We start from the raw sequence: 72,089 nt of genomic DNA, 5'->3' as shown, positions 1-72,089 counted from the left end.
TTCTCTGCATCCTCCGGAAACTCGCCTCCAACCAAGGGCTTAGGACCCATATATAAGAATCGGTGCACACTTAAACGCTGATTATCATGGCGACGATGATGGCGTTCCCGACGATGCTCCCGGTCAGCATCGCCCAAGCGTCCACCTATACTGCCATGGTTGCTCTGATCATCACGGTCTACCATCTACAAAATTACCTCGCGGTTATCTTATGCAAAATCTAAATCCCAAGAATACTATGCATGCCCTGATACCATAAATGTAGTGACCCTTACCAAGATCACCTACTAAACAGAACTTAGACATGCAATTAACTTAATCAAATAGTAAACCAGAATAAGCTGCGGAAACAATAAACATTAATACAATCCCAAGGAAAGGAATCTGCAATACCCAAATATTTATACAACCAAATCAAATAGTGTATAAACCCAATCATAACAGAAATAAAACTCTAGGCAAAGCTTCAGCTGGCCAACCACTGCCTAGCCCCTCTTGGATCCACCCGCCTCATCCAATCGCAAACCTGCCACATGGAATAGGGTGTCCAGAAACACAAAGTACGAGACGTGAGCATAAAACGCTCAGCATGAAAGTATGAGTATACATGAATGCAAGTGTACCATCTACTGACTAGAGGTCAAGAATCAGATAACAAAGACAGACCGGGCCCTGGTATGTAGCACGTTGTGCCGTCTCTTCAGGAGGTGGCTCACATACCGAAATACTAGTGGATATGCAGGACCCAAATCGATGGAAGTCCATCCACTAACAGGATAAGGTAGAACCCTACTAACAGACATCTCAAAAGAGATAGCTCAAGATGCATATGTATGCAGCATAAAGTCATGTCATATAAATCATGCAGTCACATAATACATGCATACTCAGTCAGGATATCTCGAATAGTACTTTCGTACCTCAAATGCTAGGCGCGCTCTACCAGCTCTAGATCTACGCCTATAATCCGCACTACAATGCCAAATGATACTAATATCATTATAGTGCTCTAAAAGTCTTAACTAAGCTATTTCATACTCCTAAATTGTGAGACCCCGTTTCTAATCTACTATTCTCGAATAATTAAACAAAAATCAAACACGATGAGCCGCGTAAAAATGAATCAAATTTTTATTTATTTTTTAAAAAAAAAAATGGAACTCACGCGCGCCCGCGCATGCCCCTTGGCCGCCAAGCTCGCCCGCTCATCAAGTCGCGCGCCTGCGCATGGTCCTCGGCCAGCCATGCGCGCCCGCGCGACATGGACGCGCGCCCACGCATAGCCCTCAGGTTGCTGAATCCAAGGCAAGAAAATATTGACTCCACAAGCTCAAAATGATAATCTAAACAACCAAGGTTCCGCTCATAGTTTAAACATGAAATAAGGCGTTCGAAACACCAACAAAACGATGTTTAACAATACAAGTTCGACGGTAGTAATCGTTCGACTAAACAAAATAGAATACAAGTCCAAAAGCAACCCTACGACATACGAAGCCTCACTTCTATCATCTCACCCCGAGCTAACCCAAACGACTAGGTCCAGCTCCTGATGCTCCTGTTTCCAAGTACACATACAAACAAAGACAACAGCCGGATAAACCGGTTAGAAATATAATTTCTAAGTAAGAGAAACAGGCATGCAATATCAAGTAAACACCTCAGATTGAAATGTAATAATCAGTAACAAATCAAAATGAGAATGAATGAATGCATGACTTCAAAACTCGGGACTATCAAATCAGATAATCGAAATATCAATCGTTATTCGGTTGGGATCCCGGGGCCAAGTCCTCACAACAACTCACCGACACACCCATTCGGGGTGGATGTTGTTCAACTCAACCCCTAGACTTCAGAGCAACTATAAGAAGTATTCTGGCAATTGAAAAAACTCCAAATCCAAAGTCACTTCAATTTAGCTTCCTAAATCGTCTAATTTCAAAACGAATCGAGAATTCGGCTCAATATGGAAATGCAAGTGAAAATAGAATAACAATCAAATTCACTTAAGAAATTAAACATGTAGTATGTGATTTTCGGGAACTCGAGAATAAGTCGATCTCGAGTATTCGTTCCCATTCATTTCATTGTCGACTTTTACCTTTTCTCGAAGCTTCAAGTGATTCCTGTCAACAAGAGATAACTCGATATCATAGTCTATTCGGATAACAAACTCAAAGTCGATACAACAATCAATAATATACCATCTTCAATTCTTCAATCGATAAACAAGTCTCCAAGTTCGATCAACTCCCGAACCCTCAATCAACTGTCAAAACATCGAATACGGACTCAATATCAACTTGGAATTCAAACTCAATCAAATTCGATATACAACTCAAACCAAACCAAAACCGATAACTCAAACTCGATTTCGACGGCATAACGGCTAAAAACTGACTACCCGGAAATACAAACCGTCAAACAACAATCACAATAACTCAATCATCATCACAATCCATCAAAACAACTCAAATCCAACCTCAAACAAAATCATCATTATCGAATTTCACCTCTAAAATCATATAAAATCCAAACTTCGTTCTTTTTCTAAACCGACTTCGAATATACGATCTATTCTAGCTCAAGAACGACATACTCCAATATTATCAAATTCTGACAACTCAATAAAATCGAAGTTCAGGAGATCGTAGCAAAACTTACGTCTAAAAGAAGCCCTCGTTGCGGTGATCGTGAATCTCAACTCGGAAAAGAAATCTAACGGTCGGATCGAGCGAATCAAACGGAAAGGAAGCTTGAAGAATCGATTTCCATGGCTTCCGGAGAGAGATCGAGAGAGAGAGGGTAGGGGAGGAAGGAGGGAATGATTGATTGGTCAACTTGCTTAATAATAATATATAAAATTCCAATTTTTGCATTTCAGTCCTTTATTTCTCCAAGTTTGCAAAAATGATCCCCTGCGAATATCAATACGATTCTTAAATACTAAAAACTCTGATTATCTCGATTAAACTCAATTATAATAAAATCGGGGCATTACAATTCTCCCCCTCTAAGATTCGATTTCGTCCTCGAAATCTGACAGATCACAGACTGAACAATAATGAAACAAACTGAAGACGAACTCACCTCAATCGAATAACTCTGGAAATCATTGCCTCATACCGGATTCGGTCTCCCAGGTTGCTTCTTCAACTCCGTGACGACTCCACTGAATCTTCACTAACGGAATCGACTTGTTTCTGAGCTGCTTCTCTTTTCTGTCAAGAATCTGAATCGGTCATTCGAAGTAACTCAGAGTCTCATCAAGTTCGGCCTCGTCTGGTTGAAGAACATGGGATGGATCCGGATGATATTTTCGCAACATCGAAACGTGAAACACATCGTGGATGCCTGAAAGAGACGGAGGAAGAGCAATCCTATAGGCAAGATCGCCTATCTTCTCCAGAATCTCATACGGGCCAATGAACATCGGCGACAACTTCCCTCTTTTCCCGAATCTGACAGTACCTCGGAAAGGAGAAATCTTCAAAAATACACGGTCTCCCTGATCAAAACACAATGGTCTGCGTCGGACATTCGCATACTTGGCCTGTCGATCCTGGGCTGTCTTCATTCTGACTCTAATCAACTTCACCTGCTCTGCCATATCACGAATCATATCTGGACCCAACTCAGGTGATTCTGAAATCTCATCCCAAAATAACGGAGATCTGCACTTCTTCCCGTACAAAGCTTCAAAAGGTGTCATTCCAGTACTCGCCTGGAAGCTGTTATTGTACGAAAACTCCACTAGAGGCAAGGACTCCTGCCAACCTGATCCAAAATCAAGCACTACAGCGCGAAGCATATCCTCCAATGTCTGGATCGTACACTCGGACTGACCATCGGTTTGAGGGTGATACGCTGTGCTTAAGTGCAAACGAGTACCCAAAGCCTCTTGAAGACTGTGCCAAAAGTGAGAAGTGAACCTCGGATCTCTATCTGATACTATCGACTTTGGCACGTCGTGCAATATCACAACCTCTCTGACATACAACTCGACCATCTGATCGTGACGGTATGTCATACGGTATGGAATGAAACAAGCAGATTTCGTCAACCGGTCAATCACAACCCAAATCGCATCACAACCTCTGACTGAACGCGGTAGCTTCGTGACAAAATCCATTGAGATATGATCCCATTTCCATTCCAGGACAGGCAAACTGTGCAATAATCCCCCGGGCTTCTTCCTCTCATCTTTCACCTGTTGACAATTCAGACAACGGGATACAAACCTCGTGACGTCTCCTTTCAACTGCTTCCACCAGAATTGAGTCTTCAAGTCATTATACATCTTCCGGCCTCCAGGATGAACACTGAACCGACTGCAATGCACCTCTCGAAGAATACGCTGTCTCAACTCAGAAACATTGGGCACAACAATACGGCTATTCACAAACAAAACATCATCCTTGACCTGAAACTCTGACTGGTGACCCGATCGGACCTTCTCTATCGAACTCTGAATACTCGAATCTGATCTCTGTGCCTCTCTGATCAATGGAAACAACTCCGGCTCGGCCTGAATCGCAAAAACTCTGATGGATCTCTTATCGGTCTCAAACTCCAAACCAGATGTACAACAGTCTTCAATCAATCGAGAGACACCAATCGTAGAAAGAGACAAAGAACAAAGCTTTCGACTAAGAGAGTCTGCAGCTGCATTCGACTTTCCAGGATAATACTTGATCTCACAGTCGAAATCCTTAAGCAAATCCATCCATCTCCTCTGTCTCATATTCAGCTCGGACTGGGAAAACAAGTATTTCAGGCTCTTGTGGTCAGAAAATATCTCAAACGACTCACCATACAGGTAATGGTGCCAAGTCTTCAAAGCAAACACGATTGCAGCTAGCTCGAGATCATGGATCGGATAGCGAGTCTCATGAGGCTTCAGCTGCCTCGAAGCATAAGCTATGACGTGCTTCCTATGCATAAGAATACACCCGAGACCACGGTGTGAAGCATCGCAGTACACAGAGAAACCTCCAGTACTTGATGGAATAGACAAGATCAGAGCGCTCGTCAATCTCTTCTTCAACTCAATGAAACTGGTCTCACACTGCTCGGACCAAACAAACGGTGCATTCTTCTGGGTCAACTGAGTAATCGGCTTTGCAATGGAAGAAAATCCCTCGATAAATCTGCGATAGTACCCAGCTAAACCCATGAAGCTTCGGATTTCTGGCACTGACGTCGGTCTCTGCCAATTCATAACTGCCTCGATCTTACTGGGGTCCACAGATATTCCATCTCCTGATACAATGTGGCCTAGAAAAACAACTCGGTCCAACCAGAATTCGCACTTTGATAGCTTAGCATACAACTGTTCGGCTCGCAAAGTCTGCAATACGATTCTCAAATGCTCGGCATGATCAGAACGGTTCTTCGAATAGATTAGAATGTCGTCGATGAAGATGATGACGAACTCATCTAGATACCGCTGAAAGATACGATTCATCAGGTCCATAAAAACTGCCGGAGCATTGGTCAAACCAAAAGGCATGACTATGAATTCGAAATGCCCATATCTGGTTCTGAAAGCTGTCTTCGGCACATCCTCGTCACAAACTCTCAGCTGATGATACCCTGATCGCAGATCTATCTTCGAATACACTGAAGAACCTTGCAGTTGATCAAAAAGATTGTTGATTCTTGGTAGAGGATACTTATTCTTGACCGTCGCTTGATTCAACTGGCGGTAGTCGATGCAAAGTCGCATAGAACCGTCTTTCTTCCTCACAAAAAGCACTGGTGCACCCCAAGGCGATACGCTAGGTCGGATGTATCCCTTGGCAATCAAATCTTCTAACTGTTCCTTCAATTCTTTCAACTCTAACGGAGCCATACGGTAAGGTGCTTTCGAAATAGGTTGAGTGCCTGGTGCAAGTTCAATGCTAAATTTGATGTCTCGAATAGGTGATAAACCAGGAATCTCGTCTGGAAAAACATCAGGAAACTCGCTAACCACCGGTATCTCAGACAACTCAGGGCTAAACTTCTGAACATCCATTGCATAAATCAAGAATACCTCTGCTCCTTTCTGTAGCAAACGTGACATGGATAACACAGAAATCAACGGAATTTTGGATCGATAACCCTTACCGAAAAACTTCCAATCGTCTGCCATCTCAGGTCTGAATCGGACCACTTTCTGAAAGCAATCTACTGTCGCCATATACTTGGTCAGAGCATCAATCCCGACAATTCAGTCAAAATCAGATAATCCAAGTACGATGCAGTCAATCTTAATCGAATTCCCTTCGGATTCTAATACACAATTTCGAACCATTCTCACCGAAACAATTCCTCCACGCAAAGGTGAAGTAATAGAAACAACATCAGATAATGGCTCAACAAATAAATCATGCATCACGACAAATCTTTCAGAAATAAAACAGTGAGAAGCACCCGTATCAATCAACACAAACGCAGGATAACCAAAAATTGAACAGTTACCTGCTATCACGTCATTCGGGGCTGCATTGGCTTGATCCTCTGTCAAGGCAAACACCCTCTCCTGTTGATGTGGAGGTTGGTTTTGGTTCTGATTACCTCCCTAAAAATTCTGTTGCTGAGGCTGAAAGGAATGGACTGCAGAAGCTGATCTCTCAGGCTGAGCTGGCGGTCGAGAAGAACTGCCGCTCTGAGCTCTATCGGTTCCTCGCTGAGGACAGACTCTAGCAAAGTGACCCGGCTACTGGCAGATATTGCAACTACCAAACATGCCTCGACACTGATCACTGGGATGACGTCCTCCACACTTGCTGCACGAAGCTCCAGAAAACCCTGAACTCTGCCCAGAATTGAACTGTCTAGAGCCACTGGAACTCGATGAACTGTTACCCGACTTCTTGAAATTATTCCCCTTCGGCCGATACTGATCTCGCCTGTTTCTGCCACTGTTGCCTCCCTCAAACCTCTGAGGCTGATTCGACTGCTGAGACGGTTGGTACTGATACTGAGACTATTGAGGCTGAAACTGAACAGGCTGGTTCTGAAAAGATCTCTGCTGCTGCTGAGGAGCTACCTGATTACCTCGTTGCATCAAGAATCCGGCTTCGGCTCCTTTTGCTTGATCCATAGCATCAGCGAAGTTGTTGGGTCTTCCGGTATTTACCAAGGTAAATATCTCAGGGTTCAAGCCATTGATGAAATGGTCGGCCTTGGCTTCCTCTTTATCTGCAACGTGAGGTGCAAACCTCAAGAGACTGTCAAACTTGCTCACATAGTCTTCAATGCTCAAGTTCCCTTGTTTCAGATTTGCAAATTTGGCACCCTTTTCCTTTCGATATGAGACGGGAAAGAAACGCTTATAGAATTCAGTCTTGAACAAGCTCCAAGTGATGGAGGTGCCTCGGTTCTCATTCGCTCTCTTGGTTGTGGTCCACCAATTCTTAGCAACACCCTGCAACTGATGACTGACTAACCTGATTCTGCGGTCATCGGTATAGTCGAGGGAATCGAAGAGCTCATCCATTTCATCTAGCCAACTTTTACAAACAACGGAGTTCTCGGTACCCGTTAAAGTAGGTGGTCGGAAAGATCGGAATCTCTTCAGTAGAGTCTCCATCGGGGTTGCAGTTGCATCAAACTGATCCACTCCGGTACTATCCTGATCATTCGGAGGAGTTATAACTGGCGGCGGATTCTCAGTAGAAGGAGGAGTCAAAGGTGGTTGATTCCTTCTCAAAGATCGTCGAGGTGACATCTGATAACAAAGGTTAGGACACAATATCTCAACTCAAACTCAATCTCAACCTCAAATCCTCGGTGTCCAAAACTCTGCTCTGAGAACCCATGAATCTCAATGATATTCGCAAACAGATAATAGCACATAATTCATGCTTTATAAATTAAATCACAACTCATGTAATTCAATTAATTCAAGAATCGATAAAGCATGCTCGCACGTATTTAAAGTAATCGTTTAAATAAATCAATCACATGCGAGAATTCAATTCATGTGGACTCGATCTACCCCGCTCACTCGAGTTCAAATCCAAGAATCTTATCGCTCTGATACCACTTAATGTGAGACCCCGTTTCTAATCTACTATTCTCGAATAATTAAACAAAAATCAAACACGATGAGCCGCGTAAAAACGAATCAAATTTTTTTTTTTTTTAAAAAAATGGAACTCACGCGCGCCCGCGCATGCCCCTCGGCCGCCAAGCGCGCCCGCTCGTCAAGTCGCTCGCCCGCGCATGGTCCTCGGCCGACCCAAGCGCCCGCGCAACATGGACGCGCGCCCGTGCATAGCCCTCGGGTTGCTGAATCCAAGGCAAGAAAATATTGACTCCACAAGCTCAAAATGATAATCTAAACAACCAAGGTTCCAATCATAGCTTAAACATGAAATAAGGCGTTCGAAACACCAACAAAACGATGTTTAACAATACAAGTTCGACGGAGGTAATCGTTCGACTAAACAAAATAGAATACAAGTCCAAAAGCAACCCTACGACATACGAAGCCTCACTTCTATCATATCACCCCAAGCTAACCCAAACGACTAGGTCCAGCTCCTGATGCTCCTGTTGCCAAGTACACATAGAAACAAAGACAACAGCCGGATAAACCGGTTAGAAATATAATTTCTAAGTAAGAGAGACAGGCATGCAATATCAAGTAAACACCTCAGATTGAAATGTAATCAGTAACAAATCAAAATGAGAATGAATGAATGCATGACTTCAAAACTCGGGACTATCAAATCAGATAATCGAAATATCAATCGTTATTCGGTTGGGATCCCGGGGCCAAGTCCTCACAACAACTCACCGACATACCCATTCGGGGTGGATGTCATTCAACTCAACCCCTAGACTTCAGAGCAACTATAAGAAGTATTCTGTCAATTGGAAAAACTCGAAATCCAAAGCCACTTCAATATAGCTCCCTAAATCATCTAATTTCAAATCGAATCGAGAATTCGGCTCAATATGGAAATGCAAGTGAAAATAGAATAACAATCAAATTCACTTAAGCAATTAAACATGTAGTATGTGATTTTCGGGAACTCGAGAATAAGTCGATCTCGAGTATTCGTTTCCATTCGTTTCATTGTCGACTTTTACCTTTTCTCGAAGCTTCAAGTGATTCCTGTCAACAAGAGATAACTCGATATCATAGTCTATTCTGATAACAAACTCAAAGTCGATACAACAATCAATAATATACCGTCTTCAATTCTTTAATCGATAAACAAGTCTCCAAGTTCGATCAACTCCCGAATCCTCAATCAACTGTCAAAACATCGAATACGGACTCAATATCAACTCGGAATTCAAACTCAATCAAATTCGATATACAACTCAAACCGAACCAAAATCGATAACTCAAACTCGATTTCGACGGCATAACGGCTAAAAACTGACTACCCGAAAATACAAACCATCAAACAACAATCACAATAACTCAATCATCATCACAATCCATCAAAACAACTCAAATCCAACCTCAAACAAAATCATCATTTTTGAATTTCACCTCTAAAATCATATAAAATCCAAACTTCGTTTTTTTTCCAAACCGACTTCGAATACACGATCTATACTAGCTCAAGAACGACATACTCCAATATTATCAAATTCTGACAACTCAACAAAATCGAAGTTCAAGAGATCGTAGCAAAACTTACGTCTAAAAGAAGCCCTCGTTGCGGTGATCGTGAATCTCAACTCGGAAAAGAAATCTAACGGTCGGATCGAGCGAATCAAACGGAAAGGAAGCTTGAAGAATCGATTTCCATGGCTTTCGGAGAGAGAGATCGAGAGAGAGAGGGTAGGGGAGGAAGGAGGGAATGATTGATTGGTCAACTTGCTTAATAATAATATATAAAATTCCAATTTTTGCATTTCAGTCCTTTATTTCTCCAAGTTTGAAAAAATGATCCCCTGCGAATATCAATACGATTCTTAAATACTGAAAACTCTGATTATCTCGATTTAACTCAATTATAATAAAATTGGGGCATTACATAAATATTTTTAGAAAGCAAAAGCTATACCTGCGTCCGTCGTCAGCCCTTTGCTGTCGCTCGCCTCAAAACTAGGCCACAGCTCCGCTACGATGCCTGGATCGCTACGCTACTTTCGGATTCCCAATGGGACGCCTAGAATGCCCTAGATCTAAGCTGGAAGATCGAGGAATCGAGAGAAGAGAGGTGAATGGTGTGCTTGGAAATGAATCTCGGCACCTCTATTTATAGACCACGAACGGAACGTCCGTTCCTCATCGTTGCGTCTGTTCTTCCTGACGAACGTTGCTTCCGTTCTCCTTCGTTTCTTCCAATGTTCCATCAAGTGCGTAAGAAATGAAGCATTTTTGATGGCACAAACGTTGCGTCCGATCCCTGGACGTTGCGTCTATTCATCCTGACCCTCCGGACCATTTCTGATCATTTTGGGTACATTTCCGGGCTTCGTTAATCCAATTGAAATTCCCTTAATCATGTTAATTGGATTAATTAACAGTTACTCACTAAATCTGGGTACGGGCTACTACAGCAGTGTTCTATCTATGATAGGTTTTCGGTACCCATTCATATGCATTTGTATTTGCATTCATAGCATGTATATACTCATACCTCCGTGCTGAGCATTGTTTGCTCACGTCCGTTTATTTTATCTGGATATCCTATTCAACAGGGCAGTTGCAGGTTTTCCAAGTTCGGGGATCAGTGAGTAGTTGGCAACCGGAGAGTTGGGAACTCAGTTGGTGCCAGCGGTTTTAGTTAGGCTTGACCATTTTGCATTGAATTTTCGATTGGGTTGTTTTATTATTTTGGGTTTCAGTTATTTATCGGTTGTATTCTGCCGGGTTAGTATTTCGATTTAAGTTTCCGCAATTTTCTCTGATTTTGTTATTTAAGTATAATTGCATGCTTAAAATTTTGATTAGTAGATAATCATGGAGCGGGTCACTACAGAGAGTCTCAATTGGTAGAAAAAACCCACAACCCCTAGAGGTTATCCTGTACATAGAAGAAGTATAAAAACTACTATTGTTGTTTTATCAGTCTATCTGTCCTAGATAATTAATTATCGGTGACCACTTCCTATGGGGATCATTGAATCAATAGCAATAAGCCTAGTTCAAATAGACTCATATACGGAATACTGGGATAGATCAATTTAATTTTTTATAAAGAAAAATATTGAATATAATCAAATATAAATTGGGTGAGTTTTCCGTGAGATCATCTCATGGATTTTTATTCGTTAGACAAGTTGACCCGACTCATATATAAAGTGAAAAATAATAAATTTGACATAAAAAAGTAATATTTTTTCATGTATTGGATTGAATAACGGAATAAGAAATGTATCTCATAAAATTATCGTGTGATACGGTCTCACGGCAGGTTTTGTGGTATAAATTTATAAATCCGGCATATTAGTAGCAATATATATATTTTGAAGATAGTAGCAATATATTTTATTTTTTTTTAGTTGGGATACCCAATCCAAATTCCTAATCATGTCCACGTAAAACTTGGACTCGGATCCTCTAATGTTTAGAATTAACAGCAGGTAATGTTGTTCACAATGCGCCACCGTTTTACAATTTATTTGGGCTTCGTTAGTTGGGCTTTTGTCTGTTGTTACCATGTACCGAAAACTTTTTCATTGTGAAAAATATTTCTTTCTTTTATTTTGCCTTTTGTTTCCTTATATCCAGACTTTAATTTAATTTATCCCTTTTCATTTTCTCCAGTAAATCTATTCGAAATTTTTTTTGGGTGAAGAATTTCCTCTATTAGATTACGGAGACAAGCCAACTTTATACGGTTGATCGACGAGAGCTTCAACATAAAAGGTTCAGTGAGGTATTATGTTTTTTCTCCTTTAAATATTGAATGAACATGATGCTTAATTAAGGACTGTTAGAAAGAAAATTTTAAATTACTGTAATATCAATCTAAAAATGAAATTTGATTAATAAATTGTAATCATCGTATTTGTGACTGACGGATTTCATATATGGAGTTGAATTCAAATAATAATATTTATAAATATAGATGACTTAACAAAATTTATTGACTTCATAGAAAAAATCGGTCTCATTCATAAATCTCTAGATATTTAAAAATGAATTCGGTCATCCTTACTGAAAAGTTATTCTTTTCATTTGATTTGATATAATTGTTGGAGTACCGTGTTCTCGTGCCCAAGACGCAGCGGAAGTTTAAAATTTTTCGTCTTGACATTCAAAACATGCTTGGACACTCGTATGGTTTAATTGACATTCATAGGATGTTTACGAAATTATACCTTTAGTGAATATCTCACTTGGCACCAACTATCCCGAGATTAGCGAATATAGCTCTTGTTGTAATTCCCTACGAACGATCAACTGGAGTATCTCCTTCTTCAATCTGCGAATCAAGTCCATGACCAATTTGCTTATTCCTCTTCTAATTCGCACTAGAGAGAAAAGAAGAAATTTGCGTTTGAGATTGAATTAAGAAGAAGAAATCAATTCCAACCTTATTGATTAAGGTGGCCGAATTCTTCAAGCACAAGGGGAGAGAAATTTCGAAAAATTTCTTGCTAGAATGAATGGAAGCTAGGCTTCGAAAATCATATTCTCCAATATATATATCTATCTATATATTAATATATATAAGTGTATCCTAATTATATATGTAAATATAATTAAACAAGTTTAATTATAACATATATATATATATATAATTAAGATTTTCGAAAAAAAACATTCATCATATTGAATGCCATTCTCGATGCCTTATATATATTATATATATCTTATAAATTATATTTTCCTTTGTGTGCAAGTTATATATTATGGTATCAAGAATATTTTCTTAAACAAATTAATACCATGTATTAATACAACTTAATGGGCTTTATTAATCTAGTCTAACTAGAATATTATTAATTTATTAAAATCCACTACTTTAATAATTTATCATGATGGGCTTGTACTCCTACTAGCCCATGATTCATGCACTCATTGTATTAATATTATCATAATCCCGATCGATGATCCAATATCACCGATGTGACAATTTTAACTTAATCGTTATTATGATGCACACTTTAAATTTTCGAAACCAATAAAGCATAAATAAGACAGCTGCTAATTTTGGAACACTTCCACTCAAATTAAGCAGGTGCACTCCCTTAACTGTTTTTAGCAGTTGTGCTCTCAAAATATTCTATAAGCTATTATAAACTCATTTATAAGCTTATCATTTGATCCAATCAAATTTGTTTATTATAAATTCAACTCTTTGAATTTATTATCTCAACGGGAATAGGGAAACTAGTGCTTGTGTGACCCTCAATGGTTCAAGGATATAGCTAGTCGTGGGTTCACAACTCTTTGTGATTCAGGACATTATCTTTTATACGAGCTTACCCTTATTAGCCACATTCTATGCATCAACTCCTTGATCATAAGAATGTCAGAATTAATTTCTGATTGGACCCATCGAATCATGGTAAGAGCGTCTAGTAGCATCGCTCCATGATTCCCTAGGTATCACTGATAGTGCCTATAAGAACCAATCGATTATGGTTATAGTACAGTACGGTCCCTTCATCTCATATATCCCGATCGAATCTGCAACCATTGGTTCATCGAGGGTTGCATGTGAAGTTCGATAACGATGTGATACATCTAAGAGAATACATAGTGGCATCGCATGTGCAACTAGGGAACCACTTTACCCTAATGTACATTTCATACTCTGGCCAGAGATTCCATGCACTACTATCTCATAAGATCACATAGGATATCCACACCCGCAGGTGAGCGGTGAATTCCCGACTACAATGCACTGGCTCCTACATGTGTCGTAACTGTACCCAATCTCGTCACCTGATGACCCTCTTGGAGTCGGTAAACGAGTCAAAGCACAATCCTAGCATGTAGAGCCTCAGTGTTGTCTCGGGTCGTAAGGACTAATGGTGTACAACCATAACCACGGATTTATCCACTCGATGAATAATAACCACTTAGGAAATCCGAGGGAGGGTAGTTCAGTGAACTCATCGTATGAACACCAATCTGTATGATTGAACATCTCTATGTCCATACCAATAAAACGTGGTACACAACATCACAGATTCTAGTCTCGAGCTCGAGCGATCCTTATCCTTATTTTGGACGGCCCAATCGACTAGGAACTTAATTTAGAATATACAATAATTAAAATATGTGTTTCATGATTGTCATCACATGTACAACCTCATATTTATTTACTATAGTATATTCAAGGTCTTTATCTATGTAGCTTGCATGGGTATGAAGATAAAGTAAATGCCATAATTTAATAAAAAAGTAATTATATTAAAATAAAAATTGGTTATTACACGTGAGTCAAGAAAATCCCTAGCCAACAGTTGGCTTGCAGGGCATCTACTCTAACAATCTCCCACTTGCCCTAGAGCCAACTATTCATGAATTTCAATCCCATTGCTTCGCGATGCTTCTCGAACAATGGTCCTGGTAAGGGCTTTGTAAGTGGATCAGCAATGTTATCTTTAGAGGTGACTCGCTTGACTGATATGTCTCCTCTTGCCACTATCTCTCGGATGATGTGGAATATCCTCAGTATGTGTTTGGATCGCTGATGAGACCTTGGTTCCTTTGCTTGTGCAACGGCACCAGTGTTGTCGCAATACACCGGGACTGGATCAACTCCATTTGGAATAACGCTCAACTCTTGGACAAAATTCCTCATCCAAACTGCCTCTTTGGCTGCAGCAGACGCTGCAATGTATTCGGCTTCAGTGGTGGAATCCACAACCGTGTCTTGCTTGGAACTCTTCCAAGAGACAGCAGCACCATTAAGCACGAATACAAAACCAGATGTCGATTTTGAATCATCCACGTTGCATTGGAAGCTAGAGTCAGTATAGCCTTCCAATTTCAAATCTCCGCCCCCAAAAACCATGAACAAATTCTTAGTCTTTCTCAAGTACTTAAGAATATCTTTCACGGCTTTCCAATGCAATGGACCAGGGTTTGCCTGATATCTGCTTGCAACACTTAGAGCATACGCTACATCAGGACGTGTTGATATCATACCGTACATTATACTACCAATCGCTGACGCGTAGGGAACGCGTGTCGTCATATCTATCTCTTCATCAGTCTTGGGGCACATTGCTTTAGATAGAGTAACACCATGACACATTGGTAAGTATCCTCTCTTGGACTCTTCCATAGAGAATCTCTTTAGTATGGTATCAATATAGGTAGATTGGGTGAGCCCCAACATCCTCTTCGATCTATCTCTATAGATTTGTATTCCCAATACATAAGATGCTTCACTCATGTCCTTCATGGAGAATTTACTTGCTAACCATACTTTAGTCGATTGCAATAGTCCTACATCATTCTCAATGAGGAGGATATCATCGACATAAAGCACTAGGAATGTTACTGCACTCCCACTAACCTTTTTGTACACACATGGTTCCTTAGGATTCTTAAAAAAACCAAACTCTTTGATAGTGCTATCAAATCTGAGATTCCAACTCCTAGATGCCTGCTTGAGACCATAGACCGATCTCTAAAGTTTGCATACTTTATGCTCACTTCCCACTGATGTGAAACCCTCAGGTTGAGACATGTAGATTTCCTCTTTAATGTCTCCATTGAGGAATGTTGTTTTCACATCCATTTTCTATTTTCATAGTCATACCATGCAGCTATGGCTAATAAAATTGTAATGGACTTGAACATAGAAACTGGTGAAAAAGTTTCCTCATAGTCAACTCCTTGTCTTTGAGTATAACATTTAGCCACTAGTCTCTCTTTGAAGGTCAATACCTTCCCATCCGCCCCAAGTTTTATCTTGTAAATCCATTTGCATCCTATGGGAACAATTCCCTCAGGTGGATCTACTAGAGTCCATACTTGGTTTGAATACATGGAATCCATCTCGGACTGCATGGCTTCAAGACATTTTGATGATTCAGCATCAGATATCGCTTCTTTGAAATTTCTTGGATCACATCCATCATTAGGCTCATCATGGTCTTGCTCATGAAGAAGTGTATATCTTGCAGGCGGTTTGATCACTCTATCAGACCTTCTAGGTGCATGTGATTCAACTACTGGCTGTTGGGGATTAGGTTCGACCTCTACAGTAGTGGGTGTGTCTCGAATTTCCTCGAGTTCTATCATCTCACCCTTTCTATCTAATAGAAATTCCTTCTCTAAGAAGGTGGCATTTCTTGAAACAAACACCTTTGTTTCTTTGGGATGATAGAAATAATATCCAACAGAGTTCTTTGGATATCCCACAAAGTAGCATAAAATAGATCTACTATCCAATTTGTCTCCCACTGTCTGCTTCACGTAAGCAGGACATCCCCATATTCTTAGGTAAGAATATTTTGGGAGGTTTTTTCATCTATATCTCATATGGTGTTTTATCAACTGCTTTTGTATGGACATTATTCAACAATATTGCTGCAGTTTCAAGCGCAAATCCCCAAAATGATGCAGGTAATTCAGTGAATCCCATCATTGATCGAACCATGTCCATCAAAGTTCGATTGCGATGTTCAGAAACACCATTCAATTGTGGCGTTGCTGGCAAAGTCCACTGTGAGATAATCTCATTCTCCTTTAGATAGTCCAAAAATTCAGTACTCAAGTATTCTCCACCTCAATCAGATCGAAGTGTTTTAATACTTTTTCCTAATTGTTTCTCTACTTCAGATCTGAATTCTTTGAACTTTTCAAATGCTTCAGACTTGTTTTTCATCAAATACACATATCCATACCTCGAGTAGTCATCAGTAAAGGTAATGAAGTGTAGGATTGCCCATATTTAGTGCTAACACTTAGCGGACCACATACATCCGTGTGGATCAAATCCAAAAGATCATGTGCACGTTCCATATTCCTTTTAAAGGGAGTTTTGGTCATTTTTCCTTTTAGACAGGATTCACACGTAGATAGAGAGTTTGTATTTGACAAGTCAAACATTCCCTCTCTCACTAGTTTGTGCATCCTTCTTTGAGAAATATGACCTAGTCTAGCGTGCCATATATGTGCAGGGTTTTGACCATCTTGTTTTATTTTGTTTGTTGTTGTCATTGTTTGGACATTGTTTAATAGAATATCCTTTAATTTTAAGTTGTAGATATCGTTTTGTAATTCACCAGTTCTAATCAAACATTCATTCTTGTAAATATTGCAAACTCCTTTAACAAAAATACAAGAATAATCATCTCTATCAAGCATAGAAATAGAAATAATGTTTTTAATCAAATCAGGAACATATAAAACGTCTCTCAAAAGTAACTTAAAATCATTGTCTAATATTAAAGTAATATCTCTTATGGCTTTGGCAGCAACCCTTGCTCCATTTTCAAGTCTTAGAAAAGTCTCTCCTTCTCTAAGTCTCTTGCTTCTTGTCATCACCTGCAAATCATTGCATAGATGAGAACCACATCCGGTATCCAATACCCAAGAAGAAGAATTTACTGAGATATTAACTTCAATATAAAACATACCATGTCCAGAACGTTTCTGGGCTAGATATTCAGTGCAGTTACGCCTCTAATGTCCAGGCTTGTTGCAGTGAAAACAGACTTGTTCTTTCTTGTCTGGCTTTGCGGGCCCTTGAGAAGACTTCTTGTATGGCTTTTTATTGGGTTTGTTCTTCTTTGGCGGGGCAGAACGCTTCTTCCCCTTGCTTTGGGCTCCCTTTTTCATCCCGGACGATGAGCCCACAAGCAGAACAGGCTTTTTTTTCTTGATTGTGGCTTCATAAATAGTAAGCATATTGACCAACTCTTCAAGGGTGACCTCTAGCTTGTTCATATTGAAATTTACCACAAATCCATCGAATGAGGAAGGGAGGGACAGCAAGAGAATGTCAGTCGAGAGCTCAGCAGGCATAACCACGTCGAGTCCTACCAATTTCTCAATGAGCCCAATCATCCTAACACCATGCTCATGGACCGAGGCCCCTTCTCGCAAGCGAGTAGTCATGAGTTCCTTAACAGTAGCATGTCTCTCAGATCGATTTTGTACACCATACAACTCTTTCAGATGATAGTGAATGTCAGCAGCATTCGCAGCATCCTCGTACCGCCTTTGCAGTTCATTCGACATAGAAGAAAGGATGTAGCTTTTAGCTTGAAGATCATTGTCCCATCATTTATCAAGCTTGGCTAGCTCAGTCTCACTGATGTTAGCAGCTGCCTCCTTCGGGGGCTTCTTTTCAAGCACATACGCGATCCTCTCCGAATTTAGAACAATCTTTAAATTCCTCAGCCAGTCATTATAGTTAGGTCTGATTAACTTGTTTTGATCAAGAATGATAGAAAGTGGATTACGTGTCGACATTTTGAGAATACTGAAAATGAAAACAGATAACAGTTACTAATTATTTTAAAATAATTTGTAGATATAAAATATGGACTTTTATTTTATAAATTTTCCTCCCACTATTTTTACGTTTTCACCACCCTCTGGTGAAAAACGAGGAATTCGCATTTCCTTAGTGAGCACGTAGAGTCCAATCTAGACAATCATGATCCCGAATAATATCAGCAAATCATAATTTCTAAAAGGTAGAGTCCAATTGCATCCCCATGCAACCTCCACGTGTTTTTCCTCACTCTTGATAAGGACCCAATAATATAACGTCGTTTATCTTCGAGTGTCAAGCCGACCCATCAATATTGAATTGTAGTAGACGGTCGCCATGAGTTCCCTCAATAATATGAGCCGAAGTCATGGGAGTTCCACCCAATTCACATCATCTATGTCAGTGGAAGTCACAGCTTTTCGGCGTCCAGACCTCCCTAATAATATGAGCCAGGCACTGACCGCGGGTAGCGTTCATCATGCAACCACCGTTGATGGAAGGCAAGAATAAATTAAACTCTTTTAATTTTTACTTTTGTGTCTTGATATAAATTTTGAATCTCATTCAAAATGAGGGATTTTAATTTTAAAATTGTCTCATCATTTTATTTTAAAAATCGTGTGTCATGATTTTGTATGTTTGCCGGATTCATGCAACTATATTATACATACATGCATATTACTATATATCACATATATCATAATATGATAATTAAATAAACAAGGATGATCGATTGCCAATACTATTTGATCCATGTGAGCCAAACATTGATCAAAGTTCAAATCCTAGGTAAATGGAGGGATGCAAATGCAACTTATTACATAAGCTTCCAATATTTTACATGTCTTCATCTTTTTCATTGGGCCCACCATCTTCCAATCTTGATCTCCCACTAATTCTAATAATTACATTTGAATAGCCATGACACATAAGGGATACATCTCATGGGGTGGGAACGGGCCATAAACCAAGCCCACTTTTATTAAAAATAAAAGAAATGATAAAAGCAGTAAAATATCCTAACATACACCTAGAATATTGGTCACGGCGCTCGATCATCCTTCATGCATATAATATCAAATATTATAAAAACCAACAAATCATGTATCTTGTAATTTTATTACTAACCGCCATAATTAATAAATGAATTAATAAATTAAATAAACTTCTTTATTTACTTTCCAATTAATTCAATAATAATTAATTTCTTGTAAAACTCCTTTTACTATAAATAATTAAAATCACATTCTAATTATTTATTTCATAAGAAAATATTTATAATTTTACTAAAAATTAATTGTAAAGATAAATTAGTCAAATTTTCATAAAATTTCAATTTAACCCAAATTAATTCAAAAATTAAAAAATCGCATCGAGTACTTTGTCGGGAATGCCCAAACACCTTTTGGGCAGCCCAATCTCACTCCAAGGGCTTCCTGAACGATTCGGGTAGCCTGCCCGTTGGGGCTGCACGAACTGTTCGGGCAGCCCGTTACTGTTCACACGTGAACAATAACATAATATATATTTTTTAAAAAAAAAAATTGGAAAAAATAAATTTTAAGGTGTTGCGATTTTTCAGAATTTTCTTATGCGGTTAGAAATAAAAAAAAACTCCACATGAAATTAACCATACGATATAGAGGACCTGTCTCTGATACCACTGTTGGAGTACCGTGTTCTCGTGCCCAAGACGCAACGGAAGTTTAAAATTTTTTGTCTTGACATTCAAAACATGCTTGGACGCTCGTATGGTTTAATTGACATTTATAGGATGTTTACGAAATTATACCTTTAGTGAATATCTCACTTGGCATCAACTATCCCGGGATTAGCGGATATAGCTCTTGTTGTAATTCCCTACGAACGATCAACTGGAGTATCTCCTTCTTCAATCTCCGAATCAAGTCCACGACCAATTTGTCTATTCTTTTTCTAACTCGCACTAGAGAAAAAAGAAAAAATTTGCGTTTGAGATTGAATTAAGAAGAAGAAATCAATTCCAACCTTATTGATTAAGGTGCCGAATTCTTCAAGCACAAGTGAGAGAGAAATTTCGAAAAATTGCTTGCTAGAATGAATGGAGGCTAGGCTTCGAAAATCTTATTCTCCAATATATATATCTATCTATATATTAATATATATAAGTGTATCCTAATTATATATGTAAATATAATTAAACAAGTTTAATTATAACATATATATATAATTAAGATTTTCGAAAAAAAAAACATTCATCATATTGAATGCCATTCTCAAAGCCTTATATATATTATATATATTATATATATCTTATAAATTATATTTTCCTTTGTGTGCAAGTTATATATTCTGGTATCAAGAATATTTCCTTAAACAAATTAATACCATGTATTAATACAACTTCATGGGCTTTATTAATCAAGTCTAACTAGAATATTATTAATTTATTAAAGTCCACTACTTTAATAATTTATCATGATGGGTTTGTACTCCTACTAGCCCATGATTCATGCACCCATTGTATTAATATTATCATAATCCCGATCGATGATCAAATATCACCGATGTGCCAATTTTAACTTAATCGTTATTATGATGCACACTTTAAATTTTCGAAACCAATAAAGCATAAATAAGACAGCTGCTAATTTTGGAACACTTTCACTCAAATTAAGCAGGTGCACTCCCTTAACTGTTTTTAGCAGTTGTGCTCTCAAAATATTCTATAAGCTATTATAAACTCATTTATAAGCTTATCATTTGATCCAATCAAATTTGTTTATTATAAATTCAACTCTTTGAATTTATTATCTCAACGGGAATAGGGAAACTAGTGCTTGTATGACCCTCAATGGTTCAGGGATACAGCTAGCCGTGGGTTCACAACTCTTTGTGATTCAGGACATTGTCCTTTATACGAGCTTACCCTTATTAGCCACATTCTATGTATCAAATCCTTGATCATAAGAATGTCAGAATTCATTTCTGATTGGACCCATCGAATCATGGTAAGAGCGTCTAGTAGCATCGCCCCATGATTCCCTAGGTATCACTGATAGTGTCTATAAAAACCAATCGATTATGGTTATCGTACAGTACGGTCCCTTCATCTCATATATCCCGATCGAATCTGCAACCATTGGTTCATCGAGGGTTGCATGTGAAGTTCGATAATGATGTGATACATCTAAGAGAATACATAGAGGCATCACATGTGCAACTAGGGAACCACTTTACCCTAATGTACATTTCATACTCTGGCCAGAGATTCCATGCACTACTATCTCATAAGATCACATAGGGTATCCACACCCGTAGGTGAGCGGTGAATTCCCGACTACAATGCACTGGCTCCTACATGTGTCGTAACTGTACCCAATCTTGCCACCTGATGACCCTCTTGGAGTCGGTAAACAAGTCAAAGCACAATCCTAGCATGTAGAGTCTCAGTGTTGTCTCGGGTCGTAAGGACTAATGATATACAACCATAACCACGAATTTATCCACTCGATGAATAATAACTACTTGGGAAATCCGAGGGAGGGTAGTTCAGTGAACTCATCGTATGAGCACCAATCTGTATGATTGAACATCTCTATGTCCATACCAATGAAACGTGGTACACAACATCACAGATTCTAGTCTCGAGCTCGAGCGATCCTTATCCTTATTTTGGACGGCCCAATCGACTAGGAACTTAATTTAGAATATACAGTAATTAAAATATGTGTTTCATGATTGTCATCACATGTACAACCTCATATTTATTTACTATAGTATATTCAAGGTCTTTATCTATGCAGCTTGCATGGGTATGAAGATAAAGTAAATGCCATAATTAAATAAAAAAGTAATTATATTAAAATAAATATTGTTTATTACACGTGAGTCAATAAAATCCCTAGCCAACAGTTGGCTTACAGAGCATCTACTCTAACAATAATACCAGTAAGGCAGTAACCAATATTATATGAATTGCCCTTGCTTTAGATTCTGTTAATTCTTGTAACCAAATGTATCAAAATCAAGTAGTTATGTTATAAATTTTTCTACATTGTTGACACGAACTATCCTCAAGAAATTTAGTTTCCTATACACTTTCGCATGTTGAATTATTTCTCTTATTTTATTTTATTTCATTGAAATTAATTCCTATTTACACTTGGATTTTAGCTATATTATTCTTGTAATGAATTTGTTACACTCATAATATAACAGGAAACATTATCGAGACTCAAATAAGCCAGAAGTTTTATTGGTCAACCGATATTCTTGATGGATTTTAGTTCGAATATTGAATCAAACCTCAGATTGGTAAGAAATTTGATAGCCTCGATGAGGCATGGAAGTTTTGGGTTCAATATGGTGGAAAAAATGGATTTGGAGTTAGGAAACATTGTTTTAACAAGAACAAGAATGGCTTTATAACTTCGTATAAATATGTTTGTTGCAAGGAGGGTGTTCGTAAAGAAGACAAAAGAGACTCTCTGACACTCAATCCTCGGCTTAAGACTCGAACAAGTTGTAAAGTAAGAATGGGAGTCAAACATGCAGATGTTAAATATAAGGTTTATGAGTTTATCGAAGAGCATAATCACCCGCTCCATCTTCGAGAGACAGTTGACATGTTGGCTTCCCAACGTAAATTTACAGAAGTTCAAGTCTATGAGATTGATTTGGCGGAGGATGCTGGCCTTAAACAAAAATTGACTTTTGAGTTGACGAGTAGGCATGCAGGGGGGAGGGATGGTCTTGGTTATACCTTGTTGGACGCAAAAAACTATATTCAATCCAAAAGACAAAGAGGTATGATATATGGGGAATTTGATTGTCTGATGCGATATTTTCAACAGTTATCTAAAAATCCATCATTTTACCATGCTAATCAGATGGATATGAAGAACATATAACAAATGTTTTTTGGGCTGATGCAAGAATGTTGATAGACTATGAGTACTTTGGATATGTTGTGTCATTGGATACCATGTATTGTACGAACCGTGCATACCGACCACTTGCTATCTTCTCAGGTTTCAATCATCATAGAGGAGCGGTGGTTTTTGATACATCACTTTTGTATGATGAGACTGCAGCATCATTTAAATGGTTATTTGAAACCTTTTTAGAGGCACACAAGCAAAAAAAGCCTCTCACTATTTTCACCGACCAGGATCAAGCTATGGCAAAGGTTGTGCACGAGGTGATGCCTGAGATATTCCATGGATTTTGCACATGGCATCAAGAATTTTGGAAACTTGATGAAGGATGGTTCTCATTTCTTAACTGATTTTAAGAGGTGCATGTATGGTATTGATGACGATACCCAATTTGAGGAGGAATGGAGATTTCTACTAACACAATATAATGTTCATAAAAACAATTGGCTACAATCCACTTATAATATAGGAGAAATGGGCAGCTTGTTACATGAAGAAGGCTTTCATGCTTGGTATAAGGGGCACACAACTTAGTAAGAGCGTCAATTATGATATTAAGAGTTGTATGAAGCCCGACTTAGGCATAGTGCAATTTTTTAAGCACTTCGAACACGTCTTGGAGGACAAGCGATACAATGAGCTCAGATGTGAGTTTGAGGCACGCGAAAAATTACAGATATTAAAGCTAGAGAGTTCTCCTATGTTGCATCAAATTTTTGAGATTTATACCCCAACTATCTTTCATTTATTTCAAATTGAGTTTGTTTTGTTTGCAGCTGCTTATATAAAATATAAAAATGAAACTCAACCATTATTTAAATATATTTGTGTCGGGATAATTGATAAGGACGAAGAATGGAGGGTGACATTTAATCCTGGCACCAAGATGATTTCATGTAGTTGCCGAAAATTTGAGACTACTGGATTATTGTGTTGTCATGCTGTGAAAGTGTATGACGTGATGGATGTAAAAAATCTTCCAGAGCATTATATCTTGAATAAGTGGACGAGAAAAGCTAGGAGTGGAGTTGTATATGATTATACGGGCAATGAAGTCGAGGAAGATCCTAAGTTACAAAGTACAGAACGCTATAGGAAACTTTGTATGATGCTCATAAGACTAGCAACTGAAGAATCCATCCACTCATCCACTTTCTCTTTGGTGCATAATTCGGTGTGTGATCTAACAAAAAAGGTCATGGAAATGCGTTTGATAGAAGTGAGCCAAGACGACAACGGAGGTGCAACGACATCATCGATAGGACCTTCCATGATACAAACAAAGGGATTTAAGAAGAGAATTGGTGTGAAAAATTCAAGAAGATTGAAGAGTTGGGTAGAACTTCAATCAAAACGAAGAAAAATAAATTTAGGAGTCAAGGTATATTAGTTGATTTTTAGTTGTTTATACTTTTGAGAAATAAATTATCTAGATGCTTATATTTACATTTATTGTAGGACATTGGAATACACGATGAATCGTCTGTATCTTGTTCAGCACCTCCGAGACCTCATTCATGTCTTCAAACAACTGAAAGTCAGTTCAATTTCACCGACTTCATGATGGTATGTACTTTTAATCATATCTTGAAAAATCTTTAAAGTGTTAAAATTTTAAGTCAATTAAAAAAAACATTCCTATAAAGTGAGAAGCTTTTTTTATAATCGGTATTTTTATTTAATGTAGGCGCCACTTGACCATCCTCAGTATTCTCTGAAAGCCATGAATTTCAGTGGAAATATATCTAATACACATTCTTGATTAGTTGTCTTTCTTTCTTAAGGTATATGATGTTAATTGAAATGTGATTGAAGGTACACATCCAATACAAATTTATTTTCGTTTTATATTGACATCAACTTCAATTTCAATACACTTATTCTCATTTATATCATTTCAGGTTGTTCTTGACCGGCTCGTCTGAACTTGACTTTAGAAAGTATTGAAGTTCGTATGCCCTTAGCTTTTGGTTTGGCTTATGCTAACTAATTTTTTTATTGTATCTTGCCAACTATATTTTTAGATTTGTTCGGAAATTTCACCATTTTAGATGTTGATTTATGAAGTTTAGTTAGCTATTGATAATAATTCGTTAAATGATATTTGTTATCATGATTTAATTAAGTTATCACAGTTAACATGCATATAAATAGCGAGAATTTTTTGTTCCCAAAATGACTTTACATGGCCAAAATTTCTCTTAATATGAGGGGTGAGCAATATTTTGGTTAAACCGAATTAATCGACCGAACCGAATGAATTCGGAAATTCGGTTCGATTAATTCGGAAATTCGGTTTTAGTGTTAGGAAATTTCGGTTAAATCGATTAATTCGGTTCAGTTTTCGTTTTTTTCAAAAAAAAATCGGTTAATTCGATTAACCGAATTATAAATAATTAAATTTTAAATTTTTTTATTAGTCTTACATATAATTTATAATGTATTTATATTTAACATTGTACTTATTTTTTTGTTATTTTAATTATTTTTAAGCTTAATATGTTTTATTATGATAAAAATATCATATTTCAATCATTAATTTTTTAAAATTTTGTATTTTTTAATTTATTTTTAAAAAAATCGGTTAATTTGGAGACCGACCAAATTAACCGATTTTAATTCGGTTCGGTTAAATCAGTTTTAGCATAAATTTGGTTCGGTTAACCTAAAAATAATTCGATTAATTCGGTTTCGGTTAATTTGGTTCGATTTTTTACCGAATTAACCGAATGCTCACCCCTAGTTAATATTAACTAGCATCTTGTTGCACGCATTGCGTACTAAACAATCTGTTTTTTATAATAAAATTATATTCCAATTAAAATTTTCAAATAAAATGATTGTACTATATATTAAATACAAAACTTGGAAGAAAAAATGGGAGAAATAGTTAAATGAAAAAAAAAATTGAGATAGTGGAAAAAAGCGGTTATGGTGTGTGTTTTTTATATATATTTATTTATATTTTTGTGCACATCAAGAGACCAACTAAAAATCTCTTACATAATAATATTAATAGATAATATTATTAATAGATAAACAATCATATAATTAGGACTTTAAAAATGATAATTTACAGTAGGAAAAAATAGTTCAAATAATTTTTACTTAATATGATTTTATAAATAAATCACTATGATTTAAACTCATTTAAAAAGAAGAAAATTAAAGAAGAAACTTTTCTTCCGGTACATGGAAACAAGTACAACAGAGAAAAAAGCCCAATTGACAAAGCTCAAATAAAATGTAAAACGGTGGTGCATTGGGAACAGCATTCCCTGCTGTTAATTCTAAACAGTAGAGGATCCGGGTCCCTAAAACATTAACTCAACGAACCGAATAATACTGATCCGGAAATTTGGTAGCCAACCTCTAAAGATAGGGATAATATTAATTGATATATTCTACGTTTGCGTGGTAAATTCTGTTGTTTACCAATAACCATTCATGCAATGACGTTCTGAGTGGAAGCAGAAAAATACACACAAGTACAACCAAGAGGCATTTTGTTTGTGGATTCTTCGCTCAAATGACTGGTCCATCTAAGAATACTAATTCAAATACCATCAGATGCTTCAGGAAGATCTTCCAGTATGCTGTTTATATCAGCATAGCCATTTGCCATATAAGAGAAATCACAATAGCAATCTTGATTTTCTTCCATCAAATAATTGGAGACAACATCCTCGCCTACGGTACTGATTCCTCCTGAATATCTCTTGCCTTGACCACTGCATATGTGGCCGTGTTGATTAGCTACTGCTTTATGCTTCGCAGTCCAATCTGGTCGACTCCACAAGTATAACGGTGGAGGATCCAAGTTCCACTGATCCATTTGTTGGTCATGCACATTTATTGATCCGGGAAGATAAAAGGACTGATACATCAAATAGAGAGCCAGACAATTTAGAAATAAGAATAAATAGTGAAAAATGAGTCGCACAATTTCGTACCTTGCCCGATAACACTTGGTCATCTACCCAAATTAGGTCATAAGGAGACTTTTTCCTGTCCAGGCTGCAACAGCAGAAAACAGATGACGATTGTAACAAGTAAATTGCTTGTTTTGTAGCTTATTTCATGAATGCGTACCTTTCAGTCTCCTTGGGAACTATGAGGATGAGAAGCTTTGGATGGAACGTAAGAGCTTTGTCTATGAATTGATTGGCATGAAATGCTTGGGCCCCAAAAGGAGGATTCAATCCCATGATCTATATTCATAATGTGAAGCAATGTTATGGATGAAATATGCCAAGAGCTCTGCAAAGGATTTGCGTTAAAGGGTACGATACCAAATTAGATCCTTCTGGTAATTCTTCTAAGCACACGCTCATCCAGTCCCTTTTCTCAAAACCGAAATCATTCTAGAGAAAAGATATATGAATGATTGGGAATCTATATAATATACTCTGAAATACCAATAGAAACATGCCTTAACTTTAAAAAAACTCTCTACCAACAGATACAACTTGAAAAGGTTTCGTCCCAATTCTCATGGAGGGTTCCTAAGATGGATGTAGCCAGTTCATCCCAAAAATGCTGGATTGCACATAGTTACTTCAATATAACTTATAATCACATTTATATCACATTCTAGGATTAACCAAACAATGTGACACATATACCAAACTTCATATATTTCTATTCATTGACGAGTATGCCTATAAACTAACTTAGAAGCCATGGATTCTTGAAGACTATAGAACAAATCAGCCGAACAGAACCAATTATCGCCAGAACAATGACACAAGACTGAACTTGATGACTAGTTAAAATGATGTCAGAAAAAACTTTCAAGCCACAATTTTCTATTCAAGTCCAAAATTAGCAATATATTATTGTAATTTTCACAAAATATCTCATGTCGACACATGAATTAACACATTTACCCACATATACAATTGATGTCACACATATAAGCAGGAGATGCTAATCTACGGTGTGAACACCGTTAAAAAGCGAGTTACCTACTTTCTTCGTCTCTGGTTGTTAACACCCCATCCCTAGAAAATGAAATGGTTGTCATCCAATAAAAAGTAAAGTCAAAAAGAAATATATCTTCCTCCTCTGGTGCCCAAAGGAACCCCCTTGCCCCCCAACCTAATAATGTTTTCATTCCAGGATGTTTAATTTAATGACCATAAAATTGAAATCTGAAGACCCTAAACAATTTTGAAGCTGATTTAATCTTATATTTTCTGTTTAGATTTATTTACAACATGATATGGAATGTACATGGCGACACGAGAATGTTAGACTTTGGCAAAATTCTTACAGCGCAACTGAGAAGCACATAAGAATAATCATACTAAGTATCTGCTGATATATTCTTCCAGATTTGCATTACTTCCCTATTCGTAACGGGCTATAAGCAAAGTAAAAATTTCATATATTTGAAAATTAAAAGGATTTCGCTTCAGGTCCCAGCAATCTGCACATCAAGTTCAAATGAATTTAAAAAACGAAAGGGAAATTTTCAGAAGTATGCAACACTCAGAAAATGACAAGCCCAATAGAGGAAAAATATATAAAAGATCGTTGGGCCATGCGGGTTCTCCGTAATAATTATGACCCATACCTTTTGCCAATTTAGCTCTTAATACAGGATCATTCAAATCAGGTTTTTTTGTTATTGGGATAGGTGAATTCTTACACATCCATCCTCCGAAGGAACCGGACATGATAATTTTTTATCATCCGGCTCGAGCAAGATTCAAAAGAATCAAATGAATCCATAAAAATATGTGTTGGCTATATCTACACATATATGAATGATTCAATGTAAGAAAAACTTGACTCTTTTTCTTCTAAAATACTAGAAAGAAAAAATACATGGAACAAAAGTGGCTGTGTACCTTAGATTGTATTTTGTCGTAGTTTTTAAAAAAGCACTTTCTTCCCATTCTGTCAAGCTCTTCCTTCAACAAGCAACTGAAGTCATTCGATCCACAGGAGAAGTCAACTATCTGATCAAAAAATTGCCAAGCGTGACTGTGCTTTCCAAAACAATTTGTCCACATCTTAGTTAAGTTCACTCTTACAACTACAGAATTTAAAGGTTCACATAGTTAAAAAGTGCTAAATTAATTCGACAAAACCCAGATATTCTAGCAGGGAAAAGAGAAGTTTGTTTAAAAGGTGGATACATTTACATAAGTGGGTTGCGGTTGGTTCCGTTCTCACTGATTTTAACCCCCAAAAAGAAGGGGATTATCAATATGAAATCAGAAATTGGGGAAAACATGCCAGAATTTGGAAACATTTCGAGCATGCGTTACACAAAACTTTGAAATGGAAGTAGGCAACACAAAATCTGCTGGACAAAAAGAAAAAGTAGCCTAAACAAGATATGGTTAAACCACTGTCTAATTATCTCTATCTGAGACACTCCGGTTTTCACCAAGATAAATATACCGTCCCACATTCTCCAAGAATTAAATAAGAAAGTACGAGATAACAAATCAAAAGAAGCATTAGATGCCTATTACCGCCAGTAGACGTTAGACTTTGATAAAATAGAAATCAAATGGAAGAGTGGCCGCCCATACAAAAAAATATCAAAATAATAACAATAAAAGCTGAAGGGCAGATTGTGGAAAAGCATCAGCCACATGAGTAAAGGTTTATAAAATTAGTAATAAGTGTTAATAAGCGGGCATAACCCTGCATAGTTTTCTGAAAGTATAAAATGCTAGCTTATGAGTTGGCATAAATGTAGAGAAAAATCAATACTTTAGATCAGTGCAAAGGCTTATGTCCTGACTTTCTGTAACATGAATATTGTGTGAGAGTCATTGAGGAAACATCTTTTTCAGCCTTCCTATAAGATTGGGGAAGTAAAATGCTATTTTCCTCATTATTTATTTCCGAATTACGTCGAAGGTAAGTAACACGCTTTTGCTCTCTACTTACGTTGTCATTCATTCTGGGCTTCAAAGAATTTTATAGAAACCAACTATTGTTGAGCCACCTCCAATGAACTGGAACCCCTTAAGAAAAATTGTGTTAACAATTGTACTGGGGGTAGAGCTCATAGATTCAAAACCAGTAGTTCCGCTAAAACCCCATATATTTTATTAAAGTTGGTATTAGGTGCCCCTTGTAACTCAAAATCCATTTGTATGCGTTGGATATAAAAACAAGCTTCTATTTCCGGTGGTCTTTGGCCTATTGTCAAAACTGACATATCAAAATATAAATACTCTCGAGTAGTTAGGATTTGATAAGGTTTAATTTAAACAAGGATTTTATATTATTGGTAAGATAAGATAATTCCCAGATTTGTTGGGATTTGATTTTATTCAGTTGATCTATATAAAGTGTACCAATCAATAACTTTTTTTGACAGTATACCAATCATTAACTTTATTATTGAGCAATATGAGAGCACGTTCTCCATCAATGTTTTTCATAATATTCTGCATGGTATCATAGAGCTAGGAATCGACCATGAATTTTAAAGCAGCCATGGTCGGCACCGGTTCTAGTGGTGACAGTGGTACAATCCAGTCAACTATCGATTCCTCAGATTCTTCCTTTCAAATAAGGATCCACAAATTGAATGGGAAGAATTACTTGGAGTGGGCACAATCGGTCCAACTAGTGATTGATGGCAAAGGCAAACTGGGGTTTGTGACCGACGAAGTGAAACCCCTGAGTTCGACTGACACAAAATACAAGCAACGGCGCTCCAAGTACTCGTTGGTCATAGCATGGTTAATCAATTCTATGGAGCCAGCAATCAGCAAGCCTTTCATGTTCCTACCCACGGCCCATGATGTCTGGAAGGCAGCCCGAGAGACTTACTCCGATTCTGAAAATTACTCCCAATTGTACGAGGTAAATACTCGTATATGGCAAATGAAACAAGGCAATAAGGATGTCCCAACTTATTACTACACCGAGTTAATGGTTTTATGGCAAGAACTGGATCTTCTCGATGTTGATGAATGGGACAGTAGCACGGATTGTAAGCGATACAAGACAAAAGTGGACTGGAACAGAATGTTTTCTTCCTTGCAGGGTTTAACAAGGAACTGGATGAGATTCGAGACCGTATACTGGGGCGAAAACCTCTGCCCAGCCTTTGGGAAGTGTTTTCGGAGGTCCGCAGTGAAGAAACTCGTCGCCAAGTCATGCTGAAGCAGGTTGAACCCACTGTAGACTCTGAAGCTTCTGCCCTTGTGAGCCGAGAGATGGGATCTGAGGGCAGACCATTCTGTGAGAATTGCAAAAAACCATGGCACACTATATACACTGCTGGAAAATACATGGTAAACCTTCAAGAAAAAGTTTGGCATCAACAGACCAGACACCAACAGATCGAACACTGGTAGTCGTGCTCTTCAAACAGGCTAAGAAGATTCTGGAACGCCCTCATCCTCCTCAGATTCCCTCCCTTTCACAAAGGATCAGTACACTTCCAATCCTTCGGTTTCCTTGGCCCAGACAGGTATTTGTTCATGTGCAAATATTGCAAACTCTATTGCTAACAGCATCTGGATTCTAGATTCAGGTGCAGCAGATCATATGACGAGATCATCGCATTTTTTCTCCTCATATGTCCCATGCGCATGAAATCAAAAAGTTAAATTGCAGATGGCTCTTTTGCATCGGTTGCAGGGAAAGGGACTGTTGTTATCTCCCCTTCTTTGACTCTTACAAATGTGTTACATGTTCCCACTTTATCCTATAATCTTCTGTTAATTAGCAAACAAACATTTAATCTTAATTGTCGAGTGATATTCTGGTCTTCTCATTGTGAATTTCAGGATTTGGCCTCGAGGACGATGATTGGCAATGCTAGACAGGATGGTGGCCTCTACTCTCTTGCTGCCCAATCCTTCCTTGGAAGCCATGCTCAGGACAAGTGTCTCAACTTGGTTTCCCACTCTAGTGTCAATGATATTTTATTATGGCATAGCCGGTTAGGTCATCCAAACTTTTCGTATTTAAAAAGGTTAGGGTTAAACAAGGAACTGGATGAGGTTAGAGGCCGTATACTTGGGCGAAAACCTCTGCCCAGCCTTTGGGAAGTGTTTTCTGAGGTCTGCACTCCGCAGTGAAGAAACTCATCGCCAAGTCATGCTGAAGCAGGTTGAACCCACTGTAGACTCTGAAGGCTCAGCCCTTGTGAGCTGAGAGATGGGATCTGAGGGCAGACCATTATGTGAGAAGTGCAAAAAACCATGGCACACTATAGACACGTGCTGTAAAATACATGGTAAACCAACCCATCTCAAGAAAAAGTTTGGCATCAACAGACCAGACACCAACAGATCGAACACCGGTAGTCGTGCTCTTCAAATAGGCTAAGAGATTCTGGAACGCCCTCATCCTCCTCAGATTCCCTCCTTTTCACAAAGGATCAGTTAGAGCACCTGTTCAAATTGTTTGACTCTCACCGTAACACATCCAATCCTTCGTTTTCCTTGGCCGTATTTGTTTATGTGCAAATATTGCAAACTTTATTGCTAACAGCATCTGGATTCTAGATTCAGGTGCAACAGATCATATGACGGGATCATCACATTTTTTCCCCTCATATGTCCCATGCGCAGGAAATCAAAAAGTTAAAATTGCAGATGACTTTTTTGCATCTGTTGCAAGGAAAGGGACTGTTATCTCCCCTTCTTTGACTCTTGTGAATGTGTTACATGTTCCCCCTTTATCCTATAATCTTCTGTCAATTAGCAAACAAACATTTGATCTTAATTGTCGAGTGATATTCTGGTCTTCTCATTGTGAATTTCAGGATTTGGCCTTGGGAACGATGATTGACAATGCTAGACAGGATGGTGGCCTCTACTCTCTTGCTGCCCAATCCTTCCTTGGAAGCCATGCTCAGGACAAGTGTCTCAACTCTGTTTCCCACTCTAGTGTCAATGATATTTTATTATAGCATAGCAAGTTAGGTCATCCAAACTTTTTGTATTTAAAAAGATTGTTTCCCAAGCTATTTATCACTAAAAATATTTCTACTTTGCATTGTGAATTTTGTGAGCTAGCCAAACATCATCGTTCTAATTTTCCATCTCAACCTTATAAAAGGTAGGCACCATTTCACATGATTCACAGCGACGTTTGGGGTCCATACAAAGTAAAAACTATTTATGATAAACGGTGGTTTTATCCTTCATTGATGATCATTCACGGATGACTAGGGTATTCCTTTTGAAAGATGAGTCTGATGCAGGAATCAGATTTCAAAAATTTTTCAAAATGGTTCAAACTCAATTCTATACTAGGATCAATATTTTTCGGAGTGACAATGGGGGAAATACTTTAATAATATGCTAGGAAATTTTTTCCAAGAGCAAGGGATCATTTACCAAAGTTCTTGTCCTCATACACCTCAATAAAATGGTGTGGATGAACGCAAAAACAAACATCTTCTTGAAGTTGCTCGAGCGATTAGTTTTGATTAGTTTTGCAACTAATGTTCCTAAATATCTTTGGGAGAGGCAGTTTTGACAGCCACCTATTTGATAAATACACTACCCTCTAGGATTTTGAATTTTCAATCCCTCATGAATGCTTTTCATAAAAACTTTCCCAACACGCACCTTATAACCAAATCCTTTTGAAATATTTGGTAGTCTAGCATTTGTTCATAACTTTGATCCTAGTATCTCGAAACTAGACCCCAAAGGCACGAAAAAGTATTTTTGTTGGTTATCCTGCAAACCAGCGGGGTTACAAGTGCTTTGACCCTGTTGCAAAGAGATTTTTTATCTCTATGGATGTCACATTCTTTGAAGGCCAGTCTTTTGACATCTCTCATCTTCAGGGAGAGTCCAAGTCAGTGAAGATGACCACTTAACAAACTCTGATTTTACTATAGATCTTGAAAATTCTGATTTTAATTATTCTGACACAAAAGTTGAGACAAGTGAGTAACAGTTCAAAGGGTTAGTATATACAAGGACGAAAGGCACACAAAAAGAGGGAGAACCTGTCTTGCAACAATGCCATGAGTCAACTAGTGAGCCTGATCATGAAACTCAGAATGAGATCTCGACAACTCACCAACATTGATCGTCCAATTGCACTGAGAAAAAGTACTCGAACATGCACCAAACACCCTATTTCAAACATTGTATCTTATAAAAATCTGTCATCCTCCTATTGTTCTTTTGTCTCTCAGTTAGACTCCATTAGGATTCCTAACAATGTACAGGAAGCTCTAGAGATACCTGAATGGAGAGAGGCGAGAAGGCTGATCTACCAAGTAGGAAATCTGTTGTAGGGTGTAAGTGGGTTTTTTCACCAAAATACTACTCTGATGGATCTTTGGAACGGTATAAAGCACGTTTGGTTGCCAAAGGTTTCACACAAACATATGGAATTGACCAAACAGAAACTTTCTCGCCAACAGCTAAACTCAATACAGTGCTAGTTATTCTCTCTGCTGCTGCAAATCTAGAATGTCTACTAAATCAGTTAGATGTGAAGAATGCGTTTCTAAATGGAGATCAAGAAGAAGAAGTGTACATGGAACCACCACCCGGATTTACGGATCGGTTTGGACCAAAGGCGTGCAAGTTAAAGAAATCACTTTATGGTCTCAGCCTCCCGGAGCGTAGTTTGAAAGATTTTCAAAATTCGTGAGAAGTCAAGACTACCATTAAAGACAATCTGACCATGCTCTTTTTACAAAAAAGTCCATTACTGGAAAGATTTCAGCACTAATTGTCTATGTTGATGATATAATTTTGACAAGTGGTGATATAAAAGAGATAAACAGATTAAAGAAGAGCTTGGCAAAAAAGTTCGAGACGAAAGACTTGGGGAAGTTGAAATACTTTCTTGGAATGGCGGTGGCAAGGTCGAAAAAAGGAATCATGGTATCCCAAAAAAAATATATTATGGATTTCTTGGAAGGACACAGGAATGAGTTGATGCAAACCATCCTATAGATTCAAATACAAAGCTAGGAGATATCAAAAATGGCAGTCTTGTGGATACATGGAGATACCAAAGACTGGTTGGAAGATTAATTTATCTGTCTCACCCGCGTCCTGACATCGCTTTCGCAGTAAGTATGGTGAGCCAATTTATTCACTCACCATGTGCAATACACCTTGAAACTGTATACCGAATTCTGTGGTATCTGAAGGGAACTCCAAAGAAGGGCTTACTCTTTGACCAAAATGTGGAACGAGAAGTTGAAGTGTACATTGACGCTGATTGGGCAGGATCGTTACTGATCGAAGATCAACCTCTGGGTTTTGTATATTTGTGTGGGGCAACTTGGTAACCTGGAGAAGCAAAAAACGAGTAGTTGCGAGACGCAAAGCGGAGGCAGGATTTAAGTCCATAGCACAAGGAGTGTGTGAAGTATTGTGGCTCAAACGAGTCATGGAAGATCTGAAGATGACACTGAATTTTCCCATCAAGTTGTATTGTGATAACAAGGCTGCCATTAGCATTGTTCACAATCCAGTTTTTCATGAGAGAACTAAGCACATCGAAATTGACAAGCATTTCATAAAAAAAAGCTTGAAGGCGGAGTAATTTGTATTTCATTTGTTCCAAGCCTATTACAAGTTGCAGATATTCTAACCAAGGGCTTATCTAGACAAACCTTTGAAGAACAAGTGAGCAAGCTGGGCATGATAGATATCCTCGCACCAACTTGAGGGGAGTGTCAAGTAGTTAGGATTTGATAGGGTTTAATTTAAACTAGGATTTTATATTATTAGTAAGATAGGATATTTCCCAGATTTGTTGGGATTTGATTTTATTCAGTTGATCTATATAAAGTGTACCAATCAATAACTCTATTATTGAGAAATAAGAGAACACGTTCTCCATCAATGTTTTTCATAATATCTGCAAATACTATTACCGAGTCATCACCAATGATCATGAATTTTGGGAGAAAAAAATAATCAACAACTAAACTGGAGTAACAAACAACATGCAAATCAATAGTTCATATTCACTAAGGTGATTTTCATTCCAAGAAAAATTATGCATCCATGAACAATATCAAAGAGATAAATTAAGTTTGATTTCGCAGTTGTGGCACAACTACAAAAACCTGAAGATATTTGTAAGAGAATATCACAGTGCATTTTTTGATATGTTGCTGCTTATACTAACAAATGACATTACAAGTTTTAAGGGAAAAAGAAACAAATAACATTAACTGTCTGCTAGATTTTAGTAGCCACTTGTTAAGACATTTGAGTACAATATACAATGCAGCATAACCAGATAGAGATAGACTGAGTAGAATATATTAGTCTTACCGTGTCACCGTTTTGGACATACCACCGTAGCCTGTTAACAACCTGCAAATTTGATAGATACTCGTTCATCCAACTTTCTCAAATTTCACAATAGAACACATATCATTCCTTACACTAATTAGAAGAGAATAGTCTAGGAGAGCATGAGAAAAAGAAGTCTAGGGAGAGTCTGGTTTTCAGGGCAGCAGAGAACAACCTAAGTTTGTAGGATAGCTTTGTGGAGTAAGTAGTTTCATATTCAAGCAATTTTTGTATATAAAATACCATGTGATCCTTAGCTATTATGATGTAAGAAAATCTACCTTGGACAATGAGACTAAGTTTTAGGACTACAAAAGAGTTACTGAATATTTGTATGACTCTAAGCTATTGGGAACCGATTGCTAAGAGCATATTTCGATTCTTTTACCTAGTTGAATAGTTAAACTTATATCAGTAGAAACAGAAAGGTGCCATAATATTTGTCGTTTCAATACGATATGAAGTCCAATTCTCTTATATTGTGATATTATGAAATGTAGAGAAATGAAAATAAATCAATTATTTGTATAGAATTATTAGGAAATATTTTATACCTATGCGTTGAGTTATTTTATGATAGCAAATATTCCGTCACTAAAGTTAGTCTTGCTAGTTGTGTATATAATGATGCACTTTGCAACATAATTAAGTAGAGAAAAGAATTATTGTTTACACAGCCAATACAATGTTCTTTATGTGTTCATATTTCTTTGATATGGTCTATAACATGGTATCAGAGCCATAAGCCTTTGATAACGCCATTAGGGACCTGGTGAAGAAACTATCTCTTTTGGAGTAAAAAATCAACTTGTGAAGAGGCGATCACACCTGGGCATCAAATCTGAAGCACCTGCAAATCTGAGAAGACGCTAAATTGTGTGGTTCAAAGGAACAAAAGAGCTCGGAAGGCGCGAACCAGGTTATGTGCCTAAAAACACAAGAGACGTATCCAGTAAACCCTAATGGGCTTGAATACTCATCGGTCCATCTTACCATTCATAAATTGAATGGAAAAATTTTCTAGAATGGGCTCAGTCTATTAAATTAGTTATCGATGGTAAATAGAGGCTGGGTTATTTGACGGGAGAGACAGCAGAACCACAGAATACAGATCCAAAGTGGAATTCATGGAAGTCCAAGAATTCCATGGTGATTGTGTGGTTGATAAACTCCATGGAACCGCCGATCGGGAAAACCTACCTGTTCTTGCCCACTGCGAAGGACATCTGGGAAGCTGTGAGGGACATGTGCTCTTATTTAGAGAATTCCTCACAGATTTTTGAGCTTAAAACCAGGTTGTGAAATTCAAAACAAGGGGAAAATAGTGTGATTGAATACTACAACGAGATGCGAAGGCCATGGCAAGAGTTAGATTTGTGTTATGAAGATACTTGGGAATGCAAGAATGACAGCGTAAAATACCAGAAGCGCATGGAGAACGATCGAGCATATGTTTTTCTTGCTGGACTAAATCGAGAACTAGATGTTCGTGGGAGAATTCCAAGGGATAAGCCTTTTCCATCACTTAGTGAAGTCTTTGCAGAAGTAAGGAGTGAAGAGGGCAGACACAGGGCAATGTTAAACGACAAGGGTAATGTTAAACAACAAATCCTTTTCTGCAGCTGAAGTTTCTGCCTTGGTGTCCAAAAATACTATAAGGTTCCCTGGCAACCAGCAGCTTCGACCAGGCCAAAAAAGAGAGGGAATCAGGTGGGAATATTGTGGCAAACCAAACAATACAAAGGAAATTTGTTGGGATTTGCGTGGTAAACCACCAAATTGGAAGTCAAAATTTCCCAAGCCAAAGGGTCGTGAGTCAAGAGCCAACCAATCTGGAACCGAGGATGAAATTGCTGCCACTACAGGGACACTTCTTTCAATAAGGAACAGCTCAATTGTATAAACTTTTCCAAATTACACAGTTTTCTAAATCCATCTCAGCTCCACCCTCTAGTTTCCTAGCTCAACAAGGTAATATGTTTCAGCATATAGCCTTTTATACATCCATTTTATCTGAGAATCCATGGATTATAGATACCGGGGCTACTAATCACATGGCAGGTTCATCTAGGTTGTTTTTCTCTAACACCCCATGTCTTTATCCCCAATAGCGGGAAAAAGGGGTCAATCAGTATTTTTGAAATCTTGAATCTTCACAGTGTTCTACATGTCCCCAATCTGTCTTGTAATTTATTGTCGATTAGTCAGTTAACTCCAGAACTTAATTGTTGTGCTAAATTTTTTCAAAATTCACGTGAATTTCAGGATTTGGATTCAGGGATGATGATTGGCAGTGCTAGGGAGAAAGGGGGACTTTACTACTTTGGGAACGTTGAGAAGTCCGACTCGCATGGACAAGCACAACAATCTAGCATGGAACCAAGTTCGAGTACTGATGATATATTGTTATTACAACGTAGACTAGGACTTGACATATTTTAAACATGTGTTTCTACCTTTATTTAAGAATAAAAGTTTTTCTGAATTCAATGCGAAGGGTGTCAATATGCCAAACATCATTGTACCACATATCCAACACGATCATATCAAGCATTTACACCATTTTCTCTTGTTCCTAGTGATGTTTGGGGACCATTTAAAATTCCTACAATTTCCGGAAAAAAATGGTTTCTCACATTTATTGACGATCAGACATGAATGACGTGGGTTTACTTACTTTCTGAAAAAGAAGAAGCTGAACAAGTTTTTAAATTTTTTTTACTATGGTTCAGACACAATTTCAGAAAAATATCAAGTATTTCGAAGCGATAATGGGAAAGAGTACTTTAATCAACTTCTAGGGGCATTTTTCACGAAAATGGGATAAATCATCAAAGTTCATGTGTCCGGAATCCCCAACTATAGCAGAAAGAAAAAATAGACATCTCCTAAAACTGGTTAGGGCTCTCATGTTCACTACTGGAGCACCCAAGTACTTATGGAGGAAGACTATTCCTACTGCTACCTATCTAATTAATCGAATGACATCTAGAATCTTAAATCTTAAATCACCTTTATCAATGTTTAAAGATTGCTTTCCCATGCCACATTTAGCTTTTGATTTACATCTTCGGGTGTTTGGATGTATAGCCTTTGTTCATCTGCATGATTGAGATAAATTGGATCCCCGAGCACTAAAATGTGTTTTTGTAGGGTATTCCCCTACAAAGAGAGGATATAAATGTTTTGATCCTCGAACAAAAAAGTTCTTTGTGACAATGGATGTCACATTCTTTGAGTCACAAACCTATTTTACTTCTCTTCGGGGGGAGAATATACTTGAAGATTTGTTTCCTAGCCTTGTTGATATACACACGAGTCTAGACCCACTAGCACTAGTACCAGAGTTAGGGTCCACTCATCAAGAAAATGAAACCGGGAAAATGTTTGACTATGTCTATGCGAGAAGACAACGGAAGAAAGAAGGCCCCATGATTCCACGCAACCATGAGTCTGAACCAAGAAAAGAATATAATGCCTCAGTCTCTCCTAATCCAAGTAAGAACTCTGATTTATCTTCTAATAGCATTGAGCCCCTTGCTCCCTAGATATTCCCATCGCACTTACAAAAGACAGTAGAGCATGTACCCAACATCTTTTGTCTAACCATATGTCCTACCAGAATATCTCTAAATCATATTCCAGCTTTATCTCTCAGTTGCATTGTGTAGAGGTTCCTAAGTCTGTACAAGAGGCTTTATCTGTTCCACATTGGAAGGAGGCTATGCTTGAGGAGATGAACGCGTTAAAAAAGAATGAAACCTAGGAGCTAATGCCTTTACCGAAATGAAAACAAATAGTGGGTTGTAAATGGGTGTTCAATATGAAACTAAACTCTGAAGGGTCGTTGGAGCGGTATAAAGCCAAGCTTGTTGCCAAAAGATTTACTCAAACATATGTAATTGATTATCAGGAGACTTTTGCTCCTGTAGCTAAATTGAATACAATTAGAATTTTACTCTCCGCAGCATTGAATCTAGATTGGCCGCTGCACCAGTTGGATGTGAAAAATGCTTTTCTCAATGGAGAATTGGAAGAGGAAGTGTATATGGATGCTCCACCTGGCTTTGAAGATCAATTTGGAGGAAGAATATGCAAGTTAAAAAATTCCCTCATGGACTAAAAGAGTCGCCACGAGCATGGTTTGAAAAATTCTCCACATCAGTCAAGAAACATGGCTACACCTAAGGACAATCAGATCACACAATGTTCGTGAAGCATACCAGTAGCGGAAAGGTGGCAATTTTGATCGCGTACGTCGATGACATAATCTTAATAGGAAGTGATGACATTGAACAACCATGCTAAAGAAATGCCTTGCATCAGAATTTGAGGTCAAGGAATTGGGTCCTTTTGCATTATTTCCTGGGAATGGAAGTTGTCAGATCGAGAAAGAATTTATGTTGCACAGATGAAGTATATCCTAGACTTACTTGGAGAAATTGGGATGACCGGCTGCAAACCCAGTGATACTCCTATGGACACGAACTTGAAATTGGGAAATGTGACTGAAGGAACTCCAGTGGAATTAAGGAGATATCAAGGACTTGTAGGAAAATTAATCTATCTTTCTCACACGGCCAGATATTGCATTTGTTGTGAGCATGGTGAGTCACCTTATGAGGAGCACTTGGAGGCGGTCTACAAGATCTTGAAATAGTTGAAGAGTACCCCTGGAAAAAGATTATTGTTCAAAAAGAGTAGCAAAAGAGCATAGAGTGTTTTACGGATGTTGATTGGGCTGGATCAACGGTATGTAGAAGGTCAACTTTAGGATACTGTACTTTTTTTTGGGGAAACTGGTCACTTGGAGAAGCAAAATACAAAATGTTTTGGCAAGAAGTAGCGCTAAAGCAAAACTGAGGGCTATGGCAAATGGGGTATGTGAACTACTGTGGCTTAAGAGGGTTCTTGAAGTGCTGAAGTTAGAAGTACAAGTTCCAATGAAATTGTTCTGTGATAACAAGTCAGCCATCAATATTGCAATTATCCAGTCCAGCAAGATAGAACTAAACATATTGAGATTGACCGGCATTTCATCAAGGAGAAGTTGGAAAGTGGTGTAATATGTATGCCTTTTGTTCCCAGACTGCAGATGACTTAACTAAAGGTCACTTTTGATTCGAAGATTTCACGAGCAAGTTGAGCGTGTTGAATATCTAGGCACCAATTTGAGGGGGAGTGCAGTGAAAATAAATCAATTATTTGTACAGAAATTAGGAAATATTTTATACATTACGTGTTGAGTTATTTTAGGATAGCTAATATTATGTCACTAAAGTTAGTCTTGCTAGTTGTGTGTATAATGAGGCGCCTTGTAACATAATTAAGTAGAGAAAAGAATTATTATTTACACAGCCAGTACAATGTTTTCAAAAAGTAATCCATGCTCCGTGAGTGTTATTGTGACGCTCGGGGCTAATAAGAAGACGGGGATTGATCGCCGGTGCCAATAGATTGCACGGACAATGAGCAGTTCTTGGCAGGCTTCTAGCCGAAGGGAGACATGAATGAACCGATTCCATGCCGGAATGAGAAGGATTTTAAGACTGTGTAGTTATAAGACTATACGGTTGAGGACTTAAAAGATTTGATAGGTACTACTCATATCAATATGTTGCATCTTCTTTTCGGGAGCTCATCACATAAGAACTCCAAAATTAAGCGTGCTTGACTTGGGACAATTATAGGATGGATGACCCCCTGAGAAGTTTTCCAGGGCGCGTGAGTGCGTGTGTGTGAGGACATAAGCACGATGGAAAGACCAGTCTTGGTACAGTGAGGACAGTTGTCGAATCTAAGACGTTACAATTATTGTTTAAATGACTAACTGAGAATTTTTTTTTACAATTAAGAAATAGCACTTTTGTAATATTTTTGAAGGACTACTATATATGTAAGTATTCATATCAATAGACAGCTTTTACCGACATACGAAGTGATTTTATCGTTCACTTCCCTTTTTACAGCTTGTGTTTTAGATATTCTTCTCAATAAAGACTGTTTGAAGTCTTGGAATCAACGATAAAGTCGAGTTTGAGTAGAATGCAATATAAGAGTTGACCTTCGTTCAAAGATTCCTTGTTGTTACTTCTATAATGCAACTCCCTGTTCCCTTGTTATTATATCTGTAATGACGCTTTTGTTGTGTTAATTTATGATAATGAATTTCTGGTTATTTTGCGAAGTTTGGCTTCGGAGATGTTACCGTGCCACATGTAATCAGCAAAGAGTTTTAAGAAAATAATTTTATTAATTCATCAAGTTATTGACAAAAGTATTATTATTTGTTGCTGCATAACCTGAATTTTTAAAAACGATAAACAATGACAAAAAGCAATACAATAATGTGTCTCTATTTTAGTATTTTGTATCAGCCGCCAAACTTTTGCTACATAGAATATCATTTGGCTTCTTATTTCTTCATAATACATCAAAACCGAAGCCAATTGAGATTATGTTTTTTAGGAAGAATTGGTATGACCACCAACGTGTTAAAGTACACTTCCATTTTTTCCCCATAAGCATGCCCTCTAGTTCTGACCTCAAAGCCACAAAAAGTATGTGGGCAATTGTCCATGGTAGAAAATTTTTCTCAATATTTTTAAAAAACTTTCAGATTTTAGTTTGAGATTGTGTTGTTGCAATGCCTCATTAATAATCATGAAAATGATTAGTTAAATACCCGTTAGGCCCTAACCATGGATCTTACACCATTTTATGTTGCAAGGATCATATGGCCTACGTGGAAATGAATTTTAAAATCGAATACTAGAAAAAACAAAATTCAACCTTACCTCCTTCAACTTGTCCACTTTCGTGAAGTGGCGACCAAAAGATGTGTAGCGTGTACCATGAATAAATGGACCAAGATAGACTTTGAGCCTTTTCTACAAGAGAAAAAAAAATTCGATAATATTTTGAAGTTTGAAATGAATATACCGGAAAATCTTTAACTAAATCAATCCATACATAATAAAAACACGAGCAAAAAATTCAAAGGGGAAACACCACCAAACTAGAGAAAGAAACTACAGCACGAACCTGAAAATAAAAATGGCTTTCTACCCTTCATTTTAACGAAAAGACAAATAAATGCAGCGTGAAGGAATAGCTTACAATGCACAAATATAAATATATGTGTGTGTGTGTGTGTGTGTGTAAGGGAAGGATGCATGCAATCAAAGCATAACGGGCCTCGGAAATACATCAATCACTATCCACTCATTGGTCAATAAATGTTATTTGAAGATAAATGTCATTGGAAGATATAATTGTTACAAATAGAAGTGCATAATTAATTATTCACTAATGTCATTGGAAGAAAGAAATAATTGATAACAAAGAGAGAAAAATAAAATGTACATGCAACTTTTATTGTTTTGCAAAATTTGGCATGAGAATATTGGATATTTGTTGCAAAACATGCAGCATATGAATCTGCAAGTGTTGTAACAAATTGAGATAGCATGCAGATGTCACAGTCGCACAAGCCAAAGCCCACCAGTTGCCATCCAAAGACTCAAGTACGAAAGCAATAACATATCAAAGATTCGCCCACAGCCCATTTTGAAAGGATGCACCATAGTTACTGGAGTTCGAAGGACTTTCGATTTATTGTATCTAGCATTTTTCGTTTGAATTGGTTGGATTATCCTTGGGGATATTATTTATCCAGTATTAGGCGGTTTATATTCTGATTTTTAGGTGGTTTATCTTTTGGTATTCCATTGGTTTTTAGAATATGATGCATGCTTGTATAAATTTTCTTTGAAAGGAAATCAATAAACAAGCTTCAAATTCGTTATCAGCAACTGTGCCAGAGATCGTTGGGTTCTATTCTATCTAACGAGTCCCAATCCATATTCACTCAAAATAGGCAAAAGCGGACGCAAAACACAAAAGAAAAATAAAGCCAAGATTGAGTAGTCTCGAGTTCATCGGCCCCGTAATCCATATCTCGTAAACGTGACAGCAGATTAGTGAAATAACTGAGAGAACTTGACAACTTATTCACATTTTTGAAAAAAAACAGTAACGTGATGACATATAAAAGAGCTTAATTTAATCCATATAGAAAGTCATATTTGTTATTTAAACTGATTAGTAAAATCCAGTTAGTTATACATTAAAATAAGGAGGTGCGAAAACCCCCATGTCATCTATGTGTTACAACTACCACACTTGTTTCAGTATGCATCTGTTTCACTTGTAACACCAGTTACACCATCATTAGAGAATTCTAGCGCTTCCTTGACAAAAATTACAGGATATTTTTTGATTAATTGATGAACAGGGTGTCAAGAATACCATATGCATAAATTATCCATAGAAGACCGACTAGCAATTTGTAAGCTATTTATATAATAAGAGCACTAACCTTCCATTTGATTAACTGAGTGAGAACGTCAGGTTCACAAACAGATTTTGCATCATCAATAGTACCCCCGTTTTCTAGTTTCTTTAGAGCAGCCCGAATGGCCTGAGAATATCAATCAGCAAAATTAAGGTGTTAGTAAATGAGGTGATACAATTGTCAAATGTTATGACCTAGAAGGGATCTATAATAGCGATGGCATTTGTATCATGTCCATTTCAAAATATCTCGTGATGACATTGCCATCTAAAAATCAAGAGGAGAAGAGAATAATTTTTTTTATTATTAATGAATAAAGACACACTAATTATAATTACAATGAAGAGATAAATAAACGAAGGAAACTATTCTACCAAAATAAATTATTCTGATTGATCCTAACTAATCAAATATCCGTGATTGATTATGTACAATAATTTACAAGAAATAGAAGATATTTGAATATTTTCTACATTCCCCCTCAAGCTTGGTTGTAGATGTTGATGGGACCAAGCTTTGCTTACAAGAAACTCATGAGCTTGTTTAGATAGTCCTTTTGTGAAGAGATCAGACAATTGGGAGGTATGGGAATATATTCAATATTGATGATGCTTTCATCCACCTTTTTTTATGAAATGACGGTCCACCTCTACGTGTCTAGTCTTATCGTGTTGAGCAAGGTTGTGAGCTATGCTAATAGCTAACTTATAATCTCAGTAGAGTAACATATAATCTTTAAATTGAATTTTTAACTCTTTCATCACTCGTCTTATCCAATGAGTTCACATAATCCATGAGCCATAGCTCTTTATTCTTCTTCGGCGTTACTCCTTCCAACCATGATTGTTTTTGCAACGCCATGTTACTAAATTTCCCCATAGTATCATATAATAACTAGAGGTCGATTTTCTATCATTGATTGGCCCTGCCCAATCTGCATCAGTGTATTACACTCATTCTTCGATCATTTGTCTTGGCAAAAAATAAGCCTTTCCAAGGAGTTTGTTTCAGGTATCTCAAGATTCTGCAAACTGCATTGAGGTGACCTTGACATGGCGGGAGCATGTATTGGCTGACCAGACTTATTGGAAAAGGCAATATTGGTCGATTGGTGTGTTGCTTGGCTTGCATCCCAACATGACAATTTCTTTCAACACGTCTAAACTGTATTTTCTTTGGGAACTGAAGTCCGTTTTTTGTTTCTAACAATCTTCATTCCCAGAAAGTATCTCAAATGTCCAAGAATTTTTACTTAAGATTCTCGTTCCGTCATTCTCTTGATTTTCTCCAATTCTTACTATCATCCCCAGTGACAATGACAGGGGAATTTTGACAGTGTTGAGTTTGGAAACGGGGGCTAAAGTTTCAGTGTAGTCAATCCCATAGGCTTGACTGAAACCTTTTGCCACCAGACGTGCTTTATGCCTTCCAATGGAGCCATTAGCCTTGTACTTGATCATAAACACCCATTTGCAATCAACAAAACCCTTCCCTTATGGTAATTCAACCAGATTCCAGGTGTTATTTTGTTTTATGGCATTTACTTCAAGAATATCAGCTTTTGACTCAGGAATAGCTAGTGCTTCCATGATAGAGTTGGGAATCAATTCACTAGATATTTTTGAGAAAAAAACACGAAATGTGGGAGACAAAATAGAATAGGAGACAAATTTGGGAATGGTGGTACAAGATCGAGTACCCTTTCTGAAGCTATTGGTATGCTAAGATCAAGAAATGTCCATGACTTGTTTGAGAATTCTATCATTGGTTCATCTTGTTGGCTTTGACTAGGATTCACGGTCTCTGTATTAACTTTAGGATCTTTCCTCCTTGAATAGGTAATATCCCACTGTCGTTGAACTGCCTTGTTTCGAAAACTTCTGGACCATTCGTTTCACTAATTTTTGGGCTGACTTGGATAGGATCCGAAACTTTGACTTGAATAGGATCATAAACATTTGCTGCATCCAGATTAACACCAAGTATAGCTAGGGTATCCCAGTATGACAAGCTTCATCATTAGTGATTCTAACATTGGTTCGACGAGAAAAAGGATAATAAGAATAGAAAAAACTTTGATCACCTGTCATATGGTCTGACACCCGGGAATCAATGATCCAAGGGGCTGTTGAATGTTGAGAAAAAAAATGATTTGGGATTAAAAGATTTTGTTATAGATCAGAAGCCAACATTGGGCTGGAAAGAGCATTGAGGCATGACTGGTTGATGAGTCTGCAATACTGTTCAATTTGTTCAATCTACTCTTTTGTGAAAGGAGCGGAAATACCAAAGGCAGCAGCTTTTTCTTGGCTAGATTGAACACGATATCCACGTCCTTCATTCTTTTAATGTTGCTGCCAATTTGTCAGCTTCCTATAGATTTCCCAATGTTTTTCCTTGGTGTGGCCTAGTTGATAGCAATGCTCACACCAAGGACGCTTATTTTGGCGCTGCCCGGTTAAAGGTATTTGTAGAGACCAAAAAGAAATTTTGGGTGCAAGTGGTGCAATTATCTCATCAGTAAGCATAACCTTGAGATGAGCTTCTTCTCATCAAACTTCTGCAAAAGCTTCCTCAGTAGAAGGGAATGGGTAACGTGCAAAAACAAGTCCATGTACCTCATCCAGATTACGATTGAGGCCTGCCAAAAAATCAAATACATGCTCCTTTTCAATGTTATGGCAAGTCCTGATACTACTTTGCGCACATTGGATTTTCTTCAAGGAATAAATCAATTTCTTGCCAAATATCTCGAAGATCAGAAAATACTGGTCACTGAATTTGAACCAACCGCAACTCAAATTTGGGAAGCATTGCCCGAATCATAATACATCTTTTGGGCAGTGTATCACACTTCTTTAGCCGTCTTGGACCAGAGAAAATGTATTAACATTGGCTGTGGGGTTCCATCGAATTAATAAGCCATGTGAGAACAATAGAGTTCTCGCCAACCAGTTTGTGAATGCTGGATCCTTGCAGTCAGGTAATGACAGTTCACCCGTGAGATGGCCTAATCTTCCTCGTCCACAGACGACAACCTTCACGGACTGTGCCCACTATAGGTGATTTCGATCATCTAATTTATGGGTTGTGATGTGAAGTGTGGAAGCATAGCCTATGGAGAGAAAGGCGATGGGAACAAGGGTTTTGCCAATGGACTTTTCAAGCGTTGCATCATCGAAGAAGAATTGGTGGATCTGAATGACATATTGGAGGTTGATGAACCCTTAGGCTCTTGATACCATAAAAATTAAGGGGAGAAGAAGCAATAATTTTTGTATTATTAGTGAACCAAGACACTATTTATAATTAGAATGAATGGATAAATAAAGGAAATAATTCTACCAAAATAACTAATTATAATTGATACTATCCTATCCAATATCCGTGATTGATTTTGTACGATAATTTACAAGAAATAGAAAACATTTGAATATTTTCTACGACAACCAACAGGAGATAAGATTCCAGGATAGCTTTCCAAATCACATGAAAAAAATTGTGAAACAAAAACATGGTCATTGAGAAATCAAACAGAGTTTAACTATGCTAGAAGTGAAATGATGTTAAGTACTTCAGAATAATCGGTGGGATAAGTAACGTTGGGTTATAATCGTGGACCTTGATAAATTGGGTCTATCCAGTTATCAAGAGAATTCTAGAACCGATAGCTTTGAGAAGAGGAAAAAAGTTAGGATGCGAGAATATAAATTAGGCAAGATAGAAGAAAATGGGATCCATTAATGTTTATCGAGTTTTGTTCCTACTAGCTTGTGCTAGGGTTTTGAATAGCTTACGCTAGGGGCAAGAGAGTGATTGCATTCTTTTTCTAAAAAGATTTTATCCTTGGCTGACATATTTCTCAAATTATATTTCATATTTCGTATTAGTAAATCTGTCTTCCATTTTCATTAGTTATTATTTGCAGAATTGAATGTCTTAGGAGATTTAGATCCTAACACAAGACCATGTAAATTAACCCATGAAAAGACAAACCTACCTTCACCATGCACTCCACCTTCCCCATGGTAATTGACTTGTCAAGTTTGCTATTTGTCGGATATGCAAGAGTACACTTGCTGCTCCGTTCTTTTAGGAATTCCTTCATGTTCATCGAGTCGGTTGTACTTTTTATTAATCTATGTATTCTGCAAAAATAAAATGTCACATTAAATAGAATAGTTAAACAAGTGCTGTTGAAAATTAATCTATAATAGTTTGTAATACATTCACAATTTTATTTACACATATGAAAGTATGTGTTAACTATGATGAAAATTTTTCCCTAACTACATAACAATACAATCATATCAAACAAATATTGCAAACTTAATTCTATTTTGATTCTACAATATAATTTTGATTTCTAATACTCCCCCTTAATTTGAGGGTGAAATCTCATATGGAAGTGTTCAACTTAAAGCACAAAATAGCTTAAAAAGATTCTTATATGATACTAAAATCAAAACTAGAAAGATAGAGAGCAAACAAGCAGGGACCTATTCATGATCTTCAGTAGAGCAACAACAAACCATTTTCGTAATTGTGACAACAAGGAAACACGTGTAGAGAAACAGCAAACCATTTTCGTAATTCTGACAACAAGATGGTAACATGTATCAAAAGTGCACATAGTAAAATCACCAATGATTCAATTCGTCACCATGAAAGCAACAACGTTGGAAGAGATAATTGAATGCGGCAACAATTCATTCAGGTGAAGTAGCTGGAAATAAATTTTCTGGTTACTGTTCTCGTCAACGGCAACCAGTTTATTTTTTGGTCTTTTTAGTTTATTTTCGTGAAAAGATTTTTTTAACAGCACAAGAGGCAGAAAAACCCAGACTGGGATTCCTTGGATACAACATTGAATTTTAAATAATAGAATATGGTAAATGATAGAACACAAATTTACATAGTTCAGCCACAGAGCCCCAAATCAACAACACAATGCACGAATATATAGAAATCCTATTAATATCTCTTAGTTTAGTTTTCAATCACAATTCTTTATATAGGTGGAAATATAAATGATAAATTTGCAGGAAAGTATATCTATGTAATAGTTAAATCATATGAGAGATTTATCATAATTCTAAAAATATCGTATTAGATTCTACAACATATTTCGGATTTCAAACATGAATTTATGCCAATGAAATGCTAACCTTAGATCAGATAATAATGAAAACAAGTTATTACCGCTTTTCCATTTCTGTATCTCTTAAAGTCCCGGAACCTCCAGCTAGAACATTTTGCGCCATACTCTTGGCAGGAATTTTTTTGGTAACTTGCATGGACGTCAACCAATCACTTTTTCGGATCAACTTGATTTTCCCAATTGCGAATGTTTCTTTCAGCTGTTCCCTTTCAGATATAGTAGCATTCTGTGGAATGCTTGGTCTTGAGTTTGTTTTAGAAACCTTTCCTTTAAGAGTTTTCTCACTTCCGCTTATAATGTTGTCACTCCTAATTATGTCTTTGCGTAGGTGTTTTGCTTCCACTTCCAACCCTGTAAGAGTTCCATATGTCTTACTCCTCCTTTCCAACACCACCTGTTGCAGTTCATTTTCTGAAACATAGGGGAACAGCAGATGATTCCTTTTAGGTGTGAGAAGTTTGCTATTGATTTTATGGTCCCTGAATAAGACGTGATTGGAAAGTAAGCTCATAAATGAGTAAAATTTAAATAAATAACAGTCAGTCTAGTAAAGCTCACATGCAATATATCAATGTTCGTTTGGGCAAAAGATCATCCCAAGCCCTTTGTGGGATTCCCATGACATCATTGCGTTTAAAAGAAATATCCCTGTCCATGTCATGAATACATTGGAACAAGAAGATAGCAGCATATTACTCTAACGTTTCTGGAAGAGAGAGTGAAGAGAAGGGGGGGTTTAGTAACAATAAAGAAAGTTTAGGACAACCTGGGCAGGCATTTGCGGTGGTATACTTTAGGACAGCGCCTACATATTGCAAATCGCACATCAGGACTGCCATTTTCAACTTTCTTACAAACAAAGCATTTATGTGCAGGGCAAGTAAATGAATCTCCATCTTCAATTAGTTTTCGAAGTTTTTGGGCTTTATATTCATCGTCGGTGAATATCATCTCTGAGACACACTTTGGATGATAGAATCGCCCACATGTTGCAGAGACACAAGCGAAAACCTTCAAAAATTAGATATTCATAGTGTAAGTTATAAGTCATCAAGGAACCCACTCATTTCTGGATTGTGAACCATTTTTATGTCCTAAAACTAACACATACAGAAGGAACCATTTCTACCCACTGTAAATAAGGTACAACTTGTCCTAACAATCCGCTGTAATCATCCCCTCTACTTCATTAAATCTTGGCGATTAAAATGAGCTCTATTTCCTCAATGTTCTCTTCCATTGGACATGAGAAGAGGGAATTTTCAAGTATAATGAGGTAAACAAAAATAGAAAGCAACACAAAATGTAGCAAGACAGTAGCATTAGAGATGAAAATTTGTATCACAACAATGCCATTTATCTGCAGCTAAAGTACCGTGCACTCGTGCAGTCATTAACATGGACTCGTAATAATACGCCACTGCTTAATTGCAAACTTTTTTTGTTAATTATCAAGAATGGAACGTTTCCACAAGATCAAGAACATTTCAAATGCCACTGTGAAAGAAATGCAGGTGTGACAATGGGAAGTCTGTTGTCATATGTTTGCAGCTCCCTCACGCAGTCATATGTCAAATAATAGTGCGGTGAAATCTAACATAATGTTATTCATGTGAACTTCTCATTATCAGCAATGCATTTGCTATGATGGCTGCCGATGCAGTAAAAAGATTCAACGTCTTCATCTTTCTTAAGACAAAGTACAGGAATAGTCACCACTTTGTTTAATAACTTACTAACATTTGTAATGGTATTTTCAAGTTTTACAAATAACTCACTTCTTAGTTATTTTAGTTCAGAATATATTTAACATGGTTGAGCATTACTTGGTCTGCCCTGTACCACATAAATATACAGTAGAGGCATCAAATAATTTCAGGAAAAAAAAAGATCATTTAACTAATCTTTAAGTTAAAAACTGATTTTCTAATCCGGCATATGACAAGACTCCAGTGTAAATATCGTCTTCCCACATAAGATTTAATATCAAGGTAAAATATGGGAAAACCCGGAAAAGTTTAAAGCATGATTCTATGCACGCATTACGTAGAAACTTGGATAGGCTGATAGTTGGTTGCATAGTTCCGTGCATCTCATAAAATCTTAAGCAACGAATTAAGCCGAAATATTTTGAAACTGTTCTCATTGAGATTTTCATGCATCTTCAAGTGCTTCATAGAGAGTCTCCATACTCTGAAGGCATTCTAAAGTTTTACTAATGTTATACTGCTAAAATAAAAACTATTAGGTTAGCTCTAAGCATCTGAAATGTGAAACACTGAAAGCAAAATGGGGAATCTTCATATATTTACATGCTACAAATTGTCAAAAACTTGTCGCACCTCTGCACCCAAGGATTTATCAGAAGAACCCAGCTTGCCACAAATGAAGCATTGATGCAGTTGATACTGGCAATTCGGGCACATAAAAGTTGGAATAGCCTGCCAGACAATCATAGTCATGCTTCCAATTGAGATACTGATTCAGTTAAAAGTAAAAAAATAAGGTTCTGCTCTCCAGCACACACAGAGATGTCTCAGATACACAATCAAGAAAAGAAGAAACAGGTGCATGTGGAGAGGAAGGAATAACAGAGTGGCTTGAAAAAGGTACATCTCATACTTCAACTTGGTCATTTGTATAACCCAGAGATTCACAAAGAGAACCAGCTCCAGATTCTATAGTTGGATGAAAGGATCTCATGCAGTTCCCTTCACAACTGCATCAAGTAAAATGCAAAAGTCACAAGACTAGCTATCAGAAAGATGCATGAGCCATGATATGGTGTCATGTACTTGTCAGTACACATAAAAGGCAGTACTGGAACTAAAATAATTTCACTGTTAGGGCCATGATTATTATAGTGCATAAAAAAGCCTTTATCTGATAAAATTCAGAATATGAAAATGGGTAAAAATCTATATCCCTACAAAACAATCACACGTGGAATTAGTGACTCGGGAAAGAGTTTCAGTTGATACGTTGTGAAGTAATCAAATCCCTTCAACGAGTACAAGTTTTAATGAGTAATCAAATCTCTTCAATGAATTAATCAAATATGATCTTTCCTACTTACTGTAGAATCATGCATCTAGAAACAACGTGAAGGTAAAAAATATGTGCATACCATAATATGTTACCACCATCATCGCATAATGCACAAACACGATCAAGCAGTGTGTCACTGCTTCCGTCATTGTCATCATTAACACCACTACTATCATTCTCGTCATTCATAGATCTCAGTTTCTTCCATGTGCAATTTAGCTGCAAAACAAATGCTTACATTCTCGAATTTGATCAGAAAAAAAGAAAAAAACAGCCTGTCAAAGAAACTGAATCAAGTGACTGAAGTTCACATCTTACTAAACTCACCTCATTACAAGAAGCTTTCCTCTTTCCAGACATCTCAGAAAGGAAAATAGATAGACTCTGTTTTATCAGATAACTCGTTATGATATGGTGAATATATAACATACCACAATAAATAAATCAATATGGGAAAACTTCATATCACACTAAAACTAATGTCTATTTTCTATTTTTTTAAAAAAAGGAGGATAAACTTCATGTAACTTTTGATAGCTTCTCCATAAAGACTCGACCTACAAGGTGTTAACTGCAACAAAACCTCGACAGAGACAAAGTTATACGTCTCATTTGCAAGAGGAACTCTTAAAAAAAAACAAAATGCATTGGTGAATAGAAAGAACGCAAGACATCAAATTGCACCAGAAATCTCACATTGTATCATGCAAAAAACTGCCCTTTTCCAAAAATAACATAAAAAGGGACTTAGTAACCTTGGCTTTCTCAATGTCTTTATCCCTCAAAGCAGCTTCAGTTATCCATGGCAAGTGGTCCGCAAGTCTGTTTTCAGGAGGAGCCTCAAGTGCGCTGCATGAAAGCAAATGAGACAGAAATTACCAGAATAATCTAGGAAGAACTAAAGTGATAAGTGGTACACGACTGCGAATGCCGACCTTAAGGTTTTCCGAATGTGTTCCCTTATGACTTCCTCAGATCCATCGGAGTTCCTTTTCATGAAATGTAGGCATTTAACAGCGGCTGACACTGTCCTAGCAATAGCTTCATAAGATTCATGAGGTGTTTGGAGCTCAAACCATCCCTGCCCCGAATCCAAAAGGACATGAATTTCTGGAAGGAAAGGATAAAGCTCAATTCTCCATGCAATTGCTTTCTTGAAAGTTTTTTGAAGCCCTCCACCAACTTTTCCTACCAGAAACAAGTGTCCAGTTTTTTCCTCTTTATCATCAACCTTGTCATTCCCCCAAAGGGAGAGAGTGGAAAATGAAATAGGCTGTCCCTTACTATCAACAAAACGATAGTCTGTCACACGATTTTCTACAATTTCACCCTCTTCCTCCGAGGACGATGGCATAGGTCCAATACAGTGAGATACAGAAAACACTGCATTCAGATACCGAAAACAATAAGAATTTCATGTTATTAAGGATACACAACTCACAACAACAAGAAACATAAGAGGAAAAATGACTGCATTCAGACATTACGCATTGTCGCGGGACATGATCAGACTCATCCCTAAAAGCCATTGATTGCCCAACTCCATTTTTAAAAAAAAAAAAAAAAATTCTTTCATTAAAATATACCTCTAACCCAAGAACAGAAATCCATCTCTCGCTATTTTCTACATCATGGAGTACTAATGGGTTTAAAAATTAACAACTGAAATAAAACCTGCCAAGAAACAGGATCAAACCACTCTATGACTAACAGCAGATGTCTTGTTACAGGATTTTCAAACCAAAATCAACAAAAATACTTCCAAGAAAAATTTCTGGGCCTCATGCGAAGAGGACGTGAAGGTAAACGCAACCAGAGGGAGAGCGTTATACATTTATGGTGTTCAGGGTCTTTCCACAACCCGAAAAACGCGGAAGAAGGGAAAGTGGGACGTTGGTTTCCGGTTCATATTCTCATTCCCATTTTGCTTTTCTTCAAATTTTTGCGAGTGCGAGTGATTTTGAGCATCACATTGAAGGCAAACACAGAAAGAGAAGAAAGACCAAAAGCAAAAAACACAAAACCAATGGTTGAATGAACTTTGATCAGGAAGGAAACAGTGGAACAGCCAGTGGCGAGAAGATGAAGAAAAATGCCATTGGTGGGAATTCTGGTTAATAGTGGTCCATGACCACAGTCGTACAGTTGCTTTTTGTTGTTATTTGAATCGAACTTTTGGCATTTTTGGGAATGTATTGCTTGGTTGGCACGTATGGCTTCTTGAAAGCAGTCCACCACTTATGGAATGCTATTAATTAATTGATGCTTTATTTACTATTTAAATTTTGTTACCATATTCTGGACGTCAATATAATCAAAAATTGATCATAAAGTCATATTCAAATTTAAAAAAAGGTCATATAAAATCGTGATTAAATCAATTTATTCGATCTTATCTCCAATTTTTTGTACCTATAAATTTGTCATTCATATAACACATTCGATATATTGAATTTACTTGTTTTATTTGCATTATTTTTTGATTAGTTTTTCATTTATTTTACAACACGTTATCAGCACAAATTTGCTATTATTTTACTTCAAATTTAATTGGTTTTTAATGAAAAGTTATGCAATTCATCCACAACCATCGATTCTTGATTGTCTTGTGCTGTTGTTCAATTATATATTTTTCCTAAAATCATCTATGCTGCACTTCACGTCACCCACCACCACCAATATTGAATTTCTTGTATCTGATTCCATGCATGATTATTTTTTTAATCTATAATAGGCATTAATTTTCTTATTCGTTGGATTCAAAATAGACGATGGTCAATATTTATTCTTTGCTTTTGATTCAATATTAGCATACTAGTTAACGTTCATACACTAATACACATGACGAAATTTGTCACATACACAGTACTAATTTTAATTCACATTGATGTAGCCAAAAAAATACAAATACTCAAATTACGTAAATCAGGGTACGAAATCCAACTGGTTTGCAAGCGGAATCGCGTAAGGTCCGTAAGCTTGTCAGCGTAAGGTGCGTAAGATGAACCTTGCATCGTAAGGTATTTATGTAGCGTAAGCTGAAACTTCGTGGATCTTCATCTACGTCACGAACACACGTCAGAGGCACTGGGCGATTTCTCAGCGTAGACACTCTGACGCTCAAGTCAGCAAAGAGCACAATGATAATCTCCAAAAAATAAGAGATTTCTATCAAATTAGAGAGAAAAATGATGATGTACCATGAACATGGAGAACACGCTTGGGTCTTGGGCCCTTGTAACTTGGGCTTGGATAAAATTGGGCAAAAATCAATACATCATGGATTTAATTAATAAACTCGTATCCAATGTTTTTGATATCCGTTCAAGAAGGTGAGAAGACTTTTCTTCTTGTTACGCGCTTATTGAGGAATATTAATATTATTGTTATTATTAACTTTTGTCTTCTACTGTTTAGGCTCTTGACGATATTGTTGTACGCTTCTTCGTCTTTGGTGAATTATGGCCGATAAGTGTAAAAAAAATTTAACTTGGCCATCTCATGTACCTTACTAGCTGTGTCGTTTCTCCTCGGTTGTTTATGTGTTTTTTTGATCTATTCCTTCATTATGCCTCTTCCTGTTGTAGAATTGTTCGTCACGTGATTTATTTTGGGTGGGGGTGAGATGACAGAGACATCGGCTGGTGGTGAGAATAATGGCGCGAGCGGCCAGGCGCGATGGCGGGGGCGTGTGACTTGGCGTGAGGAAAGTCATGTTCTTCACCGATTTCCGTGGTCTCGAGGTTGTGATTTCTGGATGTTTTTTGCAAGCCATGGCATGGTGGTCATTACTCGCTTTGGTCGACGATGGTGCGGCTGGGTTTCATTCACTAGCAAAACGTGAGGTTTTGGGACATGTAGTGTAGTGACCAGCACCGTGATCACCTAATAATCAGAACTTAGACATAAAATTAAACAATAGATAATCTAGATCAGAGATAAACTACGAAAACTCAATACTAAATAAATAACTTAATACCATAAAGGTAAAACCTAGTGGCTGACCCCACAATCTTGCCTTGGTCACCACCCAATCTCCAACTCCTTTGGAGAACTACTTGCAACTGTCTCATTGAATGAGGTGTCCAGACAAACAGAAACAACTGGACGTGAGCATAAAATGCTCAGCACGAGAGTATGAGTATATAATTATTATATGTGCATGAATGCAAATGTATCGGGTATCAAGACATACAGGTCAAGAAATAAGCTCAAAGACCAGGGTCAAGGTATATAGCACGTTGCGCCGGCGCATCAGGAGGTGACTCCTATACTCAGTGGATAATGATGACCTAATACTAGTACTACTGTCCAACCATAACGGTGATCTGACACATGACTTACGTATCCAATCATCCACCACTTGTAAGGTGAGCGCCCTACTACAAGATATCTCGAAGATACATGATCAAGATGCTCATGTATGCAACATACAATAATGACATGTTATACAATTAATGTCATATAAAACATGCAACCAAATAATACATGCATACTCAGTCTGGATATCTCGAACAGTACTTTTGTACCTCAAATTACCGAAAGATAAGCAAATCCTGCTCTATTGTCCAAGCCTATAATGATATAATCAACATATTACTAGATCACTAAACAATATCTAAAAGTCATAACTAAGCTAACAGATACTCCTATTTCTTAATAAGATTTTTGGATCATACCTTCGTTTGTAGTTAGCCCGTTGATGTCTAAACCATGTCCCAAAATTATATCTCAAAGCTTCGAAACAAGTCCTGTAAGGCCCAAAATTATTTAATTTTAATCCAAAAATATTTAATTTGAGAATTTTGGAGTTTAGATTTAAATTCTAATATTGTTAAATTATTTAGGATTGAAATTAAATTAAATCACTTGTACGAGGACTGAATTGCAATTATGCAAAAGTTCAGGGACTAAACTACAATTTGGCTTGAATATATCTTAATACCCACTTGTTTCTCCCTCATTTACACGTGAAGATTAGTAGCTGAAGAAGGAAGAAATCTGAACACACCTCACGCCATTTTTATCCTTCTCATGCTCCGATTTTGTGCGATCCGGCCGTCAGAATTTCGAGTTGAATATATATCTGCGATCACCTCGTTGAGAGCTACGTTCTGGTATAAATTTCTTAATTTCTATCATACTTGATTGTAAAGTTGAAGATAGAATTTTATTATTATTGGTTATATATGTGCTTGAGATAGTACCGATTATATATTCAAAAACGGATCGAAAAAAAAACGCAGTTCGGATTTGTTTTCATTTTTCTTGTGAAATTCGAAACCTTTCATTTCTGATGGTGTGGATTTTGAACGTGTATATGCTGGTTTATGTTGTTTATGAATGAGATGGGATAGGTATATTGAATTGGTTATTGTTTCGGTTGCCGGTTTTCAGCCGTTACGCCGCCGATTTCAGAATTGCTACACTTTTGAACTTGTTGGTTGAGCTGAGAAATTCTTGAGTTGTAAGCTGCTATTCTTTGCCTATAAACACTTCATTTTCAGATTGATTTGAAGATTGACGCACTCGAGACCTCCGATTTTGAACTGGTATAAGTTTGATCAAGCTTGTGGATTGAGCTAGCTTATTATCCGTATTTAGGTATGATTCAATGACGATTGAATTGAGGACAAATATCGAGATGAGTGGCCTCTCGATCCCGTCAAAAATCACACATTACTTTGCATTACATGTTGATATGTTTGGTTATGGATTCCTTGAGTATTATAGCATGCTGCTTATGAGGCTTTGTAAGATGATTGTGTCTTGTGTCATCTTATGGTGCATGTTGAGCCTAATCTTCTTTCTAGCCTTGTCATGATATCGTTGATGAGTTATTAGCTTCGATATCAAGTATCAGTGATGAGTTAATAGAATTGATACTTAGACTTGGGTTATAGCATCAGTGATGAGTTTGAGTTTGAAGATGAGTTATGCATTTTAGCATTTAAACTGTTTTCTTCGATTGAGTCTTAATCCTTGACAACCTTGCCATTTGTCTTGCATTTCATAGTTGTGATTTATATTTTAAATGCATGAATCTTGCCATATATGTTTCATTATATGTTTTCGTTGTTTCATACTAAGTTTTATACTTACCGGGTTGTCCGGCTGTTGCTTTGTCTTTGTGTGTGCATTGCAACAGGTGATTCAGGGCCGAGTTGTCATGCCCTGGGCCCAGGCCCGCACAAGAGCGACTGCACAATGGGCCCCTATAGCAACTCTTTCGTATCTGTCCTCGCTTTACGAAAATGATTAACTCAAGTTGCTATAGAAGTCCATTGTAGTCCATTATAAACTCATTTTAAATCCTTCATTTTTTCCATGTGGGACAGGGGTATCACAATCACCCCTCCTTAAAAATGTGACGTCCTCGTCACGACCTGAACTTTGATCCACCAGCACCGAGAATCTAAAGGTGGCTCCTACGGATTCAAGAGGTGGCTCCCGTCATGTAGCACTTTGCCCCACAGGTTCAAGAGGTGGCTCCCATGCACGTAACACTTTGCCCCCCATAACACTTATTTTCCAGGGTCTGTCGGCTTGTGACCGTATCTGATACCATTCTATCATACCCCGGGCCCAGGCCCGCGCCTGCGCGACTGCACAATGGGCCCCTATAGCAACTACTTCGTATTCGTCCTCGCTTTACAAAAATGATTAACCCAAGTTGTTATAGAAGTCCATTGTAGCTCATTTTAAACTCATTTTAAACATTTCATTTTTCCCATGTGGGACAGGAGTCTCACACGAGTCACAGGATGCCATGAGCTTTGGGAGACGTTTAGGTATGGAGACTTCGGGATTCAGTCGTAGAAGTTGCTGTCAAACTTTTGTTACATGTTAAGCTGAAGATGTATGATGTCAAAACTTGTATAACTCTAGTTGTTGCAAACATAGAACTAAACTTGAATACATGTAGCATATTGTGAGTTTGATGATAGAATAAAGTTGTTAACTTTCATGTACATCTTGTTCTTGCATGTTTAGCAATGTTCCTATTGAAGTCTATGTTGAAAAACTAGCAAACACACAGCAAAAGACAGTACAAGAGGAAGTGCAATTTTTGGAGCAGCACTAGGCTCGCTGAAGCTGCACTTTTATGCGCTCGAGCGAGGCTAGTATTGTGCTAGCCCGAGCCTGGCCCGCTCGAGCGAGACCCTAGTTTAAAAAAAAATGTTATGGATTGACTACTTCATTGCTCGGTCATAATTAAAAATAATGATTCAATAAAATTGAGATAAGCACCCGAGGTCCCCACATTGGTTGGTATCAGAGCTTAAGTTGTCTTGAGTCGACATTAGAAGCTGAGCGGTGTAGATTGAGTTGCATGAATTCATTATGCATGAGTTTAATGCATTGTTTGATTTCTTGAATTCTATGCGAGTATGATCTACTTTTTGCAATCACATGTGTTGATGCTAGCATTTTTATCTTTTGCAATTATGTGATTGTATACTTTTGGAATGTAACTGCTAAATATGTAACATGGAAAAGTGTTGTGTGATGGGAATAGGGTATACTCATGAGATTATTGAAACTGAGAATATGATGATGTTATTTGCTGAATTGTTGTATAATCTCAGTCTATCAGCTATGCCTCCCCAAAGAGAACTTAATGTTCCACAGGTACCTCCGATTGAGCAAGAAAGTACTACTGCTACTCCTATGGATACGTCTGCTACTCCAATGGAAGTATTGCTGAAACGATTTCAGTCATTCAAACCACCGAGTTTGAAAGTTACAGAGGATTCTGTAGCATGTGAAAGTTGGCTTGACGATATTGAGCAACTGTATTATTCCCTTGATTATTCCGATCGTCGAGTTCGGCTGGTTATACATCAACTACATGATGTGGCTAAAATTTGGTGGATAATGACCAAGAAAGCTTTGGAAAACCGAGGTAATGCTATTACCTGGAATGTGTTTAAAACTGAGTTTTCCAAATGTTTCTTTCCTATGTCATACAAAAAAGACAAAGGGGCGGAGTTTGCTAATATGAAACAGGGTAACATGAATATTGAAGATTATCTTGCTAAGTTTTATACCTTACTCCGATTTGCACCTCATATTGCTGATAATGAGGAAGCGAAGGCCGATCAGTTCATCAATGGCAATCCTGATGTCTTTACTTTGGTAAATGCAGGGCGACCTAATAATTTTGCAGATGCCCTCGACAAAGCCAAAGGAGCCGAAGCTGGGATTATTAGATAGAGAGGAACGTCATTTCTGCCACAATCTTCCTCATAGTCACAACCACAGCCATTGCAACCTCAGGTACCATTTTCACAGCAACAGCAAAGTAGTTATGACAGTGGTGGCAGTGGTGGCAGTGGTAGTAGCCGATAAGAACGTTTTCGTTTTAAACCCAAATGTAAGCAGCTTAAGAAGACTGGAAGCAGTTCTTCTAGCTCTAGTGGTTCAAGACAATTTAGTTCAGCTCCAAGTTCAGGGTATTCTGATTGGTTTTGCAACAAATGCGGGGGACGACACTCCAGTGATAATTGCAAAAGAGCGACATGTAATTGTAAGTTGTCTAACAGGCCAGGACATTTTCCAAAGTATGTCCAACGCGTGGATCAGGTAATTCACAAGGGGAAGGAAAATCAAGATTTGCTACTCCTTCTGACAGGCAAGCTACTATTGTGCATTCATTTCAAGCTCCAAGTAGACCAACCCAAAGCAGGCAAGGAAAGAGCCAAAGTGTAGTTCAACCTCCTCGACAACAAGCGAGAGTTTTTGCGCTTACAGAGGATCAGGCTCAGGCTGCACCTGATGACGTAATTGCAGGTAACTGTACTATTTATGGTTATCCTGCTTATGTGTTGATTGACACTGGTGCATCGCATACCTTTATTGCTGAGAAATTTGTTGTTTTTCCTGATTTACGTATTGAGCCTTTGTCTTCTGTATTTTCTATTTCATCGCCTATGGGAAAATATAAGATATCTGTGAGCTTAGCCAGGGGATGTGAACTACAATTTGATGGCAATGTACTTGACCTTGATGATATAGTACTTGGTGTGTCCGATTTTGATTGCATTATTGGCATTGATGCACTAACCAAGTACAAGGCCACTGTTGATTGTTTTCACAAGGTGGTCAGATTTAGACCAGACATGACTGATGATTGGATATTTTATGGTAAGGGTTCTCGAGCAAAGATTCCTTTGATTTCTACCTTATCTATGGCACAGTTATTGCAGAAAGGTGCTGAAGAATTTCTGATCTATGCACTGGATATGTTGAAAGCTAGTCCTTAATTAGTAGATATTCCAGTTGTTAGAGAGTTTGCTGATATTTTTCCAGATGAAATTCCGGATTTACCTCCAGCCCGTGAGATTGATTTCACTATTGAGTTGATGCCAGGTATGTTACCTATATCTAAATCTCCTTATAGGATGGCACCAATTTAAAAAGAGTTGAAAGAGCAGTTAGAAGATTTGTTGGCCAAGGGTTACATTAGACCGAGTCTTTCACCTTGGGGCGCTCCGGTTCTATTTGTAAGAAAGAAAGATGGATCCATGAGGTTATGCATCGATTATCGTTAACTGAATAAAGCTAAGTTAAAGAATAAATATCCATTACCTTGAATAGACGATTTGTTTGATCAATTGTAGGGTTCTTCCGTCTATTCAAAGATTGATTTGAGGTCTGGGTATCACCTGTAGTGACCCTGCATTGAATCACCTACTAACTGGCAACTAATAACATGCATTAAACTTAATAAAACAAGAATGCTTAACAGAGTAAAATGTGCGAAAACATAATCCATAATTTACATATCAGCTTAGTAAAACATATCCAGGCTTAATACTGTAGTGATACAACCAAATCGAAATAACTAGAAAGTAAACATTATACAACTATATCGAATCCTGCTGTATAAAATCTCCTGAAAAGTTCCGGCTCCCTAGTCCTGCCTTGAGCTACCGGCTCCGTCCATCCTGCGACCTGCCCCATGGAATAGGGTGTCCAAGATAACAACTAGGACGTGAGTGCTAACGCCCAGTACATAAACATGAGTACACGTATATATATGATGTAACGCCTAGAATTTCTTTCACGTTAAACCGTATGCATAATCATGAAATTTAATATTTTAAATAGAATTAAATAATAATAAAATAAATTAAAGGTCTAAAAGACTTTTATTTATCATGATTAGGTGTTTTAAATTTATTTAGGATTTTAATACGGGTAATTTTAGTGTTATAAATTTTTGGAGAAAAATATTATTTTGAGCGCGTAGACTGGACAGTGGTTGACCGTGATAAAAGTTTTATTTAAATTTTTGTCCTAGAATTTTTAAGAGCCTAAAATGATTATTTTAAGAATTATTTTATTGAAAAATTTAAGTTTTATATATATAAATATTTTGGAATCCTATTTTTCACTTAATTAGGTCATTTTTAGGGCTTTTAGAGCACTTTAATTTTTGGACCTTTAATTATTTCGAAAATATCTAATTTTATCTTCCTGGATTTATTCATTTTGGGCTAAGATTCTTGATTATTTTGTAAACCCAAAACAAGAATTTAGGCCCATGATCTTTCTTCCTTAAAAGCCCTATAGAAGCCCTACAACTCCTCTCCATTATCGATTTCTTCTTCTGTGGAGTAACAGGGAACCCTTTGGCCGTTCCCTCGCACCTTGCACACACATCACACGGAAATTGGTAGGAAACTTCAAGATTTGTACGGAATCGGATTCGTGACGTCGCGAGCTTTGTTTCCCTACTTTTGTTCTTCGACATAGGCATGTTCCAATTTTCTTCCTCGCCATCTAGATCATTATACACTCTGATTTTGGTTTATTCAAATGTGTGTGGCATTTGATTGTGGTTTTTGATAGCTCAAATTTAAGATTCATGAAACCATTTCTTGCATATGTCAATGTGGCTCGGTTTTGGGAGTGTTTTCCCATTCATGGCGGTTCGAGCGACTGATTTCTAGGGCTCGGTGTCTAGATGAGGGGCTTAAGGTTATGGTTGGTGATGGGTTCGACCTGGAGGAGATTAGGATGAAAGAGGGGCGATGGTTTGATGGTTCGGGGGTCTGTGAGCAGGGATGAGCCAAGTAAGGGGTTGATGCGTCGGGTTGGGTGTTCTTAATTAGCGAATGGTTTGAGGCTTGGGTTCAGTGGCTAGCTAAGCCTCCTAAAGCTGGTTTGGCCAGAATGAGTCGGTGCAAGAGGGGCTGAAGGAGTTCTGCTGGATCGTCGGGCAAGGGTGGGTGTGTGCGCAAAGTTCTTGGGCTGGGAAGAGGAGCCACCGCCGAGAAGCGCAAGCCATGGCTGGTCCATGGTGGTCCAGCAGGACCTAGGGTTGGTCCTTCCGATAGGAGCAGGGGGGAGAATCTGGAGTGTGTAAAGGAGAGGACGTGCGCAGGGGTGAAGGTGTGATCTTGGTGGGCTGAGGCGTGTTTTGGGCTTGATTGTTGGTGGGCTGGGTCCAAGCCGGGTCTGGGTCGGTTGGGACATAATATCCTCTGTCAGATACTATCCTCGCTGTCAGATCTCTGTCAGATACTATCCTCGCTGGGTCCGGGTCCAAGCCGGGTCCGGGTCCAGGTCGGTTAAAGTGAACTTAAGATCTCTGTCAGATACTATCCTCGCTGGTACTCCATGCAATCTGACAATTTCTCGAATGTAAAACTCTGCATACTGATTCATCGAGAAGTTATTCCTGACTGGAATAAAATGAGCTGACTTAGTTAACCTGTCAACTATCACCCAAATCGAGTTCATCCTTTGCGTTGAAACTGGCAATCCTTCCACGAAATCCATAGTGACATCTTCCCATTTCCATGTGGTTATTGGCAATGGTTTCAGGAGTCCTGCTGGCCTCTGGTGCTCAATTTTTACCTGCTGACAAGTCAAGCATTCACTCACAAATCTTACAATATCCTTCTTCATACCTGGTAACCAGTATAAGGATTGCAGATCCTTATACATTTTCGTACTCCCTCGATGAATGGAATACAAAATAGTATGGGCTTCAGTCATCACTTCAACTCTCAGTGAGTCTACTGCTGGCACCCACATTCTACCTCGGTGATGAACAATTCCATCTTTGAAAGCGTACAATGTACCACCCTTAGCTTCAACTCTTGTTCTCCAGGTTATCAACTGTTCATCAGAAACTTGGCCTGTTCGAATCCTATCGAGCAAATTAGGTACTACTGTTATTGCTGATAGCGTGCACACATCCCTTGGTCCGAGTACCTCCAAGCTCATCCGTTCAAAATCAGCAATCAAATCCTGTTGGATTGTCAATTGGTTCAATGTTGCAGACTTTAGACTCAATGCATCTGCTACTACATTAGCCTTACCTGGATGGTAGCTAATGTCACAGTCGTAGTCCTTCACTAATTCCAGCCATCTCCTTTGCCTCATGTGGGGACCTTGGGTTGCTAATCTCATCTTAGGGCAATTAATGATTAGTTAAAACAATTAATCAAACAAAAAGACAATAATAAACCAAGAGCTAAATTTTTTTTTAAAAATCATCACCTCGCTCGATCGGATGGGAGCTCAAATCCTCAGCTCTCGGGTTCCAATATTTCAAGGCCGCGCTCGATCCCACGTACTCATGCGATCGAGCGCGCTTGAAGTTTCACTTCTCTGTTTATGAAATTTATAGGCTGCGCTCGATCGCACGTACTCATGCGATCGAGCGGGCTCCCTGCTTCAAAAATTATGCAGAATTTATTTGCTGTCAAAACTTGGAACCATGGCATCATTCTTCAAATAAAAACAAGTCTAAACATGATATAAAATCTGGGAACATACATACATTCATATACTAAGTCCCTAGCATCAAATCATGTGTTGAGTACATCAATCGAATAACATAAAAGCATGAAACGACAAGCTACACTAAGTCTCAAAAGTGAGCTTCTAAAACATAAGTTTCATGTCAAGTTCAATGCTATCTAAATACCATTCTTCAACTTAAACCCGAGTCCACACTTGCTACATCTCTCTCACAAGCTATCAATGTCGTCTTTGAATAGCTTCTGCCCCATCTGTTGTCATGCACACATACAAAACAAAACAACAGCCGGATAAACTCCGGTGAGAATATAATTCCCAGTATAAGAAAAATATAAATGCGTTAAAATATAAACATATCAACTCTAACCATTTCAAATCAAAGATAGAGTAATATAATGCATAACTAAATCAAGACTTCACCTCATGCTTCAAATCAAAATATTTATATAGCGCGCTATCAAGAATTGATTCATATCAAATCATTGCCATCAAGATTCGTATCCGATCTTGACATGGATATTCATCTATCGTCGTCATATCTGACTCGAAAATAAGGCCCGTCTGACCTTGGCATTAGAATCAATTCAATATCACATCATATCATATCATAAGCAATAAAGATCCATTACCTGTGATGGATCAACAACATCAATCAAATATAAACAACAATAACAAGTATGTGATTTGTTCGGAACAACTCAAGAAGTATCATCCTTGAGTAACAAGTTCCTGACTCTCGATGTTGTCTTATACCTGTCATTCTAGAGTTGACGATGTTCCATATCTGAACCATCATCACACAAACTCATATTCCAACTTCAGCTCAAATTCATCCTTTACACCTCTGCTCAAATTCCTCATTCCATCTTGAAGATAGAAACAACTTCAACTTGAGAAAATCATTCTCGGTTCAAGGTTGAATTCTCTAATCATCACACTTCACTAGACATCTGAAATTAAAGTGATCATAAGCTCTAAATATCAGCAAACAATATACTTCATGTTCATCTCAATCAATACATCAAATGTCATTCAATTTCCATTCACTTCTCAAGATCAAAATCACTTCAAATCTTTACGAAATGAATTCTGAATTCTCAACTCGATAACCTTCAACACTCATCTAAAATGAAGGATTTCCAAGTTATGATTATCACTCACAACTCAAGGAATGTCCAGCTTTATCAATCTAACTTCAAAGTTGATCAAAATCTTGAACCGACGGCGTAACGGTACAAAATCGGTAACCGAAACGATATCGAATCAATTCTAACAATCTTGACCATAATATATCAGCATCATAAAATCCTAAACCAGCATCTCAGCAGCTATACATCTCGAAATATATGCTGGAAATCATAACAAGTTCATTCAAGACTCAATCTTTGATCCGGTTTCGAATATACAACGTAGAAACGTTCAAGAACATAATCGAAACATAAAATTCTGATCTCTGCCCCCATAATGATTTCGAAATCTAGTAGAAACATCAACATACTTACACAAGATCGAAGCCCTCGTTGCAAGGATTCCAGAACACTTTTCGGAATTGAAATCGGACGATCGAATCAAAAGTTACGGGGTTTTGAAAATCGGAATTCCAAAAGAAAATAAAGATCTCGGCTTCCTCTGTTCTTCAATTCTGAATACATATGTGAAAATACACGTATTGTAACGCCCCACTGTATCAAGACGGGTCTTTTCAGCGTGCTTATGTCCTCACTCACACGCACCCTGGAAAACTTCTCAGGGGGTCACTCATCCTATAATTGCCCCAAGTCAAGCACGCTTAACTTTGGAGTTCTTATGTGATGAGCTTCCGAAAAGAAGATGCACCTTCTTGATATGAGTAGCACATATGAAATCTTTTTAAGCTCTCCTCAACTATGCAGTCCCATACCCACACAGTCTCAGAATCCCTCTCATTCCGGCAGAATCGGTTCATTTATGTCTCCCTCCGCCTAGAAGCCTTTCAGGAGCCGCTCATTGTCCGTGAAACCTCTTGGCACCGGCGATCACTCCCCGCCTCCTCAGCCCCGGGCGTCACATGCCCACCAGCTTCCGCTTGGTTCGTCCCCGAACCATACCGTACTAAGAGAGGTCGGATTTGATACCAATTGAAACGACCCAAACATTCTAAAATAACATATGCGGAAATTTTTTTTTTAAAAAAAATAATACTAAGTAAAATAGATGTACATACATGCCCATACATATATGCACAAAAAAAAATAAACGGATTTAAAAAAATAACATAAATATGCAACATTTCTTACTTGAATAACTGAGTCAAACTTAAATAAAATACTGTCAAACAATCCACTTAAAAGTTTGCATTCAATAAAATTATTTAATAAAAATAGTACGAAAATTCACCACTGAAAAGACATAAAAGAAATAAATAAGAAACAGAGTTTAAAATTCTTAAAATGTTCATAAAGATTCAGCCGACGGTCACGGGGGATCACTGCATGTCCGCTCATACGTCCTCACCACCGGTAGGAACTACATCTTCCTCTACGTACTCACCTGCACCATATAAGTGTAGTGAGCCTAGAGGCCCAACATGCTAACATAACAAGGGCTTAAAATAATTTAAATCACTGAAATACTAATACATAGCATATACATGAATGGACATGCTTAAAATCATGAATCATAACTTAAAATCTTGCTTAAACTATATAATACATACATAACATTGTTGAGCATATCATTTTTCTAACATAGCATGGTCATATCCGTAGTGTAACCTTAAACTTAAAAGGTTCGACTGATCAGTCTCTTAAAACCAACGTACGCGGCGGTGACGAATCACCTCTTACTGGTAGTAAACTACCCTTAACATGTGGGGACTTGTCCCCCTTAAATTGTCACACTACTTCAACTTCCAACATAAAAATTATTTTCTAGCTCAACCTTAAACATTAAATCATGCCATAAAATTATTTCATGAATGCATGTACTTAAATAAAAATGTGTGTCCTTCATATATATTTAATTTAATTTTTATACTAACATATAAATTCTAAAATAACTTTCATGCATAAAATAATTAAATATATAATTAGGACACATGCAATTTCTCATGGTTTATACTGAACTGCTGGCCCTAACACTCAAGCCCATTTTCTTAAATTCTGGCCCATTAACACTGAGACTGGCCCATTAACATACTTAAGCCCATTAACACATTTCTAAGCCCAATAAATCAATTAAAGCCCATTAGCACATACTTGGCCCAATAACAACTTAATCTGGCCCAATGGGCCCAAAATCCCAAAAACTGGCCCAATAACTTCCATGGGCTCCCAAGCTCATAAAAATTATCGGGCTAAATTAATTTAATTTAATTAAGCCCAATAACAATTAAATTCAACCCAAATAATTAAATGAAACCCAATTAAATTTTTGGATTTAATTAGGCCCATTTAACCCTTAATTAAACTTAAAACTTAAAAATAAAAATATCCAAGCCCGACTCACTTAACCCAGACCCAGCCCCAACTAACATAACCCATGACTATCCAGACCCGACCCGGACCCAACAACCCGACCCGGACCCACTCAAAACCCTAAACCCGATCCCTACTTCCCTTTTCATGCGGCCGCGAGCCGCCCAGCTTCGGCCGCCCCTGGCCGGAGCTCTGCCGCCCAGACGTGGCCCACGTCTGGGCGGTCCTAACCTGACCAAGGCCCCGACCCCATGCAGCCCACGCACAGAGCACCGAACCCCCTTCCATCAAACCCTAAACCTGCGCCCCCAAGCCCGATCCTGCACCAGCACCTACCTGGGCTCGTTTGGCTCGAACCACTCAAGCCACTCGAGTCCAGACCACCCTCACACGACTTAGGGACCCCTGACCAGCAGCTATACTACCATGGAGGGAGAAAAACATGAGCTTGAATGAAGAAATCACATGAACGAGCATCAAGAACAAAACCGTCTCATTTTTCTGAAAATCTATGAACAAATCGATGCATACACAACACACACATAATAATCACTGATATAGTGCGAAAAGAGGAAGAAAACATGCCTATCACCGACGATGAGAGCTAGAATGCGTAGGCAACGATTTCGGGACGACGGGACGACGACAACCACTTGAAGCTTCAACAAAAATCGGCTATGGTGACTTAGGGCCTGCTGGCCGATTGGGAAGGTGATGGAGGCGGCTGTGGGCGCTTAGGGTGAGTAGAAGATGGAATGAGCGTGTGATAGGGGATTTGGGCGATGGTTTGGGTAGTTCAGGATAATAATTTTGGAAAAATAGATAATCTAGGAGATAATAACATAATTACAAAGGTTCCTAAGTTTTTAAAATATTGATAACTTAAATAAAATATCACAAATCTCGAAATATTAAATTAGGGGATTTTTAAAGATAATAAAAAGTCAATAACATGGCTTAATTTGGGTAAAAACGGACTCCTAAAGTTATATAAAATTAAATACTGATAATTTTGAGGGCATAAAACTCAAAATAATATTTTTGGGCTCTAAAAAGACTCATAAAATAATTTGGGTAGAAAGTTGTCATCTCGTCCGTCCACGGTCCCGTCTACGCGATAAAATAACTAAATTTCCATAAATCATGAAAAATCTCTAATTATGGGTTAAATGCTTAAAAATAACTTAAAACATGCACGAATAATTTCACATAATTATTTAACCCATAATCTAAAATTCTAAATAAATAAAATCCCTAATTATGCATGCGAATTTACGTACTAAAAATACTGGGTGTTACACGTATCATGCTGATAATTCACATAATAATCAGATATGTGTTTCATAAATTGCAATTTAGTCCCTGAACCTTCGTAAATTGCAATTCAGTCCTCGACCCTCTTTTTAATTCAATTTCAATCCTAAATAATTTAAGAATATTAGAATTTAAATCAAAACTCTAAATATTTCCAAATTAAATATACTCGGACTAAAATTAAATAAGTTTGGATTAAATCAATAATCCCGGCCTTTTGCGCTTTAGCCCTTGTAACTTTGATATTTTCAAATCAGTCCCTGATCGGGTTTCACTTCCGAATTAAATCATATTCATTCTCGAAACTTGGAATTTAATCTTAAATTCCATAAATATTCAAATCGAATATTTATTCTTTTAATTTAAGAATTCCCGGGATTTAATTCTCAAAATCCGTAAATTCTCAAATTAAATATTTTCGACTCGGAAACTAAATCTATAATTCTCATAACTTCTCAAATCAATATTTGCCCAAATTATGGAATTAAATTCTCAAATCCCATAATTAATAATTTAATATTTTTGGGCCTTACAATTCCTCCCCTCTAAGGAATGATTTCGTCCTCGAAATCGTATTCAATCGAACTATTCAATCTGATAGACTGAATGATTATCTGAAGTAATTCTCACTTCAATCATCCAACTCAGATCTTCGTATCTCATCTCTTCATTTCTTATCAGACTGTTTCTTCGAATCTGCTTCTATTTTCTTGTACTTTAATTAACTGAAAAGAATTCTTTCTGAGTTGTTTCTTTCCTCAATCAAGGATCTGTCAAACATTCGATTTAACTCAGAATCTCGTCAATATCTCTGATTAAAGTACATAGAAAACAATCGAACTGATATTTCCTTATCTTAGATATGTGGAATGAATCGGATCCATCATATCAAACTGAAAAGAATAAATCATTCAATCAAATCATTCATTCTGTCTGACATCTCAGTCAGTGAAATTCATCTTCAGTGACGAATTGTTTGTTTCTCTATATCATTCTATGCACTATCTCAATATCAACTCGATAGCTGTTACAGGAATCATCATAATCAAGTAGCAATACATCAATTCAATTAATACCGAATCAGGTATTAAAGTTCTGAGAATATTCTCAAAATCTGGAAAATCAACTCAGATAGTCCATTAATCAGAGAAATGGTATAATGCAATCACATATAACCAAATACTCAGAACATCGATCAATCAATTCCAAATCCTATCGAATAAATCTAAAGTCTTTATCTTGACAATAGATTTCAATCATTCCTGTAATTTCATCATTCCATTAACTTCTTAACAGATCTGAACAGATAGCTGTTATTCACATCTCATACAGCGTATTCTGAAAAATCTGCTTAGTCTGTTCGGACTATTCATTAATAAGAGAATAATATGCTATAGTC

The 72,089-nt window shown here is 37.6% G+C and overlaps 2 protein-coding genes across 8 annotated transcripts; one reads left to right on the top strand and one right to left on the bottom strand.

The window, feature by feature from the left end:
• Nucleotides 1–22,897: 22,897 nt before the first annotated feature.
• Nucleotides 22,898–23,649, top strand: LOC140879334 (protein FAR1-RELATED SEQUENCE 5-like). The gene is made up of 2 exons (XM_073283010.1): nt 22,898–23,168; nt 23,252–23,649. Exons 1-2 carry the CDS (start codon nt 22,898–22,900, stop codon nt 23,647–23,649), a joined length of 669 nt encoding a protein of 222 aa, XP_073139111.1.
• A 2,861-nt stretch (nt 23,650–26,510) lies between these two features.
• Nucleotides 26,511–55,259, bottom strand: LOC140880223 (protein ENHANCED DOWNY MILDEW 2-like). 7 transcript variants are annotated; one of them, XM_073284488.1, is made up of 19 exons: nt 54,974–55,259; nt 54,077–54,524; nt 53,897–53,990; nt 53,469–53,525; nt 53,221–53,360; nt 52,716–52,812; nt 52,436–52,534; nt 50,860–51,104; nt 50,652–50,741; nt 50,135–50,572; nt 48,933–49,080; nt 44,957–45,058; nt 43,374–43,466; nt 36,556–36,597; nt 29,155–29,265; nt 27,592–27,663; nt 27,392–27,510; nt 27,253–27,316; nt 26,511–27,176 (listed from the first exon to the last, which is right to left on the bottom strand). In XM_073284488.1, the coding sequence occupies exons 2-19, from the start codon at nt 54,493–54,495 to the stop codon at nt 26,856–26,858; spliced, it is 2,751 nt and encodes a 916-aa protein (XP_073140589.1). In that variant the 5' UTR covers nt 54,496–54,524; nt 54,974–55,259; the 3' UTR covers nt 26,511–26,855. The 7 variants fall into 7 exon arrangements, 5 of the variants coding, with proteins under 5 accessions (XP_073140589.1, XP_073140590.1, XP_073140587.1 ...); XM_073284489.1 differs by lacking the exon at nt 54,974–55,259 and adding an exon at nt 54,816–54,917; XM_073284486.1 differs by lacking the exon at nt 54,974–55,259 and adding an exon at nt 54,728–54,843.
• Nucleotides 55,260–72,089: the final 16,830 nt, after the last annotated feature.

This window comes from Henckelia pumila, chromosome 2 (assembly GCF_033568475.1).
Source record: "Henckelia pumila isolate YLH828 chromosome 2, ASM3356847v2, whole genome shotgun sequence".
In the NCBI taxonomy this organism is placed as follows: domain Eukaryota; kingdom Viridiplantae; phylum Streptophyta; class Magnoliopsida; order Lamiales; family Gesneriaceae; genus Henckelia; species Henckelia pumila.
The sequence above is the reverse complement of the archived record's forward strand: the minus strand, read 5'-3'. Positions and strand labels throughout refer to the sequence as shown.

Excerpts from the sequence above, each read along its gene's own strand:
- LOC140879334 (XM_073283010.1), top strand. The coding sequence starts at position 22,898 with ATGGGAGTCAAACATGCAGATGTTAAATATAAGGTTTATGAGTTTATC. Across the intron at positions 23,169-23,251 it reads TCAATCCAAAAGACAAAGAG|ATGGATATGAAGAACATATA; the intron begins GTATGATATATG and ends CATGCTAATCAG.
- LOC140880223 (XM_073284486.1), bottom strand. The coding sequence starts at position 54,752 with ATGGATTTCTGTTCTTGGGTTAGAG. Across the intron at positions 43,467-44,956 it reads CTCAGTTAATCAAATGGAAG|AAAAGGCTCAAAGTCTATCT; the intron begins GTTAGTGCTCTT and ends TTTCTCTTGTAG. Across the intron at positions 27,511-27,591 it reads TACCAGAAGGATCTAATTTG|ATCATGGGATTGAATCCTCC; the intron begins GTATCGTACCCT and ends TTATGAATATAG.